The 60948-nt window shown below is 40.8% G+C and overlaps 1 protein-coding gene across 1 annotated transcript; it reads left to right on the top strand.

Annotated features, from left to right (window-relative positions):
- Positions 1-314: 314 nt before the first annotated feature.
- LOC114669695 (tripartite motif-containing protein 16-like) lies at positions 315-53907 on the top strand. The gene is made up of 8 exons (XM_028825874.2): positions 315-711; positions 829-964; positions 26535-27111; positions 28680-28775; positions 41530-41763; positions 44412-44571; positions 48276-48335; positions 52992-53907. Exons 3-8 carry the CDS (start codon positions 26539-26541, stop codon positions 53531-53533), a joined length of 1665 nt encoding a protein of 554 aa, XP_028681707.1. The 5' UTR covers positions 315-711; positions 829-964; positions 26535-26538; the 3' UTR covers positions 53534-53907.
- Positions 53908-60948: the final 7041 nt, after the last annotated feature.

Below are 60948 nucleotides of genomic sequence, written 5' to 3'. Positions count from 1 at the left end.
AAAGGCATTAACAGTGGATCTGCAAGTTAATAACCGCCTTTAGCTTTCTAAACCAACAGGTACAATAATGGCAGTAGTATACAGGCCACACTATACAGTATTACTGAGGCAATAAGATAGATACTTTATTAATATATCACACATTAATAAAACAAGACCCATAAAAATACAATACAGTAACACAACAGCATCACAATCATACAGCAAATACACATTTTCTTACCTTTACAAGATTTTCTTCTATGTTTTCCTGAAAGACAAGTCCTTGATGAGGCTGTTAAAATCCAGTTTGCGCAAAATATCACTTTCAATTTACATCAGAGACAGGTGATTTAGTCAGTTTTGGCTCATTGTGGATCTCAGTCTGTTTTTAACTGGTCTCAGTTTAGAAAATGAACACTCCCTGCTAGCATTCGTTACAGGTAAAGTCATAAATATCAACATTTGGAAAAACTGACTAATTTTCTTCCTCGTATAATTTTGCTGACATGTCCTTGTTTTCTTTAATAAATTCTCTGAATTGTCCAATTTCGCCCACAAAATCTTCCTCCAGATCACCCGCATATTTCTTTTGAAGATTAGCCGCTCCAGGTCGAAGATCATCTACAGAGATGGAGGGAATATTGTTCAAAAATCCAAACGTCTCCTCAGTGTCTTTGTAGGAGTGATACCTCCGATCTAACGAGTCGGTCTATGGTGGCGATAAAAACTGTAGGTTTGAACTTGTCTCTGCCTGATCGCTCACAGTAAGGTTCAGTGGATTCATCTGCTTGTTTTTTTTTTTTTTTTTTTTCTTTTTCTGTGCCTCTGTATGTCCACTTCGAACAGGTGTTCTAACGAAACATCCTACCCATCGAAATGATCTACTCACTGATACTACGCATGCGCAGACCAAAATTACGCAACTTTTCTCGAAGCTTACCAACTGTTCGTCGATCTGTCCCACCTAGTGTTGAAGTTTGAGGTAAGTGTTACTGTATTTATTTATTTCTGTATTTACTGTATTTATAGATATATCTGTCGAAATAAACTACAGTAGGATACTTCGACAAAACCGGCTCCATAATTCCTCAATGACCTAATGAGATGAACAGCGTTGCATAAATCCAAATCAACTCCCTGCAGAGCAGTGCTAGTCTTGTAAAAGCGTTGCAGTATGCGGTGCCACATGTTACACAAAAAGAAAATCTCTAGTTTTTTCATCTTCGTGTAGAGTGTCCTGGCTTCATCCCGAGCAGTAAGGGTTTGGTTCGGGTCATCAGGTAATTTTTCCAGTGACTCCTGAATTCTGGAGTAGTGCTGTTATTGCCAGTGCGTGTGCCGACCATTTAGTGTCTGAAAAGCATTTCAAAGCCTCTATCCTGTGGATCGGCATTTTGTTGCTGACTGGATGAAGATTCGACAGCCTTGAAATATTCAAGTCAATGTAGGGATTTTCTTTAGCAGTTCTTGGTTACCCTGTCCTTTCATTCGTTGTGCTTTTCGTTTTTGTGCTCCGCTATCATATTTTCTTTCGGGCATTTTGCCGATCTGCTGTCCAGTTAATCAGAATAACGCAGTGGTGTGGTATGAACTCAAAACAAAATAAACTTTAACCGGGTCACATCTACCCAATCGGCTGTTTAAATTTAAAATGGTTCTTATTAGCCAATGGGCGTCAGGGAGGCGGTTCTCTTTTAATAAATTAAAAAATAATTAAAAATAGTGTGGACAATCCCAGGCCCCTAGGCCAGCCTGTGTATTAATCTGTGCCTGTATACTGTATATGCATAACTTGTTTACAGTTAATTAATAAGCACTACAGTTCCCATGATGCGTACTGGGACTGTTGGAGTTGTGAGGGTTGAACGGTTGGAGTTGTGGAATGAGTAATAAACGTTAGTCGCATTGAAAAACCCGTTTGAGTCTGAACTTTACTAATCAAGCACGACCCATGTGGCATGACATGGTGTCAGAAGTCGTCTTCCAAGTAAAATCATTAAAAGCCTCCTTGACGGACGAAAGAAGAAATGTCGAAGTTTAATGCACCTGAGCCCTTTGATTTCAGACAGCATGACCAGGATGGAGTCAGCGTTTCTCGAGCTTCAAATTGCCACAAAACTGAACAAAGAAGGCGAGGTGCAAGGCAAAGCTTTAATATGTGCTATGGGAAAAGGGGCTGGAGCAATATTTAGCACGTTCACTTCCATAGCAGGGACCAATGCCAATAATTTTGAAGACGCGGTAGGAAAATTCAATGAGAATTGTATTCCACCATCATCAGCGGTGTTCTGACATTTCAGCATACCTATCAGAATGGCATACTGTGGGCTAATGCGCATGCACAGAACGTTAACACGGTATTTGCGCACGCGCTAAACTTTGTACCGCTCTTGTCTATCATTTCAGGATACCTCCGACTAAAAGTAAGTAATTGCGCATTATTAGTACCATTTTTACTGTCCATTTGTTATATAGCTACAGTTTGAGAGCAGGTCACTCATAAAAAAGTAGTTGTACTGTTTGAAAGTGAAGTTTTATTATAGTTTTCTGAAGTTGTTTCTTGCAAGTTCAGTAAGATACTTCATGCACGTTGCAGGTCTGCTCCTAACAGAAACATCTAATGTTTTCTTATTTTTATTAAATCCAACACGACAGGGAAGTTGTTGAACATTATCAGCGCTATTGTTGCCATGCATCTTTTATTTAAATACAGTTTAACATGCTGGAATCTGATGCTGACAAAAGCCAAATGGAGATGGTAAAAATACAATGATTACCTGTGTGCTGCTAACACATTGAAATGCTTACATTTGATAACATTATGCATATTCATAAATCTGCTTTATTAATGTGTTGTCTTTCCCACTTTCAAGGTACAGTGTGACTTCTGTTTGAGGTGGACCCACATGGAGTGTACCTCTGCAACACAGTTCACATTTGACATTTTTTGTTGTAAAAAGTGCAAGATAAATATTTAATTAATTTACCATTTGTAATTTGTATTTAATGTTTTTATTTCTACATATTATATCATACTTCCCATTTGAAATTCACATTTATTAAAACTTGGATTTTTTTTGTTCATAACTGAGTTTTTTTATATTTAATAATAATAATTCATTACATTTATATAGCGCTTTTCTCAGTACTCAAAGCGCTATTTTGTTATAGTTTTTGAAAACATACCGACTGACAGTATCTAACACTGCTGTTAGGAGGTTCTACATAAAATATAAATTTACCTAAGACAAATGTGGGCTGTAGGAGTAAATGTAGGAACTTCATACTGCTTATAACGGGACAGGTATGCTATTCTGACAGTCTAAATGTAGCCATCATGAACAGCATACCGCTTATAAAACAACAGGTAGGTGTGTTATCCTGATAAGGTATCTTGAACCGATAGATATACAGTGGTGTGAAAAACTATTTGCCCCCTTCCTGATTTCTTATTCTTTTGCATGTTTGTCACACAAAATGTTTCTGATCATCAAACACATTTAACCATTAGTCAAATATAACACAAGTAAACACAAAATGCAGTTTTTAAATGACGGTTTTTATTATTTCGGGATAAAAAAAATCTGTGTGAAAAAGTAATTGCCCCCTTGTTAAAAAATAACCTAACTGTGGTGTATCACACCGGAGTTCAATTTCCGTAGCCACCCCCAGGCCTGATTACTGCCACACCTGTTTCAATCAAGAAATCACTTAAATAGGAGCTGCCTGACACAGAGAAGTAGACCAAAAGCACCTCAAAAGCTAGACATCATGCCAAGATCCAAAGAAATTCAGGAACAAATGAGAACAGAAGTAATTGAGATCTATCAGTCTGGTAAAGGTTATAAAGCCATTTCTAAAGCTTTGGGACTCCAGCGAACCACAGTGAGAGCCATTATCCACAAATGGCAAAAACATGGAACAGTGGTGAACCTTCCCAGGAGTGGCCGGCCGACCAAAATTACCCCAAGAGCGCAGAGACGACTCATCCGAGAGGTCACAAAAGACCCCAGGACAACGTCTAAAGAACTGCAGGCCTCACTTGCCTCAATTAAGGTCAGTGTTCACGACTCCACCATAAGAAAGAGACTGGGCAAAAACGGCCTGCATGGCAGATTTCCAAGACGCAAACCACTGTTAAGCAAAAAAGAACATTAGGGCTCGTCTCAATTTTGCTAAGAAACATCTCAATGATTGCCAAGACTTTTGGGAAAATACCTTGTGGACTGATGAGTTAAAAGTTGAACTTTTTGGAAGGCAAATGTCCCGTTACATCTGGCGTAAAAGGAACACAGCATTTCAGAAAAAGAACATCATACCAACAGTAAAATATGGTGGTGGTAGTGTGATGGTCTGGGGTTGTTTTGCTGCTTCAGGACCTGGAAGGCTTGCTGTGATAGATGGAACCATGAATTCTACTGTCTACCAAAAAATCCTGAAGGAGAATGTCCGGCCATCTGTTCGTCAACTCAAGCTGAAGCGATCTTGGGTGCTGCAACAGGACAATGACCCAAAACACACCAGCAAATCCACCTCTGAATGGCTGAAGAAAAACAAAATGAAGACTTTGGAGTGGCCTAGTCAAAGTCCTGACCTGAATCCAATTGAGATGCTATAGCATGACCTTAAAAAGGCGGTTCATGCTAGAAAACCCTCAAATAAAGCTGAATTACAACAATTTTGCAAAGATGAGTGGGCCAAAATTCCTCCAGAGTGCTGTAAAAGACTCATTGCAAGTTATCGCAAACGCTTGATTGCAGTTATTGCTGCTAAGGGTGGCCCAACCAGTTATTAGGTTCAGGGGGCAATTACTTTTTCACACAGGGCCATGTAGGTTTGGATTTTTTTTTCTCCCTAAATAATAAAAACCACCATTTACAAACTGCATTTTGTGTTTACTTGTGTTATATGTGACTAATGGTTAAATGTGTTTGATGATCAGAAACATTTTGTGTGACAAACATGCAAAAGAATAAGAAATCAGGAAGGGGGCAAATAGTTTTTCACACCACTGTAGCTATCAGTTTGCACTACCGGTATGCTATTCTGACAGTCTAAACGTAGCCATCATGAACAGCATACCGCTTATAAAACAACAGGTAGGTATGTTATCCTGCACTGGGTATCTTGAACCGATAGATATAGCTATCAGTTTGCACTACCGGTATGCTATTCTGACAAAGTATGCTGAAATGTCAGAACACCAGAAGAGACGGTTGAAGCGTTTGTCAGAAGGCTGCATGAGCTTCCTGAAAGTTGCCAGTTTGACGATATGAAAGAGCAGCAGATTAGAGACTGAGTCGTGATAGGAATTGCGGACCGAGAAGACTCGCGGAAACTGCAGATGGACAGCGATTTAACTTTGGATCGCGCCGGTAAGAGCTCGTTAAAAAGCAGAACGCCGCCATCACAGGCACGGACGCCGGAGCCCTAAAGGTGCAGCTGGATGTGGAAAACACAATCCCATGCTGTAAAAATCAAAGTGTTAAAATAATTGACACCTTTGGTGTTATTTCGTTTCCCATTTTTGCCAGAGCAACTATGGAGTGGGTGTTACTATTCAGAGTTAAACGGAGAGGTGTAACAATGATAAGTCAGAACTGTGGAAACCCCGCCCACCGCCTTTTAATTTCCGGCTAATCAAAGATACACGCGTCTTTGCAGTTGTTCCCTGTCGTACTTGAAAAGGTAAAACCTTTGTAGTATTTTGTAGGTAAGTATTGAAATATTTGTTTTACTATACATATATTAACATGGTAACCTAAAAAAAAGCAACACTTCGAGATATTGTTATATTTCTAAATTCAATTTCTTTTGTTGCGTTGGGGCGGAGATCGTTCGTGTGAAACCATAATGCTTGAACTTGTATGCTAGTTTTATATATAATGACACTGTGCAATAGTGCAATAGTTATTTATTCTTTCCAGTATTTAAATAATGTGCAATAACTCGATTTAGTTATTATTCTTTCCATTTGTATATAGCGTCGCAGAACTTTTTTTTTTTTTTTTTTGCAACTTTTTGCACCATTTGTTTATTTACTTGTTGTGTTCTACATATATGTCTGCACTGAAGGAGCTGCTTTTAATCTCATTGTACATGTGTATAGTGACAATAAAAGGCATTCTATTCTATAATGGAAAATAATGACTTATGTCAATAATTAACAAAGCATGTTAAATATTACAATTGTGGAACAGTTTTTCTGTGTTAAAATGCGTCAAACAATACTAGGCGTTCTTTCTTCACCATCCTTTAAATGTGCTTCCTTCGTTCAGCACTTTTATTTAAGTCATCCATTCATCTTCCAACCCGTTGAATCCGAACACAGGGTCACGAGAGTCTGCCCGAGCCAATCCCAGCCAACACAGGGCACAAAGCAGTAAGCAATCCCGGGCAGGGTGCCAACCCACCGCAGGACACACACAAACACAATTTAGAATCGCCAATCCACCTAACCTCCATGTCTTTGGACTGTGGGAGGAAACCCACGCAGACACGGGGAGAACATGCAAACTCCACGCAGGGAGGACCCGGGAAGTGAACCCAGGCCTCCTTACTGCGGGCAGCAGCGCTACCCACTGTGCCACCCGTAAACAAATGTATTATATCCATCCATTATCCAACCTGCTATATCCTAACTACAGGGTCACGGGGGTCTGCTGGAGCCAATCCCAGCCAACACAGGGTGCAAGGCAGGAACAAACCCTGTGCAGGGCACCAGCCCACCGCAGGGCACACACCAAGCACAATTTAGAATCGCCAATCTACCTAACCTGCATGTCTTTGGACTGTGGGAGGAAACCCACGCAGACACGGGGAGAACATGCAAACTCCACGCAGGGAAGCGAACCCGGGTCTCCTAACTGTGAGGCAGCAGCGCTACCACTGCACCACCGTGCCTTTATTTAAATCAGAGCACCAATAATATCAAGCTTGGGTGTCGTTATTTTACAGATTAAAATATTTTTTTAGTAAATGCAGATATTTTAACTCTAATTTCAATGTTACGTTAATTTGATCACACCTGCATAACGGTGTTCATCTTTGCTGGTAATATAAAATACTTGTACTCGCATCTGGGCGTCCATGTGGCGCTCGGATTAGCTTACCGCTCGAGTGGTAGGCACACGGAACACAAATGCTGGGGTTATTACTTCAAAAGCGTGCAATTACAAAGAACCCATCCATCCATCCATTTTCCAACCCGCTGAATCCGAACACAGGGTCACGGGGGTCTGCTGGAGCCAATCCCAGCCAACACAGGGCACAAGGCAGGAACCAATCCCGGGCAGGGTGCCAACCCACCGCAGGACACACACAAACACACCCACACACCAAGCACACACTAGGGCCAATTTAGAATCGCCAATCCACCTAACCTGCATGTCTTTGGACTGTGGGAGGAAACCCACGCAGACACGGGGAGAACATGCAAACTCCACGCAGGGAGGACCCGGGAAGCGAACCCAGGTCCCCAGATCTCCCTACTGCGAGGCAACAGCGCTACCCACTGCGCCACCGTGCCGCCAACAAAGAACCTCCTTCGGTAAATTACAAAAAATACAATTTTTTTGTCGTAAAGATGACGCCTGTATGTGTGGCATGCCATCTGTAGCTGTCTTTGAAATTCGACTAGCTACTATGGAAAATAAAATTAGTATTTTCATTTATTAGCATAAATAAATATAGAAAAATATATAAGCATGTTGTGGTGGTGTCTGTTGTTGGTGTTTATTGTAGTCTTGTCTTTCTTGAACTGTGTGTGACTCTGGTTTATATCTTCACAAACTATTTTTATGTTTATATATATATGTTTATGTATATAAGGTATAAATATAACACTGAAGAATAATATATTTTTTTACAATTTACATTTTTGTTTCATTTTAAATGAATGGATAAATATTTATATATGGACAACTCAAAAAGCAAAATTTCAATTAATAGTGCAAAATTAACGCTGAAGATTATCATTCATGAGATACACTAATAATACATTTAATTTGTATAGCGCCTTTCCCATGCTCCAGCAAGAGCTACATTTTCAACTCCTTACAAGGAGCTGAAAAGTAAAAAATAAAAGGTGTGATTTTGCTTGGCTTTTCTCTAAATAACACTTGAAAGAGTTGATTTAACTGTGGAGTAAAATTGTTCCAACACCAGTCCGTGCTCCGCAGTGTTCATTTTTAACACTATTTGGTGTTGAATTAAACCTGAAAGTTTAACACTGGAGGTAGAGTTCAAGTTACAGTAGCAGGAGTGGGACCATACGTGATCCGAGGCAGTGTGGAAAAGGACTCTGTGGGAGTTAAAGTAACACTTGCATTTTTACTGTGCACGCTGTTCAAGGTGCAGACTACATGGCCCGAGAGACTGTCCAGCTTATAATAACTGTCGTAAGTGTAATACAGTGGGTAGTGGTGCAACGGATCACTGTTGATCCGTGATCCGAACCGATTCCTGTCCACGGTTCGGTCTATGGTTCGGTACGCACGTGATCCGAAGATCCGAGAAAAGAAAAAAGTTCCACTGTATTGTGCGCGACTGTGAACTGAGGACCAGTGAAGTCAACATGACACGGGGAGTCAGCGATTGTCCAATCACATTAGATAAAAAACCTGAAACAGTTCTAATTTGTTACCAAGTGATGTGGGCGTGTCCGGGTGCAGAAAACCACGTCCACCGAAAAAATGCTAAAATAACTAAAGGACATCCTTAAGTCACCTGCTTGCCAAATAAATGAAGGATTTGCATTCAGTCTCGTTTAGCCAGCCGGTGTCCTGCTCTCCGGAAACTTAAATATTCACAAAGATTTTTTTTCGCATACAAAGATTTAACAAATATAAGTCGGAAGCATTATTTAACGGACGTTGACATGCGGTGACACCAGGCATGTTGTGCAAATCAGCACATTTATTTCATGACTATTTCACATTACCTAATTAATTTGAGTTTTTAACTTTTTTTTCGGGCGTTTCAAACTGCCTCTGACTTTACTTATGCAATTCCAGAAAATCAATTGTTCTTGTGTAGTAACATACCGATCGTTTGTCACAGTACGGGCGCTCATTAATGGTACGGCCCCGGATCGCCTGCAGCGGGTTTCTCCGTCAAGAAGCCAGTTCGACGGTGGATGCTCTGTCTGGTACGTTGTGTTTTCATCTTTCTCTAAGCCCTTCTAGCTTTACTTTATTTGTTATGTATATTATTTGGAAATGCCGGAGTGTGTGTTAAATCATGTCCCCCCTCCCCCAAAATTCTTACATGTAGTTTTTATATTTTTATTTTTGAAAAAATTAAAAGTTAACGGTTATTTTTTAGCATAGTGACACAGCGTTTTAATGTAATTCAGCGTGGTGTGCAGTGTGACCATGTGTATATGTTGGGTTTTAAATTGTATTTTTTAGATCGTATTTCTTTTCTATTAATAGTCGTGTTTTATAAAGGTTTGTAATCAAATTTATTATTCAATACGCATAGTGGAGAAGCTGTAGTGTTGTGACCTCTCCTCTTTTCGTTTTGTTTCTGGAATGGAAAACAAAATAAACTTGTGTTTTGCTCCTACATGCCTCTGAGTTGACTTCCCCGACACAACGCGGAGTAGGACGGATTCCAGTCGGTTACACAAGTGTGTTAAACACCCTGAGTACAAACGTTTATATTAAAACGCAGAGTTCTCATAACCTCTCAGAAAAGCAGGAGTTATCGTTTTGCTGTAGGCGCTCCGGCTCTCGATGGTGTAATGCCAGCTCATTCGTTTGGTGATTCTTACCGAGCTGACGTGACTTGTCCAGCGCCATTGTATAACCCTCCCTTCAAAGTGGCTGTCCCCAGTGATCCACTTCCAATTAATTACAACGGTGCACAAACTCGTCAAAACGGTTGGCGGTCTTCTCTTTCGCTTCCATGTTGAGGGCACATCAGCAGGGATCGGGAGTGCTGTGTTGTCAGATGGCGCAGCGGGGATTTTGCGTGCTGCAATGGCAGGTGACACAACCGGGATGTTAAGTGCTGTGCTGCCATGCGGTGTAACAGAGATCACCTGTGGGCGAACCTCCTCGTGTGGAGATGTACCAGTCTCTTTGCTGTTTCCTTTTCCTAAACTGGCGCCGTAAACCATATTCCAGGCGCCTCATGCATAACGCGGTGCGTAGAGTTCGCACCATAACATGACGTAAGCACAGATGCAGGAATCTGTACGTACGCAAACTTCCACGTTCTTCCGCTACATAAATCCCGATCAGCGCGAAAAGCAACACTCGTGCACGCGCCTGCTGTCCCGCCCCAACTCCTCCCAGAATTTCACCTCTTTGAATATGCAAATCAATATAAATAGCCCTTAAGCTCAGCGTTCTGTGAAAAGACAATGGGAAAAGCAAGAGGGAAAATGGAAGAATTTCAGCGAATACCAAGTGGAGGCAAAGAAAAACGTACTATGTGTTGGTTTAAACAGTGATATAAACAACAAAAGGAAGTTAATCGAGTGACATAGAGTGTCGGAGAAACTGGAAAGCTCAAGTTCACAAAGTCGCACAGTGCCGGAAATAAAGAAGTTGTCACATATCAAAGTCACTGTGAAAAGGCAAGACGTAGCCCACCATCTGAGTGTCATCTGAAAGCTTATTAGGGAACAGAGAAAAACAAGGCACACCGTGGGGGAAAAAGCACAAAATGTCAACTTCAGTCTCGAAATTTCCACTTTAATTACGTAGTTTATTTTGTCATTAAAGTAGAACATCATAAACTTCATCTTAAAATCGTTTAATTTACTAGTTTCTCAAATCCCATCTTAATTAAAGTAGCACATTAAATGCTTTGTTGTGTAATTGATCTTCTGTGTGCTCTATGTGTGTGAATCACTATGTGCTTCTTAAACGGGCTTTCTCTTCCTCCGACAGGACACAGACAGTGGCGTAGCTCGAGTTCGCGCCACTCGGGGCGGGGCTTCAATTTTCCGCCCTCCAACGTATCTGAATATGTTAACTTATTTAAATAGAAAATGAAAATGATTTATTGAGAAAAATTAAGATATATTTTGCATAGATTTATTTATATATAGAGAAACAGCAATATTTTTTTCACATATAATTATTTATAAGCATCCACTAGAGAAGAATATAGTACAGACGCACTGATACGTGTGTTCTCATTATTAGTTTAATATAATTACGCTGCGAAAACCAGAACCTGTGCGGTGTACAACTGATAGGTGGGGATGAGCAAGAACGCATTCGGATTGATAACGAAACAAAATTATACATTGTGAATTAGTTGTTTATCTTCCTAGAAATTATTATCGGTGTAATGTTTCTGTTTGTTTTTATTATTGCCTCATAAATTTCAACTGCCGTGTCTGATGCCGTCACAGAAGGACAGTCTGAAAATTATTTTTGAAGCATTTGTGGATGAAAATCAGAGAATTTGACTTTTTTTCATTCATGAGTGATATTTTTCCGAACCCTGCTGCTTACACGTGAAGTGTTCAGAGCCTTTTGGCCAATAATGCCGCCCGCCCCTAGCTACGCCACTGGACACAGAATCCATTACATTCGTGATATTACAGCTCTCTGAATAACTAAAATACTGAGATGTATACTTGATATCATTTTCATGATGATAGGAATTAAAGCATGTTATTAAACATGGGAACACGGTGGCGCAGTGATTGTGTGTGACCTTCGATGAAATAATTAATCGCAGCAGGACTCAGGGGCGGCTCTAGGCTCGTGGCGGCCCTGGGCAAAGAAAGAATCGGTGGCCCCTTCGCCCGCCAATGTCAATATGGTATCTTATGCATGGCGGTCAGCCACGTCTGTTGCGGACACTGCATAGCCGCCTCATGCTCATGACACAAGCGTTTAACTTTTGCCGAAATTTGCCGCTGCATTTTTAACTGTGTCGTTATTTTCTCTTCTTTTTTATATTCAATATATATTGGCGTGGTGGCCCTGTGCAGGTGCACAGTTTGCACATGCCTAAGGCCGCCCCTGCAGTACTGTCTCATTCAAACGTACTAACCTCCAATTCCTGTCCTTCCTTTTCTTTCTCCAAATAACCGAACGCCACACAATCGGCTCTGTAATAGACGTTAAGCCATCTGTAAGCTTATAACGCCGATTCTTCAAAACTTTTAAGGAACATTGAAATATCTTCGTAGTACATGTTTAATTATTCTGTCTTTCACGCCTGTCCCAGTGAAGCATACAGTGCTTTATCTTTATAATGTAATAAACATATTTTGCTGCATTTCATCTTAAAAATGATATCATCATCATATGTAAATATGCGCTTTATAAAGTGAGTGCAAGTTTACAGTGAGGTGACTGTACTTATAAGTCCAAACAGTTCTACAAGGAGCACTTGATGGACTGACTGAGTGCGTTTAGAGTTCTTGGGATGAAACTCTTTCTGAACCGCGAGGTCCGTACAGGAAAGGTTTGAAGCGTTTGCCGTGTGAGAAGCAGTTCAAATAGGAAGCGAGGCTGAGGCAGCGTGTGCTTGATGCTGTATCCCGATAATTCTCTTTCCAATCAGCTGCTCCGAGTGGTGCAGTGAGAGTAATATGGAAAAAGATGATCTGCTGTGGCAACTCCTAACGGGAGCAGCTAAAAGAAGAAGGTGCAGTGACAGTAACAACGTTAAAGCAGTTATGGTATTTGGAATAGTTTGATCACTCCGTGGACCATTACATTCTTACTGGTTAATTACAATCAGATGCATTAAACTAATAAACAATATGCAGTTAATTTCAGTGTATTTATAAAGCCACGTCAGGGATGTGGATCTGAAAAAGAAAGGGAAACCACACAAGAACAAAAAGCATTGCTTTGACGTTGGGCGCCGCCATTCTGCAAAACCGAGCGGAGAACTTGCGTACGATCGCGATTTTAACGTGGAAACATTCTTGCGCAACATTTCTGTGTGTACACACCGTTTATACATGAGGCCCCAGGTCTGGAGCTCAGCTTCGAGACCCTCGCTTTCCAACGCATCTCCGATCTGCCTTGTCATCAGCCTGTGCGTATATAGCACCGGCCCTGCTTCTCACTTGGGGTCAGTGGCAACTCGATCTTCCAAACATTTTTCCAGCACCATTAGCCTGAAGCCCCGCACCCAGGCTGATGGACCTTAGCAGATGGAGAAGTGGTGGTGGAGCTGCAGAGGTGTCGGTCACTCAGCTGTCTCCATCCCAGTATTGCTGCAGCAGCAAACGGCACTCCAGATTATGCACCTGAGCCTGGAGTCTCTCCAGCACCTCCACCGAAGAGCCAAGCGGGTTTATGTTTGGTCTTCAAAGCACTCGGCGCTCTACTAAGTCAGCCTGTAGATCTTCTCCATGTCCCGCTTCTGACACCAATGTTGTGTCGGCACCGAGCGTCACAACGGAAGGATTCTCTGCTCTTTGAGGTGGCTAGTTATCCTTGAAAGGACTGCCATTGTCGCAAAGGTCCATCGGGCCAATAGTCCGTCGGTGTCCTCCGCTGCATGGAATTTTGAACATCGGCTTTTGGGCGGCCCCCTGGTGGCTAACGGTCGATTCTCGGTGGCAAGACAGCCCACCCTTCAGCCGCTATATGACTTAATTTTATCTAAATATTGAATATTGTTGTTGGCAGTTCATTAATTGACCACCACTTACGTAAGGAAATATTTAGCAAGATTACAAAACACTTAGTAAAAGTCTTGATATTTTTTTAGCGCAAAGATTATTGCAGCAATAATAATATACAATTTGATGCACTTTTTTTCTATAGTCTTCTCCTTTCATATAATGCACCGGCTGTACAGAAATAGTAAACGGGGGAAAAAGATAATGCGGGATAGTAAAAGAACAAGGACTAAACCAGCGTCTAGAATGGACACAATTAAAGCTTACATTGTAAACGTTTTTCTGTATTGCTTCTCCAGTGTTTCTGGCCCCATCACCTTTCAGAAACCGAGTCGCCTCCCGCTGCAGGTCCTCTTCATTAGCTTCCTTCGTGACATTTCTCCTGATTGTCCCTGTCATCGCAGAGATTTGCTGCTAACTTCTGTTATCTACCTCAGTGTAATAATGAGCACCATTGAAATAATAAAGACAGACTTGATAATCTATTGACTCTGACATCCAGAAGGACTGATGCTGGTTAGTGGCTGTAAAAACATACTCGCTGTTATAATATGTTTTGTTATTAAGTTTAATGTCACTATTTTCTGTGCCTACTGTTATGGACTCATTCATACAGGCAGACCACGTATGGTACACAGGGGTACAGCATCAACATTTAGAATTGCCGAGCCAAGCACAGGACTAGAGAGCCAAAGACAACTGGAGAATTGAATAGTCAGCCTAAAGACAGACCAGTATATTTCTGTCTTCTGTCAGCACACCATCCTCTTTCCTTGTTGGGAGAATGAGAACTGTATGTAGGCATTGTGCTATTCCTGTATTTTTGAAGGTGGGGTTCGAGTCCTTTCCTGTCCTTATTTGGATCAAGAGAAGGAGCCTGCACATGGAGCAACCAGAATATAAGGATGGACCTACGGCCAACACTTTGAAGCTGCCGGGCGGAAGATTATGTCTTCCGTCCGGTGAAAATCCTTTCAGCGTGGCGATGAAAGATGGCAGACTGCGTAGGTCAAGACACCCACATTGCTTGATAGAGTCTGTCATAAGCTTCCCATCTGTAATACCACATGAACCCGTCAGTAAAGAGTAAATTATCCTTTTATACTTCTCGTGTAATCTTGTAACCGTCTTATTGCATGCTGGGGAGGGATAATACCTTTTTATTTATAATTATTTAAATTCAGGTTAATTAAAACGCCGCAATTGAAAAGAACACATTTCCAGAGAGCTAATGCCTCTTAAGGAAACAAAATTGGTGTACACGGCAGGATTGTGGCTACATTAATAACCGTATATTATTATTATATATATATATATATATAATATATGCTTCTGATAATGATGGCAATGAAGGGTTCGGTCAAAATATCCACATTACTAACCGAGAATGATAAACCGGATGGACGCAGGGACATCCGGCAATGGGCCGTGGACGCAAAGCAACGGGAACCGGATGGAATGCAACGTAAAATAATAAATGAGGCACCACGCACAGAAAAAAGGAGTCAGACGCCGGCGCTGTGCACGAAACCCATTGCACACGAAACGGGACACACACAAAGAGGAGGATTCAACAAGCCCCTACCACACAAAAAAAAAGAAGCCGCGAGCACCACACAAAGCCCATTGGACACAAAACGGGACAGACTACGGCCATAGCACACGAAACGTACACAAAAACGACGATTCAGACCCACGACCACACTAACATAAATAACAAATGACACACAAAGCCCCATTTCTAAATGAACCGTCCATATTAAACATACGTCATCTCAACACATTCACACTATGCAGCATAGGTGGATCTCATTACAATGTGGCACTATTAACCGTTCAACCGCAGAAAAGGCTCCATATTAACAGTGAGTGCGATCCTCCTTATTACTTATCCATATATCTAACGCTGAAGAACAAACAAGTCATGAATTCACGATCATGGGTACAAAATGAACGTAGACGCATGCAGCGCGCGTCTCACAGTGCTGCATCGATACAGGCACGGGTTCAAAACAAAACACCTCCCGTCTCAGACATACAGAAATGACAGCGAAGGGACAAAATAAATAAACGCAGACGTCTACACCGCGCATCTGGAATGCCGGAAAACAAGCAGGCAAGGCTCCAAAAAGAGAAAGCTCAACTGACCGACATACAAAAACGGGCAAGGCTCAATACAAACAATGCACGCCGTAAACTACAACGGGCTTCTCACACAGCACAGGCAAATCGATTACAGCTCCAAAACAACACATCCCAAATACTGGACATACAACGACGCGCCTCTCAAACGGCACAAGCAAAACACACACGTCACGGACATCAACGACAGACACCTGCTAAACGCTTGCGCCAGTTAGCTGACAACGCGTTCAATAATGAGTCCACTATTCAGGAAAATTCATTGGGATTAATGAATGTCATTTGCAATCATTGTCATTCACTTAACTTCCCTGAAGAAACAACTGGCAATACAACTAATGAATTTACACGTTGTTGTCAAAAGGGTCAAATTAGACTGCCTCCTTTACATTCAGATCCTGAATATCTACAGAAGCTTCTAACTGACGATGTACCTGAAAGTAAAAACTTTATGAACTGCATTACATCCTACAAATCGGTATCCACTATGAACATTAACGGTGGCACTGCACGTGACATCCGTCTCGCAAAACTGTTAATTATTGATGAATGTACAATGGCATCCAGTCACTTACTCAACACCATTCATAAACTTCTACAAACGTTGATGAATAATAATATTCCCTTTGGAGGAAAGGTACTTTTATTAGGAGGAGATTTTAGACAGTGCTTAGCTATTGTTCCACATGCCATGCGCTCAGCTATTGTTCAGTGCACCTTAAAATACGCAGACAATTGGCATTGCTTTCAAAACATACAGTTAGTACAAAACATGCGATGTCCAGAACCAGATCATAACAATTGGTTATTACAACTGGGAGATGGTACACTCACCAATACAGATGGACTTCACCCAGATATTAGTACAATTCCTCAAGCCTTTATCTGCGATGACTTAGTTACAGAGACATTTGGAACAGCAATCTCATTAGACCAAATGCCCCTTTTAACACAACGCGCTATATTATGTCCAAAAAATATTAATGTGGATCACATAAATAACCAAGTCATTGCATTACTTCCTGGAGAGACACAACTCTTTCTAAGCTCTGACAAACTTGACTCTGATCACGATAATGACCATCTTCATTGACCTTACAAGTTCTGACCTGAAATTACCTTTTACACTTAAACGGCGTGTACAAAGAAATTTTCTAATAAACCTTTACACTGTACCACACACTTTATTGTTTGCTTTCTATTTGCATCATCTACACCTTCACACTATTCTATATCTCATTCATACATCACACTCTTTGTCATTTCCCAACACCAGGGGTTGGCGAGCGAAGCCCTCTAGTTGAATATATTTGGGGTTTGGTCGCGCACTCAGACATGGACGCCCTGTGACCGAGTTAAGATGCCAAGCCCTAATTGGAATGGGGATATTACGAATTAATAATAATCGTAATTAATCCCGGCAAAAGACAAGAGGCGGTCTTGTAGCGGGCCCTGGACAAGTAAAAGAAAAGACAGCTGCCAATGGCTTGTGGTAGCGTCTGTTAACTACACCATGCAGGTTGGAATTTTATGTCCAAAGCATGGGTATAAATGGGGGATAATACCTTTTTTTATTATTTAAATTCAGGTTAATTAAAACGCCGCATTTGAAAAGAACACATTTCCAGAGAGCTAATGCCTCTTAAGGAAACACCTGCTGCTGTGGATGACGTTTTTCCCCGTTGAGGTCCTTAAAAGAGATTTTCTCTGCCACACTTGTCAAGTTAGGCCACTGAGCAACAGCGTTTGTCATTTGGCAGGGAAATCATTCACCTCGCTGATTCTTTGACTGTCCTGCCTTCTTTAAAAGTCCAATGTTGCCCCTGTTTGGGAAAACGTAGCATGTGTGCCCTAGAACAGCTGTTCAAAGACACAAAATTGTATTGTACAATCTCTGACACATGCATTGTGAAATTAACCAGTTTCTCTCGAAGCTCCTGCTCCAAAAAGAGCATGGAATCCACATCCATCAGGGACTCTCCTGTGTTGAGGGGAAGAGATAAAGGAAGCTGCCCATCAACATATACATTATTTGTAATTGCAGGGTCTCTTCTATATTGTCCAGTCTCTGTATGAAGTCAGAATCCTGTTAATAAAGCTCCTCCTGTATCTTCCTCGTCTTCAACGACCTTGTTATTGTCATTCAGAAGTAATCTTTAGGATATATCCAAATTTATAAAAATACAAGTAGATTGCTATCTTTCTACTAGTTATATGTAAACAATACTCCTTGTCCAGTGCATTCTGATCAGGCAGGTTCTACTGGGTTTCACCATGGTCCAGACCTACTGCAGCTTTTTAAAGCTGTATTACATAACTTAATAATTCATATGACAAACTTTGATCAGCAGTTATAGTAAGGTAAAAGAAAAGTTACCAAATGCAAACATCCGTGCATTTCCACAGTGATCACACCTTTATGTTATCGTTGTCTTGAGAATGGCTATATTAGTCACATATTAGGTGGTGTTCATGTGAGCTTGCATGCATCTCTGTTGAATTATCTTCCAAGTGAATAGCAGGTCTTGGTAATGGGGGTCCATAAGCATTACTTTAGCCAGAAAAATAAAATGCATTACTGGGAGGGCATATGGTTATATCACTACATTATCAATCTCTTCATTAAATACTGAGATAGGATTTGTTGCGGAAAAAAGGTAACCAAAATGCTTACATTGTATTTCCATACTAACGACACCATTGTTATATTGCTTTGTTCGCCAACTAACGTACTGTAAAAACAACAACCGACCATTCGCATTGTAAAGATTGGGGATAAACGCACCCGAAGGAGATGTGGTCACTCCTCCGAAACCCCCTCTTAAACGGTGATACAATGGGAAACAAATTTTCATTTTATTTTTACCTCCTCTTTGCTTGATCAGCTGCTGCCGCCATGTTGCGTCATCTTTGAACATTTAAAAGCCTGTACAGCAGCTGTCCTTTTGTCTCACTGCCTTGTCTCTATTCTCACCCCGGACATCCTCTGCTCCTGTTGGGGGTCCCACTCCCGAGGCGCACCTCTATGAAGAGGATGATTTTCCATTCATTTAACTGAGAGACGGAACTGTCCCCTCCAACTACACACGGAGCTCGATTCACTCCTGACAGAGACTTCTGTTTGTTTGAAGTGTCTGAATAACGTTTCTGTCTCTAAAATCTCCGTACGTGGATTTTCACCAAACAACAAATCTTTTAATTTTCGCAGATACGCCTCTGGGAAGAAACATTATTTTTCCCTGATGGCAACATGAATTAGACGATCTACAAGTCTCTGACTTAAAGTTTCAAATCTGAACAATATATTCAATCTCTTTTCGCCATTATTTCACAGAGTAATAATTTCCATTTCTTTGCGCTAATACAATCTTTACTGTTATTTTTTGGAGACTTTTGAATTTTTGTACTTTTATTATCTCTAACCTGCTCTGCATGTGTATCGCACCAACGTTTTTGAATTCTTTACGACATTCTACTTTGTCTTCTACTCTTTGACTTGCTTGACGTGAAAGTGTCTCATCCCAAGATTTTTTTTTATATAATCGAGAGATAGTGTATTAATAATAGTTGCATCAATCACAATGGTAGTGCTAGTTTTTTCTGCCCCTGATTAAGAAAACTTTTAAACTTGGCAGGCTTTGTGATGTCGTCTTTGTTCTGCACTATCCAGGTAAAAAATAAATAAATACATAAAAAATAGAAATTAAACTTCTCACATATTAACCATTTAGTACATAACAGGTACAACTGACAAGACATCTTACTTTTATTAAATCTTGGAGGTTGTGGGGCTGCAGACAAGATATCGTCATCTTCATAACTTAATGAAAGTGCAGCATGGTACTTCTTAGTCTATAATAGGATTTTCTGGTTAGCACAAAATGTCACAGATGACCAGTTGATGTTAAATTTTTAAGAAATGTTACAGTACTGTGCAAAAGTTTTAGGCAGGTATGAAAAAATGCTGCAAACAAAATGCTTTCAGAAATATAAATAATGATTGTTTATTGTTATAAATTTACAAAATGCAAAGTGAGCGAACAAAAGACAAATCTAAATCAAATCAATATTTGGTGTTCCTACCTTTTGCCTTCAAACCAGCATCAATTCTTATAGGTCCACTTGCACAAAGTCATGGATTTTGTAGGATTCTAGTCAGGTGTCTGATCAACCAATTCTACCAGACAGGTGCTAATGATCATCAATGTCACACGTAGGCTGAAACACAGTCATTAACTGAAACAGAAACAGCTGTGTAGGAGGCTTAAAACTGGGTGAGGAACAGCCAAACTCTGCTACCCAGGTGAGGTTGTGGAAGACAGTTTCATGTCATGGCAAGATTGAGCACAGCAACAAGACACAAGGTAGTTCTACTGCATCAGCAAGGTCTCTAACAGACAAAGATTTCAAAGCAGACTGGGGTTTCAAGATGTTCTGTTCAAGCTCTTTTGAAAAAGAACAAAGAAATGGGCAACGTTGAGGGTCGTAGACGCAGTGGTCGGCCAAGGACACTTAGTGCAGCAGATAAAAGACACATCAAGCTTATTACCCTTTGAAATCAGAAGATGTCCAGCAGTGCCATCAGCTCAGAACTGGCAGAAACCAGTGGGATCCAGGTATACCCATCTACTGTCTGGAGAAGTCTGGCCAAAAGTGGTCTTCATGGAAGAGTTGCAGCCAAAAAGCCATACCTCCGACGTGGAAACAAGGCCAAGCGACTCAAGTATGCACGAAAACATAGGAACTGGGGTGCAGAAAAATGGCAGCAGGTGTTCTGGACTGATGAGTCAAAATTTGAAATATTTGGCTGTAGCAGAAGGCAGTTTGTTCGTTGAAGGGCTGGAGAGCGGTACAATAATGAGTGTCTGCAGGCAACAGTGAAGCATGGTGGAGGTTCCTTGAACGTTTGGGGCTGCATTTCTGCAAATGGAGTTGGAGATTTGGTCAGGATTAATGGTGTTCTCAATGCTGAGAAATGCAGGCAGATACTTATCCATCATGCAATACCATCAGGGAGGCGTATGATTGGCCCCAAATTTATTCTGCAGCAGGACAACGACCCCAAACATACAGCCAAAGTCAGTTCTATTAAGAACTATCTTCAGCGTAAAGAAGAACAAGAAGTCCTGGAAGTGATGGTATGGCCCCCACAGAGTCCTGACCTCAACATCATCGAGTGTGTCTGGGATTACATGAAGAGACAGAAGGATGTGAGGAAGCCTACATCCACAGAAGATCTGTGCTTAGTTCTCCAAGATGTTTGGAACAACCTACCAGCCGAGTTTTTCAAAAACTGTGTGCAAGTGTACCTAGAAGAATTGATGCTGTTTTGAAGGCAAAGGGTGGTCACACCAAATATTGATTTGATTTAGATTTCTCTTTTGTTCATTCACTGCATTTTGTTGACTGATGGAAATAAATGATTAACACTTCCATTTATGAAAGCATTCTTTGTTTACAGCATTTTTTTACACCTGCCTAAAACTTTTGCACAGTACTGTATGTCTTTCATTGTCTCTTCCTTGTGCTTTCTGGATCTGTGTTGTGACTGAAGCAATGAGTCATGAGGCTTCTTGTGTGAATCGGAAGAACAACTCCAAAAATGGCTTTTCTAAATGTGCGATGCCACCAAAATTGGCAACCATTGCACCAAGCCAGGGCTATTCAATTATAAATTTAATTGGGCCCTATCAGGCCAAACCAAGAAATTTATTTGGGCCAGACATTTTCAGCAGCTGGTAAGCAGCAGGCAATGACAAATTTTAAATGAACTCAAATTTATTTGAGTCATTTGATCCTTCTCAAAATCAAATGTATTTAAAAACAAGTTATGTTTATTCATTGTTCATCCATACATTTTCCAACCCTCTGAATCCAAACACAGGGTCACGGGGTTCTGCTGGAGCCAATCCCAGCAAACAGGGTGGAAGGCAGGAACCAATCCTGGGCAAGGCGCCAGCCCACCACAGGGCACACACTTTAGAATCGCCAATCCACCTAACCTGCATGTCTTTGGACTGTGGGAGGAAACCCACGCAGACACGGGGAGAACATGCAAACTCCACGCAGGGAGGACCCGGGAAGCGAACCCAGGTCTCCTTACTGTGAGGCAGCAGCGCTATCCACTGCACCACCGTGCTGCCTTACTCATTGTTTCCCTTTTAAATTTGGTCACATCTGACAGGCACATCAAAAAAAGTTCTAACAAAAGAGCAGAAAGCTGTAACTGAACAGAATCTGAGGTAGCAGGAATACTTTATTTCACTTTTGAAATAAAAAAAAAAATAAACATTTTGCTCACATCTGACCCCGGGTACATGTCAAAGTGCATAAAATTGTTTCTATAACTTTGTTGGTTGGTCCTGTTTCTTTTCACAATTTACTTTTAAACTTTTGTTCACATCCCATCTTCTAGAATGTCTTGTCCCTTTTCTTGTAGATGTGTTGTGTCATTTGCACAGATTAATTTGGGATGCAGATTAACAACTGGTGTCGTCTTCTTTTATTCAATATAATATGAACAATTATTGAACATTTCCCAAAAAAAAAAAAAAAAAAAAGAAACCCTGCAGCTCCTGGCTTTTGGTCTCACCCCTTCCCTCTATCACCCCTTCTCTGGTCTGAACTGATCTCATCTCATCTGACGGACTGACTGCCTGCATCCTCCTACTATTTCCTCTTTCTATCCCATCTTTTGACCTTTTAACCAAGCTGAACTTTTCTGTACAAATACAGATAATTAAAAATATTTCTATAATCATATTTAACATAACCGCAAAAGATTTCAATATATACAGTACTTAAATTATTTTTCCCCATACATATTAGTCCTTCCCCTTAATCAGAAATGGATTCTCCCAAAATTCAGAACCAATTTGCAAATTCAGCCTCTAAGCTGTGCAACCGGGGACACTACTGGCACCTCTCTTGCCCCCTCTTGGACCGTTTGAACTCTTTTGTTAGGGTGTATTATCCCAGAAATTGAACTGAGCTTCATACTTATTCTCCAAATGTGATCAGCTTGTCCACATGTCTGTTGCATATCACGCTCTGTATTTCCTCCAAATATGTCACTGGACCAAGAGCCTTTACAGTCATTCCTGGCGCCTGCTTTTCACTCACCCCTCCCCTGTAGTTCTTTACCTGTACTGCTTGTTGTGGTTCAAAAACCCTTCAAGTTGTCTGTGTCCCACCTTTACACTTTTTACACTCTGAACTAAATGTACTTTGCATAGCATCTGAAAAATGAGGTTTAATTAAAATGATTTGGTTTTCACTTTTCATGAATAGCTCTGCAGGGGCCTCATGTATAAACGGTGCGTATGCACAGAAATGTTGCGTACGAACGTTTCCACGATCAAATCGCGATGTATAACACCTAAACTTGGCGTAAAGCCACGCACATTTCCACGGTACCTCATGCCCTGGCTTACGCAAGTTCTCCGCACGGTTTTGCAGACTGGCGGCACCCAGCATCAAAGCAGTGCTACCGTTCCTGTGTGCTCATCCTTTCTTTCTTAGACCCACATTCCTGATGCGGCTTTATAAATACACTGAAACTAACTGCATATTGTTTATTAGTGTAATGCTTTTGATTGTAATTAACCTGCAGCAATATAATGGTCCAGAGAATTGCCATAGTATTCCAAATACCATAACTGCTTTAGCGTTGTTACTCTCACTGCACCTTCTTTTTTTTCTTTCAACTGATCCCGTTAAGAGTTGCCACTGCGGATCATCATTTTCCATATTACTCTCACTGCACCACTCGGAGTATTCATATCACTGCATCTGAATGGGGAATCACAGCAGCAGCTGATCAGAAAGAGAATTATCGGTACACAGCATGAAGCAGACACTGCCTCAGCCATGGCAAAATGTGTCAAAGCCTTTCCTTTTCAGACCTCGCGGGTCAGAAACAGTTTCATCCCAAGAACTATAAACGCACTCAATCAGTCCATCAAGTGCTCCGTGTAGAACTGTTTGTACTTACAAGTACAATTACCTCACTGTAAACTTGTACTACAGTTATAATATTGCACAACCTGTGCCACTTTATAAAGTGCGTATTTACATATGATGACAATATCATTTTTAAGATGAAATGCAGCAAAATATGTTGATTTTATTAAACAGATAAAATTTTAACTTCATTTAAATAATCTATATTGTTAATAATCAAACGTGAGGACACGGTGCTGCAGCGCTGGCTAGTTCACGGATTATTCTATACCTTGTGCTTTATTCTTGCTGGTGCTGGCACGACACTTGTAGGATAGATAGAATAATTAAACACATACTACGAAGATATTTCAATGTTCCTTAAACGTTTTGAAGAATCAGCGTTCTAAGCTTACAGATGGCTTAACATCTATTACAGAGCTGATTGTGTGGCGATTGGGTATTTGGAGAAAGAAAAGTAAGGACAGGAATTGGAGGTTAGTATGTTTGAAAGAGACAGTACTGCTGTGATAAATTATTTCATCGAAGGTCACGCATGGCACAGCAAGCATCTTGTGTGAGACATAAACAAGCACTGCGCCACCGTGTTCCCATGTTTTATAACATGCTTTCATTCCTATCATCCTGAAAAAGATATCACGTATACATCTCATTATTTTACTTATTCAGAGAGCTGTAATATCACGAATGTAATGGATTCTGTGTCCTGTCGGAGAAAGAGAGAGCCCGTTTAAGAAGCACGTAGTGATTCACACACAGAGCACAAAGAAGATCAAATACAGAATAAAGCATTTAATGTGCTACTTTAGTTATGATGAGAAACTAGTAAATTAAACGATTTTAAGATGAAGTTTATGATGTTCTACTTTAATGGCAAACTACATGATTAAAGTGGAAATTTCGAGATTAAAGTTGACATTTCGTGCTTTTTTCCCACTGTATGCCTATTTTTTTTGTCTGTACCCTAATAAGCTTTCATATGACACTCAGACGGTGGGCTACGACTCGCCTTTTCACGCCGACTTTGATATGTGATTTCTTTTTTATTTCGGGCACTGTGCGACTTTGTGAACTTGAGCTTTCGAGTTTCTCCGACACTATGTCAGTCGATCAACTTACTTTTGTTGATTATACCACTGTTTAAACCAAAAAATAGTACGTTTTTCTTTGCCTCCACTTGGTATTCGCTGAAATTCTTATATTTTCCCCCGTGCTTTTCCCATTGTCTTTTCACAGAAGGCTGAGCTTAAGGGCTATTTATATTGATTTGCATATTCAAAGAGGTGTAATTCTGGGAGGAGTTGGGGCGGGACAGCAGGCACGTGCACGTGCGTTACTATTCACGCGGATCGGGATTTATGTAGCCGAAGAACGTGGAAGTTTTCGTACGCACAGATTCCTGCATCTGGATTTTTCTGTGCGTACGCACATTCCCACTTTGTGCTTACGCCACGTTATAGTGTGAGTTCTACGCACGGCGTTATACATGAGGCCCCAGGTGTTTCACTGGTGGTACTGTGGGGAAAAGCCCAATAAGACAATAAGATACCTAAGCAGTGTTTTAAAGTCAACCGTTTCTAGTACATTGTTTAGTATTTGTATTAAACACTCCTCAGCCCCATTTGAAGATGGATAATAAGTAGAATTGGCCTTCATCAGTAACAAGTACCTTTATCAACCCCAGGGCCGGATTAAGAACCTTAGATGCCCAAAGCACTAATTTTGGGTCCCCCTTGCACTAATAATTCAAAATATTAAAACAATAACAAACTAGAAAATGAAATTTTACATTATTGAAAATTCGAAATTAAACAAAACATACTTATAGTAAGAAGGAAAATAATATTTATTTTTGTATGCTTCATTTTATTTTTATCTTAATAATTTTCTCCTACTTTCTTTCCTTGCAAACTCTTTGATTAGATCTTCATAATTAATCTTACGTAACACATCTGCTTCTATACATAATAGAGATAAGTCATCCAGCCTGCCTTGATGCATAGTTGTTCTGAGGGGATTTTTAATATATTTCAACCGAGAAAATGAGCACTCAGCTGAGCAGTTTGTGACCATTAATGTTAAAAATATATGAAAGGCAATGTCTACATTTGGAAAAGCACACTGAATATTGTCTTCTAAAATTATTTCATAAAGTTCTGCATGACTGAATCTTGTTTTTACATTTTCTGCTGCACTGCACTTATGGTGCACATATAAATGAAACTGCTGAAGTTCAGCTGAGAAATTACTGTTGAAGTCCTCTGGGTAAGCATCAATCAGCTTTTCACAGTACTTAGAATACCTTTCAATGTTAGTAGTTGATGAAGTGACATATGGCAGATCACGTAGAAAAGAAAATCTCTCAGCTATTTCTGTGTATATCTCTCCTCTCCTTTTCATCTCAGTTTCAAGTATGTCAACAATTATGCAAAAGGTGCTGATATGAAATTTATCTCTGGCATTCAGATATACTTCTGGTGTACCTCCATCATTGGGTAGCTTCTTTCTGATACGTTTGCGATTTGTAGCTGCCTTGTAATCGACATCTGGTAACATTTCCTTTTTCATATTTTTGAAATTCATTTCGTAAAGTACACAGTTGATCAGCTAATGATACATACAGATCTGCACGTGTTTTTAAGTTCACATCCTCATTTTGTAGAACTTTGCTTACTCTGTGAAAATTCTGCATAATCTCATTCCAAAAATTCAACATAAAAACGAATTTTAGCTCTTGCATCTTATCTGCAATATTATTTGCTTCTCTTCTAGCGTCGATTTTAAACAGTTACTTCTGTTTTTGTCTGACTTATTCTCTTTGCTTTCCTCTCCTCAGACTGATGATAATGGCTGAAGCCCTGCAGTTTGGATCACAGGACATGTCGGACTGCTTGCTGTGTACTGGCCCCCTAATTAACCCTTACCAAATGCCCTGTGGTCACAACATCTGTGAGAATTGCTTCAACAACTGCTTGGATCAGAGGCAAAATCCCAGGTGTCCTCAGTGCAAAGGGATGGCTGATCCACAAGAAATGGAAGAACTGAATGAAGCTGGCAAGAAATTAATGAAGATGGGATTTGGTTCTCCTCCATCTCAGAATTACGCTAGCCCTAGAGATGTGTATTGTGACTTCTGTGTCGGGAAGAAGGTGAGAGCAGTGACTTCTTGTCTAACCTGCTCCTCCTCTTACTGTAAGACTCACGTGATGCCTCACTATGAAGTACTCTCCCTGAAGAAACATACACTAAGTAATCCGGATGGAAATCTAAAGAGGAACGCCTGTGCAAAACATCTCAAAATTATGAAAATGTTTTGCATAACTGATGACATCTGTATCTGCTGGATATGTGCGATGGATGAACATAAAGGGCACGATATGGAGAAGCTGAAGAAGGCGAGAGAAATTAAACAGGTGAGAAAGGATTACTGTTTAACAGAAATAAACTAAATAACTGGGGTTGAGGGATTTGTAAATGTTGTTTAACAGAGTAATCTATTCATCCATCTTATAAACCGGATTTTTCAAGGATAGGAAATTATGAGCTGAAGTCTTTTCTGGTCAAACCTGGCGCATGGCACAAAACGGTCCAGGATGTGATTCACCCGTCATTATCCACGTGTTGGGATCAGAGCTTAAAATAGCAGCCTGACATCCCGATCTACTGAATGTGGGATGTGGGTGGAGTTGTTCTTTGTTTGAGGGGTGGAATTTTGAATATAGATGGAGATTAGGAGGGGTTGGTTTTGTTTTGTGTTTGGCTTGTGGTGGGGCTCTCTCTTGGTGGTGTTCTCTGTTAACTTGAAACAAGCACCTAATAAGTATTTAATAAAGTTAATTTTGGAGCCTTCAAGCCTTGTGTGTCACTCGCTGCTGTTAATTAGGACAAGGAAACTCAGGGACAGGGTTTTACCCCAGAGCACGTCGCTCTGGCCCTGGAGCTTCACACCACTGGACACAAAGAAGGAGAAGCTCCCCTGCGTCACCCCGACCACGGTCCGGAGACAGGTAGGAAAGGTAACACATGGACAGTCGTGTGAGCTCATTAAACTGAGATGTGTTCCTTTGTGCTCGTATCAGTTTTTCTTTTGAGTATCGAAGGCAGTGGTGGGAAGTGGTAGCCCCTGGCAGGGGTGTGAGCAGCACATGGGCTACTCCCAAAAAGTGTTGACATTGTAGCCCTCACAAGATGAGGCTGCAGTGGCAGGTGTAAGCTTAGTAAGTCGCTGTGCAGTGTCATTGCAAACATAATTCAGTACTCTGAGCTTTCACCACATGAATGGAGAGACCGTCTCTAGTGCTGTGTTATGGAGGGTACGTGGGCTTTGTTGGGGGTCTGCCTTCGTGCTTTTCATACAAATTTGCATTTGGGTGATCCCAGGCCTTTTAAAGAGACGCATTATAGTCTCATCAACCAAACTATTTTGCCCACCAGCACCAAGTCTAAGATTCTCACAATAAATTCAGTTACAAAATTTCAGTGTAGTATTACTGTAAAGATGTTCTTATAGAAGGGAAAATGTTATATATTAGGCATAAATAGCATATTAGCATAAATAGGCATAAAAGTAATTAATAGCATCTAAAACATTAAGATTAAGCATAAATTAGAATGTTAAGCAAATAAGATAGGTCAAGTAAATGGTTACTAAAAAATCAGTCGTATTGTATTATTCTTTAAGCTTGAAGGAAAATTACCAGTATTAAGAAAGCAGGAATAAGAACAGGACAAAAATGACGCACAGAAACTAGCCAAGGAGAAGATAAGAAGGCATGTTTTACTGGTTATATTTGTTGAGTCAATTCTCTGAGTCAATTACAGTGTAAATATGAATACTAGTGTGAAACAAAACGTAAGTTGTGTCATGAAATGTAAAGGAAATTTGTTGTAAAAATGTCACGACTACAAAAGAGAACAAGAAATCAAAAAGTGAAAGTGAATTCTGATCTGATAATGTGTGTCCTGTTGTGTGTCATAACAGAATCAGCTGGAGGTGAAAATGGAGGCAACCATATGGAGACGTGACGACAGAGAGGATGAACTGGAGGAAACAATGAATGCGAATAAACAGATGAAGGTGAGTGTACGATCGGTGCCAGAGCTTGGTCCGCATTGCCGGCAGTAAGTCGAACCCGTTTCCAGTGAGAGTTGGACTCCGCCAGGGCTGCCCTTTGTCACCGATTCTGTTCATATCTTTTATGGACAGAATTTCTAGGCGCAGCCAGGGTGTTGAGGGGGTCCAGTTTGGTGGGCTCAGGATTGGGTCACTGCTTTTTGCAGATAGATAGATAGATAGATAGATAGATAGATAGATAGATAGATAGATAGATACTTGATGTTGTCCTGTTTGCTTCATCAGGCCGTGATCTTCAGCTCTCTCTGGATCGGTTCGCAGCCGAGTGTGAAGCGGCTGGGATGAGAATCAGCACCTCCAAATCCGAGACCATGGTCCTCAGCCGGAAAAGGGTGGAGTGCCCTCTCAGGGTTGGTAGCGAGATCCTGCCCCAAGTGGAGGAGTTCAAGTATCTCGGGGTCTTGTTCACGAGTGAGGGAAGAATGGAGCGTGAGATCGACAGGCGGATCGGTGCGGCATCCGCAGTAATGCGGGCGCTGCATCGGTCTGTCGTGGTGAAAAAGGAGCTGAGCCGCAAGGCGAAGCTCTCAATTTACCAGTCGATCTATGTTCATACCCTCACCTATGGTCATGAGCTATGGGTAGTGACCGAAAGAACGAGATCGCGAATACAAGCGGCTGAAATGAGTTTCCTCCGCAGGGTGTCTGGGCTTTCCCTTAAAGATAGGGTGAGAAGCTCAGTCATCCGGGAGGGGCTCAGAGTAGAGCCGCTGCTCCTCCGCATCGAGAGGAGTCAGATGAGGTGGCTCGGGCATCTGATCAGGATGCCTCCTGGACGCCTCCCTGGTGAGGTGTTCCGGGCACGTCCAACCGGGAGGAGGCCCCGGGGAAGACCCAGGACACGCTGGAGGGACTATGTCTCTCGACTGGCCTGGGAACGCCTTGGGATTCTCCCGGAAGAGCTAGAAGAAGTGGCCGGGGAGAGGGAAGTCTGGGCATCTCTGCTCAAGCTGCTGCCCCCGCGACCAGACCTCGGATAAGCGGGAGACAATGGATGGATGGATGGAGGTGAGTGGAATTAAGATGACACATCAAGTTAAAGAAATCAATAAACTCAAACTACAGCAGAGCTTTATTGGTAATATGTTAGGAACAGGAAAAGGAGAGAAAATGTTTTATTTTATCCTCCATGGCATTTCACAGTTAAGTTTATCTTGTTCTTTCACTACAGAGTAGGACAGTTTGACCCTATATTAGTGAAACATGAACTCACCAGTCTAATCCCATGCTTACCGATCACTAACACTCCTTTCCTTGACATGTCACTCAGTCTTTTATTTATTAACTAGCAAAATACCCGCGCTTCGCAGCGGAGAAGTAGTGTGTTAAAGAGGTTATGTAAACATATATATACATAAACATATATACTTATATATACATATCTACATATACACATCCACATATACATATATATACATATACAAATTTACACATCTACATATATATATATATACATACATATGTACATATATATACATATAAATATATACATATCTACATATATATATATATACATATGCACACATATATATATATATAAATATAGACATACATATATACATACATACATACATTCACATATATAGCAAAATACTCGCACTTCGCAGCGGAGAAGTAGTGTGTTAAAGAGGCTATGTAAACATATATATACATATACATATATATATATATATGCATATATACACATATACATATATATATACATACATATACACACACATACATAAACACACACATATACATCCATCCATCCTCTTCATATATACATACATAAATAGTGCGTTGTAACATGGGCTGTGATTGTTACATGGGAGGGAGACGACAAATCACAGCTTCACTCTTTCTAATCGGGCCTGTGATTGGTGCTTTGACGGATGCCCAGATCCCACAGTATCTCCCCTTAGGAGAGGCGTTAGGCAAGTGTAATTGAATAGCGGTGCTGCAAGTTTATTTTTACACCTGTTTTTAAGGCTTATTGACTGAAAGGGGCTTTCATGAAAAAAGTTAGGTCTTTGCTACAGGATACACCCTCCACAAGGAAGTAAAAATAAAGATATATAAAATGTTTAAATAAAACAGAAATAAGTTTGTATGCAGGCGGCATGGTGGCGCAGTGAAAGGTGCCAGTTAGGAGACCCGGGTTCGCTTCCCTGCGCGGAGTTTGAATGTTCTCCCCGTGTCTGTCTGAGTTTCCTCCGAGTACTCCGGTTTCCTCCCACAGTCCAAAGACATGCAGGTTAGGTGCATTGGCGATTCTAAATTGTCCCTGGTGTGTGTGGGTGTGTGTGCCCTGCGGTGGGCTGGCACCTTGCCCAGGGTTTGTTTCCTGCCTTGTGCCCTGTGTTGGCAGGGATTGGCTCCTGTATTTAGGATATAGCGGGTTGGATAATGGATGGATGGACATTTGTATGCATAGCCCTATTTGCCCGTTTTCGTTTTTTTTCTTTCTTCAGTAATATTTCAGCAAACTCGGAGCTTGTCAGTTCAAATCCTGGTACTGACACCACTGTGTGACCCTGAGGAAGTCACTTCACCTGCCTGTGCTGCAAAAAACAAAAGTAATGTAACAAATTGGACCTCAGATGTTGCAAGTTTCTGGAATAAAGGCATAAGTCAAATAGATAAATATGTATTATACACATAGGAACTATTAATTTATTTTCAGTGAAGTCATTTGCAGCAAACTTTTATAAATGAGGGTTTCTCATTTTTAGATAGTGCAAACTGTTTCTTCTTCATTGAGGTTTTCTCTTGGAGAGCTTTTTTCATTTCATTGAAAATTAAAGCAGCAGCTGCCAAAATATGTAGCTTTCTTATTAATTTTTCAACATTGTGAAAAATAACTTTATAAAGTAACATAAAAGGTTTAAATACTCGTTATCCTTTTACACTAAAATATTACTAAAGAGATACAAACAAAGTAAAATGGATATGTTCTTTTTCTTTAAGGAGATTAAATATTACTGAAGAAAGAAAAAAAAAACTAAAACAGCCAAATGGGGCTATGCATATGAACTTAAAAGGTTTAAATAAAACAAAAATATATACTTTTATTTTTAACTTCCTTAACTTGTGGAGGGTGTATATATATCCATCCATCCATCCATCCATTTCCCAACCCGCTGAATCCGAACACAGGGTCACGGGGGTCTGCTGAAGCCAATCCCAGCCAACACAGGGCACAAGGCAGGAAACAATCCTGGGCAGGGTGCCAACCCACCGCAGATATATATATATATATATATATATATATATATATATATATATATATATATATATATAATCTATATAGATATATCTATATCTAAATCCCCGCGAAGTACTGCTTTTAAATTTTTATTAAGAAGAAAAGAAAACCTTTTTAAATTGAGGGAAAATATCCCAATAACAATTTGTTAAGGATCTGTTTTTTTGTGAAGCTGACTTCACACAGCCTCTCCGCTCTTTTATAAACGAACGCCATAGAAGGTCTTCCTTTTTCGTTGCTTCGCCAACGGAAGCAGCCTTTTATTTAATCCACGGGTTGTCCGCTGTTATTTTGTTCGTTTATTACGATTGTTATAGTTCTGTTTGAATACCACGTTGTCAGTTCAGCACTCCAGTTGTAATATGACCAAGCCGTGCAAGCACACTCTTGAGAATGCAACGTATAGTTGTACAGGAGAAAAGCAATCTTGCCTGAAATCAATGGCAACCTTTTGTAGGTCTATGAACTTAATTTAAACTTTAGGTTTACACGGTGCTTTCTTTCCGAAGTACCTGCACTCATGAATATGTCTGTATGCATCAGTCGCTCAAATCCCCACTCTTCGCACTGGCGAAGTACTGCTTTTAAATTTTTATTAAGAAGAAAAGAAAACCTTTTTAAATTGAGGGAAAATATACCAATAACAATTTGTTAAGTATCTGTTTTTTTGTGAAGCTGCCTTCACTCAAGTGATCACTTTGAGCTGACTTGCTGGGTAACCATAAGCGTTACCTGGTAGGTAACCACACATACAATCAGATTGTGAATCAGACTACGAATGCCGTGAATGTAATTACCCCGATCTACATGCTGTCAAATAAACGAACCACACGCCATGGCGCAATTTTAGGGGCTTCGCCTGTAGCGCTGACGTCCGAGGTTCGATTCCCGTAAGGGAGTGAAGTGATTGGGTGGTTACCTACCAGGTAACGCTTATGGTTGGCCAGCAAGTCAGGTAACATCAGCCACGGTGCCTTCAGTTGTGAGAAGCAGATCATAGAATGGTTGAAAATAGTTTACTGTCAAATAATGCAAAGAGTACACGACACGTCTTTCCCCCTTATTGCTGGCTCATCAGGCGTACACACTCACTGCACTCGCTTACGGTAATCGAACCTCAGACGTCAGTGCTAGAGGGGCTTCGCAGTGGTGAAGTATTGCTTTTAAATTTTAATTAAGAGGAAAAGAAAACCTTTTTAAATTAAGTCTTAAAAAAAGAGGTGTAAAGATATTGACAATAAGCTACGCAAACCCACCAAGACATGCAATAGTTTAAATCAAGGCGCGAGTCGAAAAACACCATCCCATTACCTTTTAATTAAAAGGCGAGCTTTTAAGCCTGAGAAATCACCCCGTAAATGCACACGTTTAATTGCACATGTGTTAATATGTATGCTTACACAGTATTAAAAGACACTCAACAATTACACAGTATTAAAAGACACTCAACAATTAACGTCATTTACCTTCGTTCCTGCGTTTGACTCGTGCTGTAAATCTTTTCCTTGTTTTCAGTTCACGTGATTACGTAGGAGGCGTAATACGTGATGACGCGATACGTGACTCCGCCTCCTCCATTAGAGTATATGGACAAAAAACAGGTTCCAGTTATGACCATTACGCGTAGAATTTCGAAATGAAACCTGCCTAACTTTTGTAAGTAAGCTGTAAGGAATGAGCCTGCCAAATTTCAGCCTTCCACCTACACAGGAAGTTGGAGAATTAGTGATGAGTGAGTGAGTCAGTCAGTGAGTCAGTCAGTGAGGGCTTTGCCTTTTATTAGTATAGATTTCTTCCATTAGTGTTCCTGTGATGCATGTTAAGCTTACATTATTACCCTTCTGGTTCAAATATAACCCATCTTGGCCCACTATCCTACTCCAAGATTTCAGGTATGCATTAAGCCTTCTGATTTCCTCATTCTTACCTGGACTAGCACATGGCACCTGTAGAACTTTTGAGAAGATTACTTTGCAAATTCCACTCCTCAGTTTTACTCTTTAATTGATCAACCAGTTCTGTCAATCTGACCTTAGCTACATCATTTGTTCAATGACAGATATACTGTATAACATTTTACAATGACAGCTGTATGACATTAAGGTAACAAACCATATGAGACTGCCACTGGAGCAAACCTTTGTCTCAATTCCCCTAATAAACACTACTTCCCTGTTTCTAGTGACTGATTTGGAGCTCAATATTTAGGGTGTCTCTTTCAAGCCTGGTATCTCAGGGTCTTTAGACACACCATCGCAGCTATGAATGATCCTGAAACAGACTGACATCTCCAGCTTTGGGGTTGATGACCCTGGACATTGTGCACCTCTTAGCTTACACTTGCATTAGACTGTGAAACCCCTACTTGGTGTCTTGGCCTTAGCCACTTTGGAGTACCCCCTAACCTCTTATTACACCTGTGTGAGCCATACAAATATAAGCCACAGTACCACAGGCATTGTTATCAGTGATAATGTTAACAAATGAACTACAAATACAACAGTTTGGGAAATGTAGACTCGTAACCCTGAGTGTGACATTGGAGAAGGATGAGGGACAATAAAGAGTTCATGAAATTAAATGAAGTCAGCATTTCCTGATTTGTATTTAATATCTCCAACTGACAGGTTTGACATTATGAACAACTTAGAGCATCTCATAGCCCAACGCAGAACAGAACTACCCCACATATGTTTCTGGTCTCTAAACACTCCACAATTACCTTCCAACACGGGCTTTTCTTCACAATGCCTAAACTCCCATTCTTCTTCTACTTCTCTCCATCTCTAATCACAAATCCATCTTCAACGGCTGAGGGAACATTTGAACAATCAAAATGATTGCACACCATCTAGTTTTGAAATACCCTAAAGTCTTACTGTCTACCACACTACTTGGTAGCTTATTCCAAGTGTCTTCCTAAACTTCCTAAAGTTTGTGCGAATTTTACCCTTAACAAGTTTCCAATGGTGTCTCCTTGTTTTTAATCAACTAATTTTAAACAAGTCTTGATCCACTTGACTAATTCCCTTCATAATTTTAAGCACTTTTCCTCTTAATCTTCTTTGGCTTAAACTGAAAAGGCTCAGCTCTTTCAATCGTTCCTCATAATTCATTCCCTGTAGCCCTGGAATGAACCTATTTGCTCTTCTCTGGCCTTTTTCTAGAGCTGCTAGGTCCTTTCTGCAGCCTGAAGACCAAAACTGCACACAGGACTCCAGATGAGGCCTCACCAGTATGTTATAAAGCTTGAGCAGAACCTCTTTAGACTTGTACTCCACACAACATGGCGCTATATAACCTCACATTCTGTTAGTTGTCTTAATGGCTTCTGAACACTGTCAGGAACTTGATAGCTTAAAGTCCACTACGACTTCTAAATCCTTCTCATAAGGTGTACTCTTGATTTTTCAGAACTCCTACAGAGTATTCTAACCTAACATTTATTTTACTTCCTATGTGTAACACTTTATATTTAATGACGTTAAACTTCATCTGCCATAAATCTACCTAAACATGTAATGATTTAACAGATTCCACATTATCTACCAATACACATACCTTGATGTCATCTGCAAATTTATCCAGTTTGATACTTGTATTTCTGTATATGTCATCTCTCTATTATAATAAAAAAATCTTGGGAGACCAGACTTTTTATCCTACGACGAGACATGATCTTTTGAAGAGAGGCATTGTCACGTCGTGCGAGATGAGACTTTGTGCCAAGAGATTTAACCACGCCAGGGGCTGGAAATAAAAGACAAAGAGTAGAAGACAAACAGAACGTCGTAAAGAATTCAAAAACGTTGGCGCGATACACATGCAGAGCAGGTTAGAGATAATGAAGTACTAAAATACAAAAGTCTCACAAAAAATAATAGTAAACATCACATTAGCACAACCAAATGGAAATTATCACTCGATGAAATAATGGAACTGCCAAAAGAGATCGAATATATTCTTCGAATTTAACCTTAAAGTTGAAGACTTGTAGATCGTCTAATTCATGTTGCCATCAGGGAAAAAGAGTGTTTCTTCCCAATGAAGAGGTGTATCCATGAGAATTAAAAGATTAGTTGTTTGAAGAAAGTGAAATCCCGCAAGAGAAAATTCCAAGCCCCACGAGACAAGACTTTATGCAAAGAGATTTGGGAAAAGTCCTGCCCACATCTAAAACATTTACAACCATGCACATGGTTCAATCATTTCTCATTTGTGTGAATGCTATTGTCACACATAGTTAGTATAGAAAGAAAGAAACAATATTCACTCACGGGCAGTTATAAGTTACGTTGTCATGATGTAATTCCAAACGTAGAATCAAAATTCAATGTGATATTGACAAAAAGGTAAAAGTGAAAAGAGATTGAATATACAGTATGGACATAGGTGATATGACAGAAGAATGTAAATATTGTTTGGCTTTAAACTTTAAGTCGGAGACTTGTAGATCGTCTAATTTGTGTTACCATCTGGGAAAAGTAGTGTTTCTACACAATCATGAGGCCTATCCGCAAGAATTATTTGTGAGCAGCAGAGACGCAAAGTTGCTGGCAAGTATATCAGGTAGGGGGGTTGGCGAGCAAAGCGAACAGGGGCCGAAGCCCCCTAGTTTTTAATATATTAAAATTGCAGCAGCCCTAGCACTGCTGGACACCACTCTTAATATTAGCCAATTCTGATAAGATTCCTTGAACCATTCCTCTCTGCTTTCTTGTTTGAGCAAATTCTGCACCCATCTAAAAATATCAATCTGAACTCCCACTTCTTTTAAGATTGATGCCCAACCTCTCCTGTGGCACCTTATCAAATGCTTTCTGAATGTACAGATAAATAATATCATAAGCTCCACTTTGACCATACCCTTTTGATGTGCCCACATAGATTCGAGAATGTTAGTAAAACACAACTTCCCTCTTCTGACCCCATGTTGACTGTTCCTAATAACTCCTGTCCTTGCCATGTGCTGCTCAATCTTAACCTTAATAATTGCTTCCATTCATTTTACTGTGATGCATGTTAAGTATACTGGCCTAAATTTACTTGTATCTGCAGAGTATCATTTTTTATATAACAGGATAATATTTGCCATTTTCCAGTCCTTCAGAATTTCCCCTGTAAGCAGTGACTTCCTAATAATGTGTCAAGGGTTGATATCTGTACTCACTATCCTCCTTAACAATGTGAGGGTGAATATTATCTGGTCCGTGAGATTTGTTTGATTTCAGTCTGTTTAATCTGAGCAGTACTTATACCTCTACAATTTCCAAATTGCTCAGTTCTTCCTTAATAATCCGATTTACTTCTGGGAGGTTATCTACTTCCTCATATGTGAAGACCCCAGAAAAATGTGAGTTTAGACCATCTGGTATTTCACTTTCTGTATTTTTAATTCCCCTTTACTATTCCTGATGTACTTTACCTCCTCACTGATTGTTCTTTTTGTACTAAACTTTCTCCTTATCTGCTATATTCCTCTCCGAGTGCCTTTTAGCCTCCCTAATATCCTTCTTAATGGTTGCCCTCATGTTCTCATACACCCTATGACACACATTGGAGATATTAGTCTTATATGTCTTTTTTTGTCTGTTTGTTTTCCCTTTCAAGCTCCTTTAACTGTTTACTAACCCACTGCGGAGTATTTTAAAATTTCTTACTAATTCCTAATTTGATTTGTACCTGTCCTGCATTACACACAAAAAAAAAATATTTTAAACCTGTTCCACTGCTCCTTGACTGTCTTCACTCTTAAAAGCTTATCTTAGTCTATCTTCCTTAGACATTGCCACCTTTGTTCATCATTTAATCTATCACAGTTAAACATAACAGTTTTATACTTTGTATTTGCATCTTTTTCCCATATCTTTCTGTCCTCGTCATCTTGCTCTGTTACACTCCTCAGCTGCATGTCCTCTCTCACCACATCCATAAACCTTCTCTTAGGCCTTCCTCTTGTCCTCTTCCCTGGCAGCTCTATCCTTAACATCTTTCTCCCAGTATACTCAGCATCTCTCCTCTGCACATGTCCAAACCAACGCAATCTCGCCTCTCTGACTTTGACTCCCAACCATCGATCCTGAGCAGACCCTCTAATGTCCTCATTTCTAATCCTGGCCATCCTCGTTGCACTCAATGCAAATCTTAGCATCTTTGACTATGCCACCTCCAGCTCTGTCTCCTGTGCCACCTTCTCCAGCACATTTAACATAACTGGTCTCACTACCGTCCTGTAGACCTTCCCTTTCACTCTTGCTGATACCCGTCTGTCACAAATCACTCCTGACACTCTTCTCCACCCACTCCACCCTGCCTGCACTCTCTTTTTCACTTCTCTTCCACAATCCCCATTACTCTGTACTGTTGATCCCAAGTATTTAAACTCATCCACCTTCGCCAGCTCTACTCCCCTCATCCTCACTATTCCACTCACCTTCCTCTCATTCACACACATGTATTCTGTCTTGTTCCTACTGACTTTCATTCCTCTCCTCTCATATCTCCACCTCTCCAGGGTGTCATCAACCTGCTCCCTACTCTCGCTACAGATCACAATGTCATCAGCAAATGTCAGTCCAAACAATTCCTGATTGTTAGAAAATACTAAATCTAGACAGGCTTGACCCCGTGTTGGTGTTTTAACATACCGTGTTAAAAACATTGACTGATTACTTGTAAAAACTGCTGCTCTTGTGATTTGCTATATGCAGGGCTATCCCAGGTAATATTCGGATAGTTAAGTTCTCTCATGACTATAATATTCCCCTTGAAAGATTGCCTTTCTAATATTAACATGATGTGTGTTTAAATTACTGTTGGCCATGGATGGTCTATAACAGCGTTTCTCAACCTTTAAGTATTTGCGACCCGAGTTTTCATAACAGTTTTAATCGTGCCCCCCTAACGTTTTTTTTTTGAAAGCAGCCCACTAATACCAATTTTTTCATTTTTAATTAATGATATATCATAAATGCATATTTTATTATACCTACTTAACTTTTATCGACATTTATCTAACTCTATATGTATATTTCTAGTATCAGAATGTAGTTTAAGTTAATTTGTTTTGGTTTCAATAGATGTATTTTTCATATTTTTGATTCTTGTTTTCTTTTTTTCACATCTTCGCGCCCCCCTTTTTGTTACTTCGCGCCCTCCTAGGGGGGCCCGCCCCACAGATTAAGAACCACTGATCTATAACAAACTCCTAAAATCAGGTCTCTTTCCCCAATGCTTCCCAGGAAAGCCACGCGTTCTCTTTAAGATGGGACTCATCATCTGAATGAAGAGGACTTGCATTTAAATTCTGTTTGACATGAACAGCAACTCCACTTCATTTTTTGTTCTGTCTAACCTTCCTAAAAATGTGTATTGCTCTGTTATTATGTAGCCAGGATTCAGTTACTGCAATAATATCAAACTTGTGCTCCTCTGTATACGACCCCAACTCATTTATTTTATTTTTTGACACTCCTAGCATTGAATCAAGCTATTTTTAATGTGCTAATCAATTTATTTTCAAATGTAAGCATTGGATTAGAATTTACATTACTATGCAAATTTATTTCTACAATCTTGATTGTTCCTGTATTTACAGTTTGAAACTTGTCTTGTCCTAAACTCCCTGCTCCCCCCATCACCATATAACCTCATTTAAACAATCTTCGACTAACCTAATCATACACCTCCCCAACACATTGGTGCCCCTCCAGTTCAGATGTAACCTGTCATGGAGGATCAGGTCCTATCTGTTCCAAATGGCTTCCCAATGGCCCATAAACCCTTCTATTCTGCACCATGATTTGAGCCACATGTTAATTCTTCTAATCTCCTCAGTCTTACCTGGGTTGGTGTGTGGCATAGGCAGAACATCAGAGAAGACTACCTTGTCTGTTCTGCTCCTCAGCCTGGCGGCTAACTCTTTAAATTTGGATCACAGAACTAACAAACTACACTTATGAATATAATTTGTTCCACCATAGACAATGACAAATGGATCAACCCCCGCCCTGCTGAAGAGACTATCCACCCTTTCCAGGGAGGTCTCCCACCTGTGCACCCAGATGACAATACACCATGCAAGAGTCTCTGTCTCTCAAGCAAAACTGCACTTTAATCCCATTAATCATCATATTCCCAATTATCACTACCTCTTTCTTTCTGGGAACTGGTTTTCAGGTTGACCCATTGGAGATTCTCATCCCTGTGTACCACCTCAGAATCATCAGTGACACTGTCCATCTCCACAAGAACCTGAAAATGGTTTGACACTTCAAATTCTGGGGTTGATGGCCCCGGACAGTGTGCACCCTTTACTCCTTTTGACCGAGTCCCATCCATCATTACCTGTTTGGTCTGGATTCTCCTCCAGCACCACCTTAGAAGTACACACTAAATTTCTAATAAACACCTGGGCCAGGTCTACCAATTCTCTACTACATTGCAGACCAGCCAGCTCCTCCTCCAGCTTAGTGGTCTTGACCTCCATGTGTTGGATCAGCTGGCATCTCCTGCTTATGTAACCTTCACAGAAGAATGGCTCTTCCCAGCGTCATCTAAAAGTCCAACATCCAGCAAGACTTGTTGTTAAGTTTTGAGTTAGGATTACTAAAACTTCCTTAATTTATTTTTTTTATTAAAATGAGACGATTAAACTTAAATGGTAAAACTAAAATATTTAAGCTAAAGAAATTAGATTATAGAAGTGTTACAGCTATTTTACACCATCTGGCACCTGAAGTTCCTATAATCTTCTCCCTCTCGACTGCCTGCTATTTTCTCTACTGTGAGGTTACTTTACTTTTCTCTGTCTGTTCTCCCACCTTAGCGCTCCTGTTATTCATTACATAAAAGCTCTGCACTACCACCTCTTGTACTCCTTCGTGTTAATGAACTGTTACGCTGTCGCCCTCCTTAACTGTTCTACTTCCTGACAGCCTCAAACTGTCCAATCTTAAAACCAAGCTTGCTAAGTGAAGATCTGCTGCTAATTCAATTCTTACTGTCTTATCTGTTCCTACAGTCGTATTTTTAATAACAAACCCAGTGGATTTTCAAGCACATGAGAAAAACACCCCAGAACCCCATATGGGTTTGAGTCCTCATAGGATAATGGCGCTGTCACCCGTGTAGATACTTCAAATAGCTCTAAAGGACATCAAGAAGGCTGATTATTAAGACGTCATATCCCATTCACCCTTGAAAGCACCCAAATGTGAGCACTGCCTGGTGGGCACTGCCATACTGAATAAAGGATGAACATCTTGCCCTGGGAAACAGTCTTTTCCATTATTCTAGACTCCAGTTTGAGAGAGGTACCACCAAACATCTTGGTCAGGATACCAGCCAAATCAAACTATCCTTTACTACTTTAAATACCAAAAACGTGTTTCATGACTGGTAATTCTTAATAGGTGACTCAATTCCATGTCTTTTTTTTAATTCAATTAGAAGTTAGTGGACAGAATGGTAAAAGAAAATGAGAAGATCTTCACTGATCTTATCCAATGCATTGGAGAAGCCCAGAAAAAATTAACTGAGAGTATCAGAGAAACAGAGAAGATGGAAACGGAGAAGAACAAAAGAGTCGCAGAACAACTGGAGAAGGAGATTCAGGGGCTGGACATAAGAATTGCAGAGCTGAGTCAGCTTCACACAATCAAGGATTACATCCTTTTCCTGCAGGTGAGTGCAGCTCCTCATAGGAAATCACATCAGAGTGGTGTGTGTGCTACCTGAGAACATTTTAGAAGAAATTCAAAAGATCAGAGGGGTTTTTACAAATGGCAGAAAGAGGCCATTCGACCCAACACAGAAAGTCTTTTCATATCCTCCTAATATCGTCAAAATGTGACAATGTGAAATCTGAGTTTCTGCTTCCTTCTGCACTTTTTCCATGTATCTACACCTGTTGTTGCGAGGAACTAAATTTGAATGAAATTTACTCTTAACTATAAAGATTCCTGCTGACATAAGATGTCATATATACTCCGTTTACATTTTTAAACACCTCGGTCAGGTCACCTCCTAATGTCTCTATCCTTAAACTCATCACGTTGAAATCCTTCAAGCCCCATTGTCGGCTCTCTTCACTTGACTTTCTCTTGTGCTGTTGGGTCATTTCTAAAGTGTGGAAACATACGCTGCACACAATATTCCTGATGTGGACTCTCAAATGTGTTTTACTGGTTATGGAAGTTAATTTATACAGGGTGGGACATAAAGATCTCCCACAATTTGAAGGGGTATAAAAAATGAACAAAGCCATCTAAAAAAATGTGTATATTTCTGAAAAATACATAAGAAAAAGTTTTGTTTTAAAGGGTTTTAAAAATCATATCAGACAAACGGTGGGTATCATTGACGATACATTGCTGAAGACGTTCCCGGATGTTCTCCATCACTCTCCTTGTCATGTCAGGTTGGAATGGCTCTGATTTTCTGTCTGATCCTTTCCCTCAAATCCTCAAGAGATCGAGTACGGTGTTTGAAAATCTTTTCCTTTAGGTATCCCCAAAGGAAAAAGTCACATGGGCTTAAATTTGGTGACCTTGCTGGCCACCCCATGTCTCCCCTTAAAGAGATCAAATTCCCAGAGAACGTTTCCCTCAACAATCTGAGCAATAATCATGCTGCGTGAGCTGTGGCCCTGTCCTGTTGAATCCACACGTGTCCTGTTCTAAGTCTTCCAGGTGATTTTCTTTTCAGTGTGGTCCCAGTTGCCTGAAGGTTAGAAATCCATAGCAAAATCGTTTTCCGATCTGGTACAGATGCAATTCAGCAGAGCGTGAAGTGTGCATGGAATGCTCTCTGTGTCGCTATCACAGATCGAGTGTTCTCATAATACGCTTGAACAACAAAGCCCTGATGTTCACCGTTCCAACTCATGATGGGTACTGAAAAACGGTTGAGCCTATCCTACCACATGAGACCTAACCCACCTCTCTACCCCACTACAGCACGCACAGTTCTCCCTTGAAATATGGAAGATCTTTAGGCCTCACCCTGTACTTCACATATCGTGGGCGCTATATAACTGGGCTTCTCGGTAGCCTTCTCTACTCTGTCTAGATGGAGAGGAGCACACAAAGTCGCACAAGTCTTCATCACAGGTTACAATTTCTAGTGCACTGTGTAATTAAAATGAAGGGCGTTCTTGCTACATGTAAGAATTGCTAACATTTAAATGAATTAATTTCATCTCAGAACTCTGAAATGCCCAGTGCCTTGCCCTTGGGGTCAAGTCAGATCTGTGCCCTTTTGCCCACGTTTTCCTCAGTCCCCTTATCTATAGTATAATGACTTTGTTCTCATGGAGTCCTGCTTGAATATGTTATTGAAAGTCATGTCGGTGATATCTTATGTCCCACTGCACTGAATTACGCTGTTTTTAGTAATCAATAAATGAATGAGAGGTGGTCTTCCCATTAAAATGCAGGTTGACTGTCTATCGCACATGTGGCACTGCCACACGATGTATTTTACTGATTTGTCTTCTGTCTCTCTCTCTGTTGTGTCATCCTAAACGTGAACCATGTCTCCACCCGGGGCATGTATGAAAAACTGAAGGGAATAAGACAGGTGTTGTGGGCAGACTGCAATAGTAATAGTGAGGGTCTTTGTGCAGTGTGATCAGTTGTGACGATTTCTAGGAGGTTGTCACCCACCTACAATTCTATACGGAGCTCAAAAAGGAAAGAAGGAAGGAGCAAAATTAAATCCAAAGTTTACCATGGATTTAACAGATGTGAACTATCTAAGACCATCTAATATTCTGTTAGACAATTTCTGACCTGACAAGGTAGAGCAAGAAACAAACAGGATGATTGAGACTGAGTGAGCGGTATACACTATTTAAACGCTAGGATAGCACATCGGGCTTCTGGGGAAAAAGACCACCACTTCACGCTAAATATGACATAACTTTGTGGACATTGTGTGTTGTCTACTGTCTAACATTTTTCCTCATGTTATTTGTATACTGGATGTGTTGTGGAGTGAGGTGACGGATACGATTGTTGTTTATTTTTGTGACTTGTATGTAGCTTTTATTGCATTTTGTTCTCCGCTTTGTCAGTTTCACTAGGTCTTTTTTCTTTTTATTAACTTATTGATGATAGTTAATCTGTCAGTATCACTGAAAGAGGTCCAAAGTCAGATGGAGGTTGACTTGTGATCTGAATCAAATACCACATTCAAAGTGTAGTGAGCTACAGCCATATCCTCTAGGAAAGGGCGACGTGTTATACACTGATGCATTAAAGGTCTTCTAACAAATGTTTCTTTTTGATGCTCCTCTCTGAAATCTCATCCCATCTTCTCTTCTGATGCAGTCTTTCAATTCTCAGAGGGTCCATCCTGATGATAAAAACTCAATCAGCTCCCCTATTACTACTGGTTTGTCTTGGAAGGACCTGACACAGAAGATATCATGTCTTAAATTGAATCTGGAGAAAATCAGCCAGTGTGACATTGTGAAACTGACGGCATCAGGTACAGTGTCTGGTCATGTTGTCATGAAAGGCCACTCAGTGTCCTCTTATCGTATATTTTAGAAAGTAACAATAAGTGGACATTCAGTGGTGAAAAGCAAGAAGAAGGCCTGGCCTGCTCTTTAACATTTATTTAGCATCCTTTGATATCAATGATGTTTTATTCTATACAGTCTCCAGCTTAATGTTTGGGACAAAGACACATTGTTCCTTGATTTGCCCTTCAGCTCCACAGTTTAAAGTTAGTCCGTTGTAAAGTGCATATTGTAGACTTTCATTTAAGGGGATTTGTGTGCATTTCAGCAGTCATTCTCAACACTTTTGTCTTTAATTAATGGTTGAATTAGAAACAAACACTTTAAGCAACTTTTTGTTGTCTTGTTGAAAGGTGAACATTCTGCCCATCTTTAACTTTCCGGCAGAAGGTAGTTGGTTTTCCTCCAGAATTTGATGGTATTTTACTCCATCCATTTTTCCTTCTACCCTAACAAGAGCCCCAGGCCCTGCGGCAGAGAAACAGCCCCATAACAGATTGCTGCCACCTCCATACTTTACTGTAGGTATGGTGTGTTGTGGATGGTGAGCTGCATTGGTGTACCGTTTGGTATCGAGGCCATATAGCTTCATTTTGGTCTCATCTGACCATAAGACCTTTTTCCACGTGGCATCAGAATCTTCAAGGTGCATTCTGGCGAAGCTCAGATGAGCCTTAATGTGGCCTGTCTTGAGAAGTGGCTTTTACCTTGAGACCCTCCCGAAAAAGCCACAATAAGTGGAGTGACATTGTTGTCACATGCACACAATGACCACTCTTTGCCATCAAATCCTGTAAATCCTTCAAAGTGGCCCTTGGCCTTCATGGTAGCCTCTCTTACCAGTTTCCCCTTGTTCTTCTATCTCCTTTGGACGGACAGCCGAATCCACGGAGGGTCTTAGTAGTACCAGACACTTGACACTTCTTGGCTCATTGGGAATGATAAAACCTTTGAGATGTTTTCGTCTCCAGCTGCTGCCTTATGTCTGTCTCATTATGTTTTATTAAACTGGTTGATTGTTCGAATAAAAAGATATTAAGACAGATGGCATTATGAATGTATGAATGCGACATCACAGAGATTTGAATTAGTCACTTAAAGAACTATATATACTTATACACACTTCTATTAGAGACAAACACCTCTCAAAACATTCAACTATACTCGTACAACACTCATGGTGCAACTAATCTCTGGCAAAATAAGAGAATAAGCAAACTTACAACATCTTCTCAATTATCAGTGGTGCACAGATGACATTAAAGTATCATAGATAGATAGATAGATAGATAGATAGATAGATAGATAGATAGATAGATAGATAGATAGATAGATAGATAGATAGATAGATAGATAGATAGATAGATAGATAGATAGATAGATAGATAGATAGTTAGTTATCAGGCTATCTATCTATCTATCTAACTAACAAAGAACTGAAAGGATGGATGGGATGGAAAAAAATATCATCGCCGGAGTCCATGTCAGTTCCAGATCAATACTCACTTGCACCGTCGAATGAGTGCTCGAGTAAGTGTGTGTTTCAAAATTTAATTTTGGGCACTTAGTATCACTCAGAAATACTTGACCACTGCCCAACCATCCCCTCCCCCTCAGAAATTTTCTACGGCCCCCGAAAACATGAACTTCACTATTTCTATGCTGTCCCAACCCCATTTCAGGGAACCATAATGTTAGGAAGACAGCAATGGCAGGTCTATTAAAGCCGTCATATTTAGTTCTTTGTTGCATATCCCTCACATGTAATGACTGCTTGAAGTCTGCCATTCATAGACATCACGAGGTGATGAGGATCTCTTCTGGTGACACTCTGCCAAGCTTCTAATGCAGTCCTCTTGAACTTCTGCTTGTTTCGGTTTGCTTGTCCCTTTAAGTTTTTCCTTCAGCTCAATTGGATTAAAATTGGGTGACTGGCTTAGGCCTTTTAAGAGATTCCTATTTTTTAGCTTTGATAAACTCCTGTGTTTCCTCAGCAGTATGTTTGAGTTTAGTATCTTCTTGTAAGATCAAGAACTGTCCAATTAGTTTGGATGCCTTTACTGAAACTTGAGCAAATCAGATGGTTCTGTACACCTCAGAATTCATTGTGCCATGGGTGTCAACACTTCCATCATTAATGAAGAAAAGTGTGCCAGGACCTGTGGCAGCCATACATGCCCAAGCCATAACACTGCCGGCACCATGTTTAACACATAAGGTGGTCTGCTTTGGATCTCGGGCAGTTTCTTTTGGTCTCCACACTTTGCTCTTGCCATCACTCTTATGCGGGTTCAGCTTTGTCTCATCTACCCTGAAGTCCTTTTTTATCCTTATTTTTTGGTTAACGTGTGGTTTGCATTTTGCATTGTGGTCTCTGTATTTCTGTTCATGAAGTTGTCTTCAGATGGTCATCTCTGACACATCCACATTGGCCTTCTGAAGACTGTGATCTGTCACACATGCATTTGGGGCTTTTCTTCACCATAGTGAGGATTGTTTTGTCACCAGCAGTGGAGGTCTTCCTTGGCCTACCAGCGCCTTTGTGGTTACCAAGCTCACTGGTGTGTTCTTTCTTCTTAGTGATATTCCAGACAGTTGGTTTAGGTCATCCTAAGGTTTCACTGATGTCTCCAATGGTTTGATTCTTGTTTGTCAGCGTAATAACGGCTCCTTTTGACTTTCATTGACACAGCTCTTGTGCTCATGTTGAAGAATGGCAACTACAGACTCCAAAGGGTAGAAGCAAGCCGAGGTATCTTGTGAACCCATGAAACACAATTGAAGAAGCACAAACACCTGTGGTGCCCAGAAATGTGAGGACCGCGTAGAAAAAGTGTAATTTCCACATGGTGTGACTGAAATGTGTGGATAAAACCCTTAAATGTGCACTTTAATCACATCTGAATTATTTGGTTTGTAATTTTAAACTGTGCAGCAGGGGAGTAAATCAAGAAAAAAAGTGTCTTTGACCTAAAGTTTATGGAGGGCACTGTGTATTTATATATCTGTGTGCTGATTCTGTCCTAGCAATGCACTGCGATGTTCTGTGCTTTAGCTGCTTGTTATTTTGGGTCTTATTTTAACTGTATTGATTAACTTCTTTTTGCTTTAGTTTTAATTAACTTGACTCAGGTCCCTTAGTTGTCTTTTTATTTAGCAGCCAAACAATAATGAGACACAAAACGAGTCACCACATCACCAGCTCTCCTGTGCCCGTCACACAATATCTGAAAATAAAGAGAAGTGAAGTTCTTGGTAAGGTTGATCTCTTAGGTAACCAAAACATTCTGACGAATAGAAAGTCAACATTTTTGGAAATGTCTGCTGTGGCAGAATGAGAGCAGCAACAGGCCACAGAATTAAATAACGGACTTAATTAACAGCAAGAATCAGCTTCTCATTAATAGATTGGAGTTTGAAATCCCAGTTTAGCTGCTCATCTGTTGCCTCGTTTCACATCTCATTTCTGTTTGGCTGTCATTTCATGAAGAAACAAATCAATTCAGAGGACTGAAGCTATTAAAATAAAGGCAAAAGCAGTTAATTAGCAGTGAAAATTGGTCACTAATGAAGAAGATGGTTAGAATGAAAACCTGCAGCCACTGCGGCCCTCCAGGCCTGGAGTTTGACACCCCTGGTTTACGCCATTCTCTTTTCTTTTTTTGTCCAGTTTATGAATCTTCAGCTTTTCACCTCCTTAAATCTCGGAGAAGACAAATCTTTTTAAAATGTGAGTATACTGTATGCTTTGACTGAATGGATCATCTTTGTAGAAGTCATTTTTCTTTTAATATCATAAGGCAGGCTTATAATATCAAAGTTTAACCAGCCGGAAAATGCTGTGATGGTGCTGTGTGACTTATGAGCTGAAAGATTGGAGGTTCTAAGACCAGTGCATTATGGGATAGAGAGGCTCAGGAAGTGAATCATCAAGGCCGTCAGTTGCTTTTGACTCTGTTAAGTGTCAAGTAAACTAACAATACACCATAAAATAAAATCCTGCCAACTACGCCAGGTCCTCCTCTCACACAAATCCTACCTCCATATATCTTTGTTCTTTTTTTGTACTTTTCTTTTCACTTCCTGCTGTTTTTTCTTTGTTTTTCACTCTCTGCTTTCTGTTGCTTTTCTATTTCAGTTGTTCCCTTATAATATTGACGATTTATATATACAGAACACTGCATGAAATTAATGAAGCCCAATGTTCTTCACGTACAAAAATAAATACAATATAAACTGCCATTAATATATACAGTCATGTGAAAAATATTGATTTAATATATGTGAACATACAGTGCAGCCAGAAAGTATTCACAGCACATCACTTTTTCCACATTTTGCTATGTTACAGCCTTATTCCAAAACGGATTAAATTCATTTTTTTCCTCAGAATTCTACACACAACACCCCATAATGACATCGTGAAAAAAGTTTATTTGATTTTTTTGCAAATTTATTAAAAATAAAAAAATTGAGAAAGCACATGTACATAAGTATTCACAGCCTTTGCCATGAAGCTCGAAATTGAGCTCAGGTGCATCCTGTTTCCCCTGATCATCCTTGAGATGTTTCTGCAGCTTCATTGGAGTCCACCTGTGGTAAATTCAGTTGACTGGACATGATTTGGAAAGGCACACACCTGTCTATAGAAGGTCCCACAGTTGACAGTTCATGTCAGAGCACAAACCAAGCATGAAGTCAAAGGAATTGTCTGTAGACCTCAGAGAGAGGATTGTCTCGAGGCACAAATCTGGGGAAGGTTACAGAAAGATTTCTGCTGCTTTTCAGGTCCCAATGAGCACAGTGGCCTCCATTATCCGTAAGTGGAAGAAGTTCGAAACCACCAGGACTCTTAGATGGCCAGCCATCTAAACTGAGCGATCGGGGGAGAAGGGCCTTAGTCAGGGAGGTGACCAAGAACCCGATGGTCACTCTGTCAGAGCTCCAAAGGACCTCTGTGGAGAGAGGAGAACCTTCCAGAAGGACAACCATCTCTGCAGCAATCCACCAATCAGGCCTGTATGGTAGAGTGGCCAGACGGAAGTCACTCCTTAGTAAAAGGCACATGGCAGCCCGCCTGGAGTTTGCCAAAAGGCACCTGAAGGACTCTCAGACCATGAGAAAGAAAATTCTGTGGTCTGATGAGACAAAGATTGAACTCTTTGGTGTGAATGCCAGGCGTCACTGACTTTTGGAGGAAACCAGGCACCACCCATCACCAGGCCAATACCATCCCTACGGTGAAGCATGGTGGTGGCAGCATCATGCTGTGGGGATGTTTTTCAGTGGCAGGAACTGGGAGACTAGTCAGGATAAAGGGAAAGATGACTGCAGCAATGTACAGAGACATCCTGGATGAAAACCTGCTCCAGAGCGCTCTTGACCTCAGACAGGGGTGACGGTTCATCTTTCAGCAGGACAACGACCCTAAGCACACAGCCAAGATATCAAAGGAGTGGCTTCAGGACAACTCTGTGAATGTCCTTGAGTGGCCCAGACTTGAATCCAATTGAACATCTCTGGAGAGATCTTAAAATGGCTGTGCACCGACGCTTCCCATCCAACCTGATGGAGCTTGAGAGGTGCTGCAAAGAGGAATGGGTGAAACTGGCCAAGGATAGGTGTGCCAAGCTTGTGGCATCATATTCAACAAGACTTGAGGCTGGAATTGCTGGCAAAGGGGCATCGACAAAGTATTGAGCAAAGGCTGTGAATACTTATGGACATGGGATTTCTCAGTTTTTTTATTTTTAATAAATTTGCAAAAACCTCAAAACTTTTTTCACATTGTCATTATGGGGTGTTGTGTGTAGAATTCTGAGAAAAAAAATTAATTTAATCCATTTTGGAATAAGGCTGTGACATAACAAAAGGTGGAAAAAGTGATGTGCTGTGAATACTTTTCAGATGCACTGTATATAAACTGATTGTCCTTTAAATAGCATACAGTACAGAGTTAATGGTGAGGTTATTGAAATAAAACAAGATAATTTAATTATGCATTTATTTATTCAATGAAAGTAAACAGATATGCCATTTCAGTCATAACATTTCCACCACCATACTATATAGTCGTTGTTAAGATCTTCTGGTTTTGTGGCACAAATGTATCTGTCTTTGCCTCCTCTGTCCAGAACACGCTGTTCCAGAGTTCCTGGTCTTTGCCTAGGTGTTCATGGACAAATGTTAGCGTTGCCCTGATGTTCTTTCTGTCTTCCTCTTGGCACTCCTCTCTTTTAGATCTCATGTGTGCAGTCTCTTCCTAATGATAGGCTCATGCACTTTAACATCAAGAGTAGCCTGTGTTACCTGGAGGTCCCGTGGTAACAGTTTGGTGTTTTTAGAGACTTCTTTCATAGCATCATTTGGTTGGAGATCCCTTTAAATTCTTTCATAGACTTGTAGGTATCTCAGAGAGCTCTTTTGATCTCAGCTTTGTGATCACACACACTTCAACAAGAAAGAGCAAACCACACTAAATGCTGAAGGTTTAAATAAGAAGACCGGTTCAGACGAAGCCCTCTCCTGTGATGTTCTCATCTGTACCTTATTCTAATTTGAGCTGTTGGAGATGGTGGTCAATGGACAAGTTGACTTACTTTTTCCACATGTGAAATTTGCATTTATGTGTAATTAAAGTACACAATGGACTAGAGAATGTAAATGTGTCCTGATGTTTGTTATGTCTTATCACCTTTATCCTTAGATACTGTTTATAAGAAGATCAAATCTGGATATATCCACTTAAGATGTCTTCCAAAAGTCTTTATCGCATTTTGTGACATTTCAGCCTTGTGTTTAAATCTTATCACTTCACTTTTTTCTTTATTTTGCAACACTCAAGACCCTTGACAGACAAAGCAAAATCAGGAATTGAGAAAATTTAAACTAATTAAAAATAAAAAAGAGTCTGAGGAATGCAGCAGAGTTAGGCTTTATTGCGTGATGCATACACAGATTCAAATCAAATGAAAAGAGCGACAGTGACGGACAAACCCTATTATTATTACAGTTCTTATCTCCTAACACATTTGTCTCTGTCATCTGACTCCCCATATTCCATTCCCTGCTATCCTGCCTCCAACTGGTACCACCAATATCTCCCAGCTCACTGGGTGTAGCATTTTTCCCATCCATCACACGCAGGGCCTAATCCCGAGTAGTCCTGGTCTCATGGTTGCCACCAATATTTTCAACCTCAAGTTCATATTCCCTGTCTGGATGAGAGAAATTGACCCTCCTCACCCTTCAGTGCACACCTGACCTTCAGCTTATAATGTATTGGTGCTTTCTAGCTTATCCAGATACACAAAAATAAACAGGCCTAGGCCTTTCATGGTTAACCCTTAACATACTCAGGTCTAATCAAATATAATACTTATTTCTTTATGTGCTCATGATTTGTGTTGAATACAAATTAATCAAAAGTAAAGTAAATCTATCCCTCTATAAAACTTAGTTGAAGACCCTTTGGGAGAGATGATGGCCTCTGGAGTCTTCTCGGGTCTCATGTGACAGATTTACACACCTGGATTTGTGGATTTTCTGCCATTCTTCCCTGCAGATCCTTCAACCTGTGTCAGGTCTAATGGAGACCACCAGTGGACAGCAATGTTCAGGTTCCACCAGAGATGTTCAACACTGGGCTCTGCCTTGGCCTTTCAAGAACATGCACAGCACTCCTGGGTGTCTTTGCTTTGTGCTCTGGGTCATTGTCGAGTCAGAAGATAAACCTTTGGCCCAGACTGAGGATCCAGAGCTCTCTGTGCAGATTTCATTAAGAGTATTTCTGTTTTTTGTCCTGTTCAGCTTTCCCTTAATGCTGACTGGTCTCCCAGTTACTACCACTGAAAGACACTTCCAAGTATGATGGTGTCACCGCCGAGCTTCACTGTTGGATTGGTATTGTGCCGGTGATGAGTAGTGCCTGGTTTCCTGCAGATGTCAGTTAGAAGTGAGGATAAACAGATTGATGTTGATTTCATCAGACCAGAGAATTTTATTTTTCACAGTCCGAGAGTTTATTAGGTGCCTTTTATTAGCAAAGTCTAAATTGTGAGGAACGGAAAAATGAGTTTGGTGATGACGTTTGACAGGGGATTGATTTTAAACTAAACAATTGTTCTGTGACAATAAAAAGTGTCACTTAATAAAGATAGTGGTCAGTGTGGACTGTCCATTAGAACTCTGACCTCAGTCATTTATTGTAATGCCAGAATTGTAATTCCCACAGATTCCATCGAATCAAATGTACTCTTTAGGATTGACGGCACACATTTGAGTCTCATTATCGCTGCCTCTGATTGGTTCTTGTTAATTGTCTGTGCCCGCTGTCCTGTTACACACTCACAGATATCCTAACTCGTTTTCTTTTGTCTCTTTTCAGACTTCTATCCTCTCACACTGGACATCAACACGGCACACAGAGCCCTCCGTCTGACTGAAAGGAACAAGAAGGTGACATGTTGGTGGACACACCTAGACAGATCTGACAACGTTCAAGTTCTGTGCAGAGAGCCACTGGCTAAGAAACGCTTTTACTGGGAAGTGGAGTGCGTTGGGAAGTACATTATGATAGGGGTCACATATAAAGGACTGGATAGGAGTGGACCCTTCCTGAAGTTGGCCCGTGGAAACAAAAATACCTCCTGGTGTTTGCAGTGCCGTGATTATAAATACTTTGTGTATGACGATGGTGTGGAAGCTGAAATCCACGACTCCTACAGCCCCAGAGTAGGTGTGTTTCTGGACTGCAATGCCGGCTCTCTGTCATTTTATAGCATCTCAGGGGCAATGACTCTCCTATACAGATTCAACACCAAATTCACTGAGCCGCTCTATGCAGCATTTGGGTTTTTGAGTGCAGATAATCCAACTGTATTTAACACCAGTGTATCACTCTGTGATCTAATGCAAGGTGACCATTGACCTGTACCCTCCACCAGTCACTTGATATCCTCACAAGTGCAGGTCCGCTGTGTGATTGTGTGTGTAGTTTGGGTTTGAATTTGTGGTTTGAGTTTTGTGTTTGTGGTTTGGGTTTGTGCCATATTTTACACAATGGAATGCTATGCAGTGAAGGTGGAGAAAACCATACAATGCACTATAAAAGAAATAAGAATAAAGAAAAACACAAAAATAAAGCACCTGAAACAAATCACTTTAAATATTAAACAAAGTTTAAATTGACTTAAGAGTATGAAAGGCTTGAATGATCACGGTGTCCTAAAGGCCTTGTTGAACAAGATGAGGAGAGTAGAGTGGGAGATGAAGCTGAGAATTAAGGAGGATAAAATGTACTACAGGAGGAAGATTGAGAGTAGTCTTCAGAGGGGAAAGGTTACACAAACATGTATGGAATGGGATGAGGATGATGAGCAGGAACAAACTGCCCTGTCGTCAACAGGATGAATAACTTGGAGGAAGTCAATTGAGTTGAACACCTTTAATAGTTTTATAAATACATCTCCCAGGAAAGCTTAATAAAATCCCCTTTCTCTGTGTCCTTCACAATTATCAGATGACTACCATCTCCCGATGTCTCACAGCTCCACCTCAAATCCACAGTTTAATTTTACAGAGGATGAGGTGAGAACAGAGTTATGCAGATTGCATGAAGAAAAGAATGGGTCCTGATGGAGTCAGTGCAACAATATTAAGGGGCTGTTCTGATTAGCAGTGTGGGGTCTTGAAGCACATATACAATCTCAGCCCGAGACTGCAGAAGGTTCCGGTGCAAAAAATCAATAATCCTAAAGAACTGAATGTTTATAGACCTGTGGCACCAACTTCACACCTGATGAACTCAATGGAGAGGCTGGTTCTTAGTCACTTTAAAATACAGGTGGTACAGGGTTGGACCCTCAACAGTTTGCATGTTGTCAGCATGTGAGTGGAAGATGGTGCAGGTCATCTGCTGAATGGAGCCCTCCAGCCGCTCTTACTGAGGGACAGGTTGTATGCAGCGCAGGTTGACATTGCCCTGGTTTCCTGGATTTTAGACTCTGTGACAGGCCTCCGTATGTGAGATTAGCGAACTGTGTGTCGGAGAGAGCGATGAGCAGTATGGTTGCTCCACAGGAGACTGTCCTTGCTCTGTTCCTTTTCACTTTTTACACCTCGGATTTCAGGTATGATTCCGTGACAGTGTTACCTTCAAAAGTTCTCGGAAGATGGCAGCACTATGGTTGGATGTGTTAGGTATTAGAAGGAGGAAGAATACAGAAGCCTGGTGAGTAGCTTTGTGGGGTGGTGTCATCATAACAGTCTTGAACTAATCCGCAATGAAACAAAGAGGCTTGTGGTGGACTTTTGGAAGAAGTCTTCTCTAGCTCCTGTTTTCATCCAGGTTGAGGAAAACAAAGTAGTTAAAACCTACAATCGCCTGGTGTTTACCTGAACGATAAGCTAAGATGGGAGCAGAAGGTGGACATGTTGTTCAAGAACGACCACAGAGAACTCTGTTCTTTGAGGAGGCTGAAGTGATTTGGTGTGAGAGGCCTGCTGCAGAGTCTTTAAGGTCGAGTGCCATCTTTTATGCTGTGGTTTGCTGGGGCAGAAGTTTTTATGGCCAAGGATGCTAACAGACTGAACAAGATCTTCGCAAATGGGAGATCAGTCCTCTGAGTGAAACTGGACACTGTGGAGGTAATAGCAGAGAGGAGGATGCTGGAAGAGGTGTCAGACATTATGATGACCCCCTCCCGTCTGCTCCATAAGGTGATGCAGCGTCAAAAGAGTGCAATGAGCGGCATGAAGGAAACACTTCCTCTGGTCTTTTCTTTCCTGCTGCTATCAGACTGTATAACTCTGTGCATTAATTCATGAAGCTTTTCTTGGATTATTTCATCTATGGGATGCCAGACTCTGCAATCACTGGTACTGCATACATCATAATATCGTGATACTGCCTTAAATATGTGGCTAGGTAATATGTTAATTTTTGGTATTTTATGGTATTTATGTTTCGTTTTTGTATATTCTATTATATGTTAGTCCTTTAATCAAGATATACTTGTTTTAACTCTGCTGTGAGCTGCTGGAACATCTACCTTTGAAGATTATTAAACTCTTCTGACTTTGAGAGCTAATTTTTCCGTAGCCAAACTGCCTCCTCTAGTGGCCACTCTTAATATTACATGTATGGGAAAGCATGCGATGGGTGATTTTGGTTTGGTTAAATCGTTACAGTGGACCCTTAACTTACTAACTTAATTCGTTCGCGAGGGCTGGTTGTAACTCAAGTTGGTTGTAACTCAAGCTGGTTGTAACTCAAGACTATTTTTCCCATAAGAAATAATGAAAATACCTATAATGCGATCCGAACTTCCCACTGCAACACTTACTTAACCTTTTCATTATAAAAAAGGGTTGTATAATGTGCATAATTTACCAAAACACCAATAATTTTTCTAATGTGCTAACCAAAAAGTTATAAAAAGTGCCTAGCCTACCAGAAACAACAATTTCATACTGTACTCACCATTTAATTTGACATCTTTGGCTTGCAGGAAGGGAGGAGGAGGAGAATGAAATGGAAGGTGGTTATTGTTTGGAAGGAGCCTCCTTATACAAATCTGTTCTTTGTAAAATTGTCGAGATGGTGGATTTCGACATGCTGTACATATTGGCGAGATCGGTCACACGGACAGCACTCTCATATTTCCGCACAATAGCCAGGTTTCCATCCAAGGAGTTTTTGCGAAAAAATATTTAGCGCTTCAATTTTTTTACCGATATAGCTGATGGAAATGCTAATTATCGATAAAATGTTGTACATGTCGACATAATATTTTTCCGTTTAACTTTAGCGCATAAATTCCATATCGATACTTCAGATGTCGCAAAAACTACATTGGAAACAGTTTTTGTCGGATAAAAGGGCTTTAACGCAAATAAATGTGTCACATTTTCATCACGTGCAATCAAAACGAGAATGGCGGAGCGGCTCGCATGGTCTGATGAAGAGAGTTTTTTTTTTTGATTAAACGTTGTTATTTTGTATTAATTCAAATTTAAGTTTTAATTAAAAACCTTAAGGGAAGCAGGTTAATTCAGTTGTTATCGCACTGAGAAGGGATGTTGAAAGGTAGGCACACCTGTACAGATCTGATGCTGCAAACACAGCTGCATCATGGGCACTTCCAGGAGTGCCAACGCAAATGTCTCGTATCATGCACCTGTCATCAACAAGGGCCTGGAGAACAATAGATGGCCACCCTTTGCGATTAATGTAATCGCGGTAGCCTTCCGTCGGGGGAAGAATAGGCACATGCGTGCCATCCAGCGCACCGTAAATCTGTGGCACAAGATGCACCAAGGAATTGCGGTATGCAATTTCATTGGCCTCCGCTACAGTCGGAAGTCTGATATAACGCCGCATTAATTTTTCTTTAATAGCGGTGCACACAGCATATACACATCGATGGACGGTAGTTTTACTAACCCCGAAAGTTTCTCCAACTACTCTATACTCGGCGCAGGTTGCCAGCTTGTAAAGGGCGATGGCAATCCGCTTTTGGGTTGGAACCGGTGGTCGGTGGCAACCTGTGATGGGCGCAACATCAGGACTGATGAATCCACACAACATCTCAAACGTCGGCCGTGTCATTCTAAAATGATGCAGCCAGAGATTTTCTGTGAAGTGTCTCTCCATCCACCACCTCCTCCCAGAAGGTCTTATTCCGTCGTCTCTCCCATACCTGTGGGTTTTGTCGCACTGGGGTACTTTCTTCGAGCTCTAGGGCTATCAGACAAGCAACTGCTTCATTCTGCTGTCGTCTTCGGATATTATGTACAATTCCAATTATTTGTGAAACTGAAATAACAGTAAGCTGGCAAATTTCAAAAAACTGTCTGAATAATCTCTCCATTTCTTTGTTTAGTGGAGGGGGTGTAACGTGGAAAACAAAAGGTAGATCATTTGCGACATACACAAAATTATGTATGGAAACGGCTCAAGGGCAGATTTTTTTCGCGATACAACAAAAGTTATGCGACAGTTCGTTTTGGGGGGGATGACGTCATCACGCACACCATTTTATCGATAAAAAGCCAGTTTGATGGAAACAGGCTGGAGACAGCACATTTCGCACATTTTTTTTAACGTATATTCTGTTTGTCGATAACAAAACGTCGCAAAAAACTGGATGGAAACTTAGCTAATGTCCTCCTTCGTTTCGATTGTGATCACTTTCTTTACCTTCGTTACCTTCTCTTCCTTCCTTAGCAATTATGCATCTTGCTTGCCATGGTCTTAGTGAATTATATATTTTGATTTTAAATCACTGCACTGACAGAAATTACGTTCACAAACACATGTATCTCGGCTCCGACTGATGCTTACTGAACGCTCTCGGCTGTTTGTTTACAATCGCACAAGCGGATACACGTGACCACATTCGGGTCGTAACGCAAGATGTTGGTCGTAAATCAAAATAAAAATTTTGGTCGTAAATCAAGTTGTTCGCATGTCAGGCCGGTCGTATATCAAGGGTCGACTGTATTTCGAATCTTTAAGAACAGTGCTGATTTGTTAGGTTATATAAGATTCTGTATGGTAAGTGAACATTTATTTTGATTAAACCTTTTAATGGCTATATATTTACAAAAAACAGATGTAATAGAATTTCCAGTTTGTAAAATTAGCTCTTAATGGTGTTTGTTGAATAAACAATATTGCCTGATATTTGTCCAGTCTGTTCATTTATTAACTTCTGACTTGTAAACACCTCTAGTCATATAACACTCCTTACTGACGATCCATTTGTTAATAGCATTGGAGTAATATGCTAAATACGACTTGTAATATATAACCTCTGCGGTGGGCTGGCACCCTGCCCGGGGTTTGTTTCCTTCCTTGTGACGATGCGGGCTCGCACCCATGCTCCCATCCTGCGTTTGGGAGCCCTTGAACCCGACACCGTCGGTAATGTCACCGATGAGCTCGGCAGTGAGGCACAACAAATGGAGCAAGGGGATGGTATAAAACAGTGTCAAGTGCTTTTATTTAAAACAACAAAAACAAAGTGTCCAAATAAATAAAGTGCAGGGTATCTCAAATATCCATAAATAAATAATCCATAAAAACGATTGCTGACTGGAGATTAAAAAAAAAAAAACACACAATAGAAAAACTCTTTAAAAAACGAGGTTAAAACAAACGGCTGGAAGCAGTCCTTTAAAAACACAAAGCCCCGTGTCTTCTTTTACCTTTCTACCTGGCGGCTCCCCTGCTTCTCCCATCTGGACCCCGCAATAGGAGAGTCGCCCTAACAGCAGCTGCCCTTCTTCCCACACGACTGCTCTGGAGGCTTCCCGATCCCTTGGCTTTGGTTTAGCACTCTCCAGATCGAGACTTGGCTTCCCCAATGACCAGGACACTCACGTCGGGGAATTCACCACCCAAGCCTCCCGCTGCCTTCTCGGCCTTATGGGACCAGCCATCCTTCTTCTGGTCACTCCAGCTCTGTGATCGCTCAACTGCAGCGACCGCTTCCTTCAGCCCCACAGAGCGTCGGCCAAACGCTCTTATCCGGGGCTCACCTTCCAGCTGTCCACATGCGCTCTCTCTCTCTCTCCTCACGCACCGGCTTTCTCCTCCAGCTTCCTGCTTTTTTCTTCACTCCCGCCACCTCCCATTTCTTTCATTTCATTTGTCTCGCCTCCTAGCCGCTTCGCGCTTCTATTTATATACGAGGCATGGATCGGCTGTGGCAATAACCAGCTCCCGGGAACAATTAACGGATGCGGATGACTCCTCACCTGTGCAATTAAGTGAGAATTGCCTGCATCACGAACTCCTCGAGAACCACTCCGCCACACTCACACACACACACACACACACACACACACACACCACTCCCCCTCACTTAACCGCGAGTGTGACGATTATTAATTTAAATGACATGAGTGTGGACCCGCTATACCACCCTGTGTTTTCTGGGATTGGCTCCAGCAGACCCCCGTGACCCTATAGTTAGGATACTTTCGGACTTTTGGAAGACGTCTTCTCCAGCTCTTGTCTTCATCCAGGATATAGCGGGTTGGATACTGGATGGAATATATAACCCGTGTGCTTTATTTTAGTGTGTTTTATTTTAGAAGGATTTAGATAATGTCTCTTAAACTATGTGACCAAGACTATAACTATATGACTATGAGGTCATATGACATTCTGTAATCAAAATGTTCTTCACCACATAAATAGCCAGCACGCGTAGATGAGCTCATTTGTACTTTAATTTTAACAAGGTAGTTTATCAGAGTGTGGAATTTTTGGAAGTAGATAAACGTCTGAGGTATACAAAGGGAAAATAAGTGGATATTGTAAAAGAGTGGCATTGTATATCAGAATGCAGATGTTTAAGTTTCGATACCATAGTTAGTATTTGTGTGCTTATGAGAATGCGATATGATGGCGTTCACGGGACATTAAAGTTAACATGTCTCATCTTATAGCCAAAGGTAACTTAATCAACAATCCACTAGACCATGGAAACTTATTGGTTGTCCCAAACATTTTATTGATGCAATATCTTGGCAGTTAGTAAGACACTAAAACAGGATTTTGAACGGCACTAAAAGAGACATCATCAACAGGAAGAGAGGAGACAACTTTTTGCTATCTATCGTCCCAACGCTCATTAGCATCACAGCTGAAGAAGACAACAGAGCCATCCATTATCCATCCATATCCTAACTACAGGGTCACAGGGAGCCAATCCCAGCCAACACAGGGTGCAAATCAGGAAACAAACCCCGGGCAGGGTGCCAGCCCACTGCAGGGCGCACACACACACACACACTAGGGACAATTTAGAATCGCCAATCTACCTAACCTGCATGTCTTTGGACTGTGGGAGGAAACCCATGGAGACACAGGGAGAACATGCAAACTCCACACAGGACCCGAGAAGTGAACCCAGGCCTCCTTACCACGGGGAGCAGCTCTACCACATGGTCACGTGGGCAATGACAGTGAGACCTAGAAGGGCGTGATTGGGAGGAATGGCCCCCACCCCGATCTGAACCCGAGTGGTGTTTTGTTATTGGACTTCTGTGCTCATCACGGATTGTCCATAACGAGCATCATGTTCAAGCATAGGGGTGTTCATATGTGCACTTGGCACCAGGACACCCTAGGCCTCAGTTCGATGATCGACTTTGTGGTCGTGTCGTCAGGTCACTGCGTGTTGCACTCGAATCAGTGCTTCTGAAAGAACTTGCCATCGAGCAACACAATTTTGCAGATCCAGTCATCAGTTATGGCCAAGTGTCAGTAAACAACCCAGACACAATTCAATAACATAATACCCAGACTTTTACTCTTGTATTTTTCACTT

The sequence above is a fragment of the Erpetoichthys calabaricus genome, chromosome 4, assembly GCF_900747795.2.
Source record: "Erpetoichthys calabaricus chromosome 4, fErpCal1.3, whole genome shotgun sequence".
Taxonomy (NCBI): Eukaryota; Metazoa; Chordata; class Cladistia; order Polypteriformes; family Polypteridae; genus Erpetoichthys; species Erpetoichthys calabaricus.
The sequence above is the reverse complement of the archived record's forward strand: the minus strand, read 5'-3'. Positions and strand labels throughout refer to the sequence as shown.

Bases quoted from the DNA above. Each gene is read 5' to 3' on its own strand.
- LOC114669695 (XM_028825874.2), top strand. From the start codon at position 26,539: ATGATAATGGCTGAAGCCCTGCAGTTTGGATCACAGGACATGTCGGAC. The intron at 27,112-28,679 runs GTGAGAAAGGAT...GTGTCATAACAG, and splicing joins AGGCGAGAGAAATTAAACAG to AATCAGCTGGAGGTGAAAAT. The intron at 28,776-41,529 runs GTGAGTGTACGA...TAATTCAATTAG, and splicing joins ATGCGAATAAACAGATGAAG to AAGTTAGTGGACAGAATGGT.